The 72089-nt window shown below is 38.7% G+C and overlaps 4 protein-coding genes and 1 non-coding gene across 6 annotated transcripts; 3 read left to right on the forward strand and 2 right to left on the reverse strand.

Moving 5' to 3' along the window:
* The first annotated feature begins 346 nt into the window (after positions 1 to 346).
* meltf (melanotransferrin) lies at positions 347 to 12336 on the forward strand. Its single transcript, XM_062424478.1, has 16 exons — positions 347 to 395; positions 1349 to 1503; positions 2479 to 2578; positions 3315 to 3500; positions 6495 to 6651; positions 7319 to 7386; positions 7523 to 7707; positions 8325 to 8490; positions 8591 to 8733; positions 9448 to 9544; positions 9635 to 9829; positions 10167 to 10320; positions 10412 to 10479; positions 10574 to 10761; positions 11364 to 11556; positions 12269 to 12336. The coding sequence occupies exons 1-16, from the start codon at positions 347 to 349 to the stop codon at positions 12334 to 12336; spliced, it is 2172 nt and encodes a 723-aa protein (XP_062280462.1).
* A 3178-nt stretch (positions 12337 to 15514) lies between these two features.
* ncbp2as2 (NCBP2 antisense 2 (head to head)) lies at positions 15515 to 16783 on the reverse strand. Its single transcript, XM_062424397.1, has 2 exons — positions 16678 to 16783; positions 15515 to 16558 (listed from the first exon to the last, which is right to left on the reverse strand). Exon 2 carries the CDS (start codon positions 16495 to 16497, stop codon positions 16192 to 16194), a length of 306 nt encoding a protein of 101 aa, XP_062280381.1. The 5' UTR covers positions 16498 to 16558; positions 16678 to 16783; the 3' UTR covers positions 15515 to 16191.
* Positions 16784 to 18122: 1339 nt separating this feature from the next.
* Positions 18123 to 20700, forward strand: fkbp2 (FKBP prolyl isomerase 2). 2 transcript variants are annotated; one of them, XM_062424720.1, is made up of 2 exons: positions 18123 to 18678; positions 20262 to 20700. In XM_062424720.1, the coding sequence occupies exon 1, from the start codon at positions 18263 to 18265 to the stop codon at positions 18668 to 18670; it is 408 nt and encodes a 135-aa protein (XP_062280704.1). In that variant the 5' UTR covers positions 18123 to 18262; the 3' UTR covers positions 18671 to 18678; positions 20262 to 20700. The 2 variants fall into 2 exon arrangements, with proteins under 2 accessions (XP_062280704.1, XP_062280703.1); XM_062424719.1 differs by having other exon boundaries at positions 18126 to 18709.
* A 2809-nt stretch (positions 20701 to 23509) lies between these two features.
* ncbp2 (nuclear cap binding protein subunit 2) lies at positions 23510 to 29086 on the forward strand. The gene is made up of 5 exons (XM_062424168.1): positions 23510 to 23654; positions 25343 to 25429; positions 26606 to 26700; positions 26834 to 26972; positions 28447 to 29086. The coding sequence occupies exons 1-5, from the start codon at positions 23580 to 23582 to the stop codon at positions 28543 to 28545; spliced, it is 495 nt and encodes a 164-aa protein (XP_062280152.1). The 5' UTR covers positions 23510 to 23579; the 3' UTR covers positions 28546 to 29086.
* An 809-nt stretch (positions 29087 to 29895) lies between these two features.
* On the reverse strand, positions 29896 to 29967 carry trnap-cgg (transfer RNA proline (anticodon CGG)). Its single transcript has one exon. It is a non-coding gene; the product is annotated as a tRNA-Pro (tRNA).
* Between the last annotated feature and the right edge of the window lie 42122 nt (positions 29968 to 72089).

The following is a 72089-nucleotide window of genomic DNA, read 5'->3' on the forward strand; positions in this document are numbered from 1 at the left end:
GTGGTCCTGACTGTAAAAGACTTCTCTGTCCGAGCTCTGGACTGCAGCCAGGTAGCAGCAGCAGAGACGTGTCAGGCCAGGTATACCAGAGAGGCACACACTTTCTTAAACTCTACACTGAGCTTCAAATACTCCAGCAGAAATAATGTGCTGTAGATGTGAGCTGTAAATCACTAAAAAATACAATCTCCTCTGAACTTCACACCAGGACTTTAAGCTGATTTCTAGAGATATAAGTTGGACTTTGACTCAAGAGGGTTGTAAAGGGTATTCATATAAAAAGTAGGGGAGAAAGAAAAGAAGGCTATTTCACCAAAGAAGGCGGAGAGGAAGAAAGAACGAAGCCATGGCCATGTGGAGGACAGTGGGAGCTCTGCTGCTAATCTTGAATGCTGGTAAGAAAAGCTTTTTTACACTGTGTACACAATGAGTTACACAAAGCTATTCGTTTTAATAAAATGTATCTGAATATCTTTATTGACATATTAAATAATTGATGACAATTTAAAACCAAATGTATCTTGAATAAAATGCATGTGATACAAGTGTACAAGCAACAAATTGCATTACCACAGATGTGAATTTACACAAGAGCAACTTTTAAGGCGATTGAAACTGGAAGCATATCCTTCTACCTAATTAAAAGAAACAGTAATACATTTCAGAAGTATAGCACTTCAAAGTAACCAGTGTTTGACACTGAAAAGAAAAAAATAATAAAAAGCAGGTAAAAACTAGTAATTAAAATCATAAAACACAAAGATGATATTATAATATTCAAAGTGATATAAACACTGGCACTGTTACTGCAGCAGAATTACTGTAAAGAAGTGTGTCATAAATCAACAATTCACTGTAGTTCAACCTTGTTGACCAAAGTGTTGCTTCAGTTGACTACTTTTTCTTGTTTCTGTATTATCAGCTCTGATAAGTAGACACGTTTTATTTTATGGGACAACACATGCTTTATTTTATGGGACAACACATGCTTTATTTTATGGGTCCTTCAATAAATGTACTTGACTTGAGTAATTTGCATGTATTTAACAGTTCATTTTACAGAAATGGTTGTAAAATTATAAGAAAAACAGGTTTAAAGTTTAGCTAAATCATTTGGGTTCATATTCAAAACTTCTTAATAAATTGAACTCTTGACAATTTTTTAACTAAAAACTTTATCATGAGTGCATTTCCTATTAAATACATACAAATTACAAAGAAGATTTCTGGGAAATTAGTATCACATTAAGGGACCTGTAAATTAAAGCATGATTCAGATATTTTCCACAAAGAGAACAAACTCTTAATAGTTTTCATGAAGGACTTAATATCACTCTCTCTCCCTCAGTGTTTTGCCAGAGCAATATCAGATGGTGCACCATCTCAGACGCGGAGCAGAGGAAATGTCAGGATATGTCGAAGGCTTTGGCCGCCATCTCCATCCGTCCATCCCTCAGCTGTGTCAGTGCAACCAGCGCCGAGAACTGTGTTCAGAAACTGCAGGTGGGATACTGATAACAAGAACCAATTTGAGTATGTCAAATTGGAATTACATCTCTCTTAATGACTTGTTTAGTTGATTTAATCAGAGGCCATAGAGCAAATGGCAGGATGCACAATCAGGCATCAGATAACGAGGCAGAAACTCAATGGAAAGTTGCAATAAACTTGTTAATGGATCATGTAGTTATCAGGTGGCACAAAGCACGCTGGGTAAAGGTTTGCGTATGACAACCAATGATGGGAAGATTTCCAATCAGAGAACAGCATATCTTAATTACCAGCAGCTGAACTCGATGACTCAATGACTGATGATACAAGCATTATGCATAATTTCAGGTAATGGCTCAGGAAATGTCTGATACGCTCGATATGCTACTGTATGTGTTTTTCCTTTTATTAAACTGTAAATACTAGTAGTATTGCAGCACACACATTTCTTCATTTCCCATCATCAAGGACCACATACAAGCTTCAATGATCTACAATAAGCCAAAATCCTGTTCTACAAACAGTCCACCAAACTATGTTTTTATGACAAAACTTTGATCAAGAAATAAATTAAAAGACACAACTAAATACTTTTTTTTTTTTAAATACGTAATGCTAATAAAAATTCAGAATTTATCTCAGTTCGGATTTGGCATGAAATTGAATTGAATCTCAGTATCTAGCATTAATTCAAAGTTTACAAAAAGTGCTTAATTTCTCACACTCTTATAAAAGATGTACCAATGTGCCATCTGCTTCTTAAAGGCATGTCGAATCTAGTGATGAATCTTAAAACCTCTTGTAGATTTGATATTGCTGAGACTTTTAGCCCCATTTTAAGAAGAACACATTTTTTGCTCAAGAGCAAATCATCAATCAAAGTTTCCTCATGTGATGTTCGACCACCTGTGAGTCTTTTAACATAAGACTGTGACCACTGTGATATTTATAACATCATTAATCTTTTTCTTTGTTTTGTCTCTGCAGAATAAACAAGCCGATGCCCTGTCCATGTCTGCCTCTGACATCTACAAACTGGGCAAGACTACCTCCCTCAAGATGGCTGCGGGTGAATCAAAGTCTGACGGTAAGTTTTAATAACTACCTAGACAGAATTTAAACTGCAGAGTCATCATCTGGTGGGTGGAAATTGTGCTCATTGCAGTGAGATTAAAAGGATTTACTATGTAAATAGTATGAAGAAAAAATACTCATGATGACTGTAAGTTTGGGTGGCCTATGATGGGGCAGGATTTATGATAGTGAACCCAAAATCATTATATGAAGTTGAAAGGTTAATCTCTCTATTCTGAATCAGATAAAAGAAAATGAACACTTTGAGTTGTCTTAATCTGCTGGGTGTTTACAGAGTTATTCCACTGTAGACAGAAGTGGATTTAATTAATTGGAAACTCACTGTGAACCTAAACACAGGGCCTCCATTGGGTCTTGACTACTGAACTACATCTTACATGAGAAGATGATTCTTAGACACAGAAAATTACTAATTTAGTTCCTGTGATGCTGAAGACCGGCATTTTACTTCTAGTCTTGGTGAACATACATTATTTCTATACTTGTGATCACACAATAAGTGGACTTTATCTTTTTTTTCTTATTTAATTAACAGAGAGAAGAAACACAGTTTTGTTGTAGCCTACTTTTGTATAATGACAAATAAAGATCATTCATTCATTCACGTTACCCTCATTATAATGTTTGTGATGTATGTTGCATATTTCAAACAAGAGTAATAATCTGCCCTTTGAAGACAGTGCTCCTTTGTCATGTGTGTCTTAACACCTATGCTGTCATCCCCTCAGGTACCGGTGCCACCTACTATGCAGTTGCAGTGGTGAAGAAAACGAAGCCTGGCATCAACATCAACAACCTGCAAGGAAGAAATAGCTGCCACACCGGGAAACGCAGAACAGCCGGCTGGAACATGCCTTTGGGATATTTAATCGACCAGGGATACATATCTGTGATGGGCTGCAACATCCCACAGGGTAGGAAACATGTACATCTGCTGTATACATATACAGAAAGCTGGAGAGACAATAATCATTGTTTATAACTCAATTAGAGTCTAGTCAATTTATTTATAGAGCACATTTGAAAACACATGTTGACCAAAGCGATTTACAGATATTGAGTATCAAATACAACATAGACATAATTTTGAGGATCAAGGAGAAAAATAAAGTGTAGAATAAAAGAAATAATAACATTTTGATAGAATCCTAAAAACAGCATTGCACAGAGAACAAATTCATAATAGGAAGAAAACTGAGAAAATAAAAGTTGATTAATTGGAAACAGGTGAGATGATTATTTCACAATTTTATGGTTTTTATAATATTTCAAATATTTTGTCAGTATTTATTCAAACAGTTGTCTTTAAGACTTTATGTCTCCATTCTTACTGTTATTGTGGATGCTAACTCACTGGCACACCAAAGTGTAATGCAGTCGTCATTAGTTACAGCTGTGATTTTGTTTTCTATTACCATTGTGAAAATGGTCTGATAGGCAGGTAACAGGACTTTGTATATTTTACATTAAGACGTGTGACATCCTGATGTGGTAAACATGAGGTCTGTTATTTAATGGATTTGCTGTATCAGCTGATGCAAAATGTTAGAGGTGACTGAAATTGCATGATGTGACCTTCATTACACAATGTTGCTGTCAAGGATAGTAGAGCAGGTGGAACCAAATGCAGAGACTGAAGTCAAAAGCAGGGCTGCAAAAAAGATCTTTATTCTTGGAAAGTGCATACAAAAAACAAAAGCACAACAGACATCACACACAGACTGGGAGGCAGAGGAAAAAATACAAAACAACAAAAGGTAACCAAAGTAACAATTCAGTCTTTCCAAAACATGAAACTCAAAATCCTCAAGAGACAGTCTCATCCTTAGTTATGAAAAGGGGCACAGCAAGAATTCTTGGGCAAACAGCCTGGGGGCCAGACCAAAGGGAAGCTGAGGACCTTTAGTGGGAAACCAGAGGGCAGGGCTGAAGGCTGAAGCCACTCTCGAGGAGGACCAGAAAACAGGACAGACAGTGAAGTTATTTGGGAAGAAAACTGGAAAGCAGGACAGATGACTGGTGTCACTCAGAACCCCTCTGTAGCCTGAACAGACCCTGAAGGCTGGACCACCTGGGATGTTGCAGACTCTGGGGGTGGAGTCACAGGGGATACTGCAGACAGATTCACAGGGAATTCAGGAGGAGAACTGACTTCCGTGGGAAAGCTAGAACCAGGTGTACTCAGTAGCCAAAGGAAACAGCCAAACAGGAACCCCAGGGACTACATGAATACGGGCAGGCAGGGACAGGACCGTTGTGGCTCGGAGACAGCACATTGCTGCGATCCAGTAGGAACAGAAGATTACTGCGGCCCATCAGAACTAGGGGTTGCTGTACGGCAACCAGATCCGTTTTTTTGGCTACAATTCAACCAGATCAGGGCGTGGCTGCAAAACAAATGGATCAGGGCATGGCTACACATCACCAGATCAGGGCGTGGCTACGCATCACCAGATCAGGGCTTGGCTACGCATCACCAGATCAGGGCTTGGCTACACATCACCGGATCAGGGCGTGGCTGCACATCAACCGGATCAGGGCGTGGCTACACATCAGCCAGAACAGGATGTGGCTGCACATAAGCCTGATCAGTTTTTTGGCTACAATTCAGCCAGATCAGGGCATGGCTGCATGTCAACCAGAACAGGGGGGTTGCTGCATGTTAGCGGGGTAAAGAGGTCGATGCTTGAGCTGACAGCTGGGTACCAGAGGCTGAATCTTTGTGATGCTGGGGAGCAGAGGAGGACTGCTGGACTTTGTCTGCAATGAAGTCCTGAATGCTGGCTGCCAATAGGAGGACCCCCAGAGCCAGGCATGTGCCCAATAATTGGTTTGTCTTTGCTGGGTCCATAACTTGTTGGAACCTTCTATGAAGGATAGTGGAGCAGGCGGACCCAAATGCATAGACTGAAAATAAAAAGCAGGGCTACAAAAAAGGTTGTTATCCTTGGAAAGTGCAAAGGTAGGCTGAGCAGAACCAAACAGACTTGAACAAAGGATCCAACAAAATGGAAAATGAATACTAACTGAACTAATGGGGGATTGGGTGCAGGCTTGGAGTGATTGTCGGGAAAAGAGGCACTGAGGGCAGGGCTAATGAGGAAGATGCAGTGCAAGTGTGGAGGGAAAGTGTGGAGGGAAAAGCACAATGGAAACAGACATACCCACATCATACACAGACAGACTAGGAAGCAGAGGAAAAAACACCAGGGGCCTGTACTACGAAGCAAGTTCAACATACCCACGATATGTTTTTGTTATTTGGCTTCACTTAACCTACCATTGGTCATCGAGATAACCAAAGTATGAATAAGGCTATCAACCCGATCATTCAACTCCGGGTTTTCCTATCCAGCTATGAGCATGTTCATGTCAACGTTGCAGTATTAAAACGCAGCTAAAATCACAATTATGCGTTTAGTGCCATAAATGATCTTTGCTTTTAAACCAGAAAGGAAATAGAAAGCCTTGGACAATAACATTTTTCTACTGACCTACAAAAAATATATATATTTCTCCTTTTTTACGATTGACTGGAGACTTTTGTTCATGTTGTCATCCTTTAGAAATGATGACTGTTTTTATCCAGTGGCCAGCTGTGATTTTACCTTCTATAGTTAAGCTGCTCCAGATTAGCTGTTCAGCATAAGTTACCATGGTGATGTACCTTGGTAAGAAGGGAACGACCGTTGTTGCTCTGAAAACCCAGAGTTAAACCTGAAGTTACCTTGCTAACCCCAAATTCTGCTAACTATCCAGCGTTTCCATAAATTCTCTCGGGTCAGAGACAAAACCATGACAGTTTATTATGTCAAAAACAGAAATCATTTTTCTAATATAGAACTGTACTCACATGTACGCACAGCAACAGACACAATAAAAACTAGTGTGTATGTGTGTTTGATCAGGTGTGGCGAATTTCTTCAATGCCAGCTGTATCCCCGGAGCAAACGAGCCCGGTGACCCTGCCTCCCTGTGTGAGCGGTGTGTGGGAGACGCTGCCGGAAATCACAAATGTGAGTGGGGCAACAACGAGAGATACTTCAGCTATCATGGAGCCTTCAGGTAATACATTCATACTCTATATACTCTACATTCACACACAGAATGACATATATTAAGATCAGTTTTGTTTATTCATAGACCTTTTAAACCTACTTACTTTCTTCTACCGGGACCAGTTTCAGTTAAGATTTTCATTAAGACTTATATTTAAATATATGGATAGATTGTTTATAAAAAAGATATATTCAGGATAGGAAGCAGGGCGACAATAAGGACAGCTTATAAATTGCCTTTGCGTCTAAACCAACGTGCAGGCACTAGGCACCAGAAGGCTGCTTTCACATTAATCTGCTGAAAGATTTTGAGGTTGTGGGCCTATGGGCATGATTTGTGACATCACAAATAGTTTGTGAGCAAATCCTGGTTCTGTATTTAACTTACACAAGTATGATGTGGAAAATTGAAGCCTCCATTGTACCCACACTGAGAATAGACTTTTCAGTGAAGTCGAAGGCATCTTGTGTCCAACAATCAAACTTCTGAAATGAAATATTTTTGCATATTCACAGAATCTGGAATTTTTAATTAGGGAGAACGAGTAGATGTGATTTCAAGGATTTTTAAAAGATTATTTAACTTCGACCACTTTCAATGTAACAAGTGTGACAGTTCACAAGTAGCTTACACCTTTAAGTCTTAACTTCTGCTTCTGGTTTGGTTTCTTTAGGTGCATGGTAGAAGATGGTGGAGATGTGGCTTTCGTCAAACACACAACTGTCGAGGAGAACACTGATGGTAACAACTTGTTGGCCACATATTCATAAATAAGTTGTCTATTACAATAATTACATGAAATGCTGTCATTCAGCTACCTCATGCCCATGTAGTGAGTAAGCCTGTCCGATAGCTAACTAGTTATTTTTTTCTACAGGTAAAGGCCCAGAATGGGCAGGAACACTGAAGTCATCAGACTATGAGCTGCTGTGTCGTGACGGCACCAGAGCTTCTATTGATAGGTGGAGAACCTGCCATCTGGTCCGCGTCCCAGCTCGTGGTATTGTGGTCGGCAATCACGTTACTCCCTCTGTGGTGTACAGCATGCTGAAGGAGGGGCTGGTATGTCCAAACAACTCACAAACTATATATTAGTAACACACAGAAACAGGACCTATTCTAATGCATCAATTGTACATTAGTCTAGGGCTGCAAGTAATGATTATTTTCATCCTCAATTAATTGTTTAGTTGAAGAAATGTTACAAAAATTGTGTGAAAATCGCTTGTTTTTTTCTGACAAACAGTCCAAAATCTTAAGATATTCAATATTATGCCAAACATTACAAAGAAAAACAGCAACGTCTAGTCTCAGTTGATGGACCCAACGAACTTTTGGTAACTTTGCTTGAAAAACAACTGAATCAATAAATCAATTATCAGAATAATTGTCAATTAATTCTCTTTCAATTGAGTAATTGTTGTGAAAGTGTCAACATGTCAAAGTTGTACAGTATTTTTGACACAATGCATTCAAGGAGATGCAGATTGACACCTTTCACCTGTGACTGTGCATATGTGTGACATTATTCCTAAATTATCGATTTCATTACAAGTATTAGACACAACAAAGTAATCAGTGATCCATTTGGCCACATTGTCAGTTATGTGTGAATATTTTACAAAACATTTCCACTGTGAGATTTCATTTTATAAACAAGTGTTTATTTCTGTCTGCAGGACAAGTCTGGCTTCAACATGTTTTCCTCTACTGCATATGGAGGAGGAACGGTGCTCTTCTCTGAGTCCTCCTCCATGTTTCAGCAGGCTGGGTCAGAGGACCCCAAAAAGTGGATGGGTCCCCACTATTATAATGCTCTGAGTGCCATGGGCTGTACCATGACAGGTGAAGCATATTGATCTGTGAGAATCATTCTATACATTTATCCACTTCTATTTAGTCACCCAGGCACTCATCCATCCATCCATTCATCTCTCAATAGGAGACCCCCTGCGCTGGTGTGTTTTGTCCAGCGGAGAGCAGAAAAAGTGCACAGACATGGCCGATGCCTTCAGAGTGAAAGGCCTGGTTCCACAGATCCAGTGTGTCTATGGGGACTCTGTGACTCACTGCTTGAAGAAAATCAAGGTACCAGACAGATGTTTCTCATTGCCGGTTTCTCAATAGCAGCAGCAACAAACTACTGAAAGCATTAAATGTCAGTTATGTTTTTTTTAAGTGGCTATAAGAAAATGCTTTCTAATAAAGATGTATCAAGTGTCAGTGTGTAATGTCAGAGGAGTCACTCGTAGTGATGAACCCACAGAGAATTATCTGCTGTTCCACTCAGCTTCACTGAGCTTTATAGCAAGTTTAAAATCATTGTTTAACTGTCCGGCCACAGTTTTACTGTTTTGGTTCAGTCTCACTGCTCTCATAGTGTTGTTTTAGGTTGCAGCAGTTTTCACAGAAAAAGCGACTTGCTGGTGAACATATTGGCACATTTAGCAGCTAAAGAGCCAGATATTTCTCTCAGGATCTGGTAGAGAGCAAAACAGATATAAATGGGAGTATATTGGATTTCCACTAGGTGGACTGAATAAAACTGTTGGTGTATAACTGCTGGATGTGTAAATAGTTCGCCAACACATTCAGCATATCAACTTAAAAGATGATAATATGTCAGTGTTGTGTTCACAATGTGTTTCTGCTGCCCTCAAGTGGCCAGTTATTGCAGGTTTAATGTAAAATTCTGGCTCACAGAAATCTGTGAAATAAAATTAAGTAAAAAGACAAACTGGTATGTTGCTCATAGCAGTGTTTGAATCTCAATCTCTGTTGCTTCTGTTTGTATTTGTGCAGAACAACGAGGCTGATGCCATCACTTTGGATGGAGGCTACATCTACGATGCAGGCAAAGACTTTGGCTTGGTCCCTGCAACCGGCGAGAGCTACACAGGTAGAAACTCGAACACACAAATTCATATGAACAAACGTACACAGTCACACATTCTGGTTTTCAAGGATGTTGTCTCTTGTTTTTCTGCAGAGGATCGCGACGGCTCTATTTACTATGCAGTTGCAGTGGTGAAGAAGACTAGCTCTGACATCAATAAAATTAGCGACCTACGAGGCCGTCGCTCCTGTCACACTGGAGTGGGCCGTACGGCTGGCTGGAACGTTCCTGTAGCAATGCTGATTGAGAGAGGCCTGATCAACCCCAAAAACTGCGAGATACCCAAAGGTCAGTGGGTTTTTTTCAGTGAATCATTAAGTTACTAAAATGTAAAGAAATTGTGCTAACCGGGAGGGCTATGACTTTTTAGCTTCACTACTATCAGCATTGATTACACATTAGGGCACTATTAAAAATCTAATTTTAAAATTAATTTTAAAACAATAAATGAACACAATTAAAACAATAGCAGCAAATCAGTACTTTGGGCGTGAAACAATCATTGGAGGAATGCCCCTTTTAAAGTATTTATTTTCCTCTGGGTAGCAAAAGTTATGAAATGTACTGGGTTAAAAAGCCTGAATTTCCCTTTGACTTCCTGTTTCCTGTTTCCAATGGTGCTTAGCGGTGGGAGGGTACTTCAAGGAGAGTTGCATACCAGGCGCCAACCAGCCCGGTTACCCAAGCAACCTGTGTGGTTTGTGTGTGGGTGATGACTCAGGGAGTAACAAATGTGAGAAGGGAAAAGACCGGTATGATGGATACGACGGCGCCTTCAGGTACTAAAAACTGCTTGTTTGTGTGTGTTTCATGGGCTTAACACACTTTATTTGAATGTAACACACTGCATCTGCCTGTTTGTCCATTCAGGTGTCTGGCAGCGGGAGATGGTGATGTGGCTTTCATCAAACAGGCCACAATCTTCCAATACACTGATGGTATATAAGTTATTCCAGGATACAGAATGCTCTCTTAAAGTCTTTTCCCAGTCAAAGAGCTAGTTAACCACCTATCTTTGTGTCTTTTATTCAGGTAACTCAGCTGAACCATGGGCAATGAATCTCCTGTCCAAAGACTTCCAGCTGCTCTGTGCCCAGGACAGCAAAGCCGAGGTCACGCAGTACAGAAACTGTCACCTGGCCAGAGTCCCCTCCCACGCTGTGATGGTGCGCCCGGAAACCAACATCTACGCTCTCTATGGACTCCTGGACAGCGCACAGGTACTGAATGTGCATATGTACAGTTTGCATGTGTCCTTTTAAAGGGGTGAGTCTGAGGAATTTGGGCATAAACCAATGTGTGTAACATAAAACTGATTTAGTATTGCATTTTCTAAAGTTAAGGAACTTGCAATAGACAGATTTTTCAAAAGAAGTGAAAATGGAAGCAACAGAGGCAGAGATATCTTGCTTTACTTATCTTTAATATGGATCTCAAAAACTCTGAATCCTGAACTTTCTACAGCTCAACTCAGTAGCATTGTTCGTTAGGCCCTAACTGTGTGGTGGATACTTTTCAAACTCCACACATCCAGAAGGTGCAAGCAAGCAAAATACACTGGCCTAATATGAATAGTGCTTCATATTATTATGTGTGTGTGTGTGTGTGTGTGTGTGTGTGTGTGTGTGTGTGTGTGTGTGTGTGTGTGTGTGTGTGTGTGTGTGTGTGTTTGTGTCTTGCTTTGTTTAGCAGTGTAGTATAAAGCCAAAGCATGTTCTCAACCATCCACTGGTATTCATACAGTAAGAGAAATAATAGGTCCAGATATTGTTCAGTTTTGATCTCATGAAGCTTCTTTGTCTCCCTCGCTGGTTCTCTGCAGAGATATTTTAGCAGTGACACTGGTAATGCTTTCAAGATGTTTGACTCAACGAATTACAATGGCAAAGATCTCATCTTCAAAGACTCCACCATTCGTATGGTGGGTGTTGCTGACAGGAAGACCTACCAGGAGTGGCTGGGCCAGGGCTACATGGACGCACTGGAGAACATGGAGTGTAACTCATCGACTGCAGGTAAAAACACATACTTCTTTATTTGTTCCTTCCATCTATGTCATTTCAGGTGATAGCTGTTTGAATTTGATCTTTTACCACGCACACCACCTTTTAACACGTCAAATTATGGTTCTTAAATCAATATAAACCACAACCATTCACACTTTTCTTAAGCAAATACACCAACTTTAGAGAAGTTCTTAGATTCACGTAACACTTTGAAACTGCTCTGGTAGGAAGCTCAACACTATCTAATATTCAGTAAGGCTGTATTACAACACAGGCTAATGTTTAAGCTCCCTGTGTGGGCAGGACAATCAGAAACAATGTATCCCTGTGTGATTAAAGCTGTCCCTTATTTCACTCATTTTAATAAAAAAAATTTAAAAAGAGTGTAAGCTGTGGTGCCATGTTTTTTTCCAACACTGTTTAATTAAAGTGCAGCCAAAGGTGTTTAGGATATTAAACATGATGTACTTTAGCGCCCCCTTGGGTTGATCAGTGTGATTTTGAAAATGCTGGACACTAATGTTTCTCCTAAATTTAATCCAAAACAACTCAGCCAGTTTTTGAAATTATGAATGGACAGAAAGATAGATAAATGAAAGAAGATTGATCCATTGATTAAGATATACAACACAATAAGCTATTAATTGCCACTTAATTAAAGTCAGTGTATACTTTGTGTACCATCATCACTAACATTTTTAAATGTCTTTCCCTCTCCCAGTGATCTCCTCTGCATGGTTGCTTCTGGTGGCGCTCCTCAGCACCATGCTGACCACCCTCTGGATGTAATGACCCCCTCCTCCCTTTATCTTATCTTATAATTGCATCATATCCACCTAATTGTATGTTATTTCATTATGTAGGGAGAGGGTGGCATGTTGAAACTGCCTTTGGATTTTAATGGTGTTAGTGTTGAAGCAAATGAAGCACAGTGACACTTACCGATGCGGCAGAGAGGAGAGTTAGCTGCCAGGTGACTTGCAGTCAGTGTGAAAATGACATGATGAGGTGCTGTTTCCACTTTGTTTACGGAAGGTGAGCTGCCATATCAGTGCATATGCTGCCACCTGTTACATTGCTGTAGTGGGAAGCTCCTCTCTGTCTCTCTGAAGCTGGTTTTAGGTACACAGGAACGGACTGTTTGATTTTTAACCTCACATGACCCACAGATGATTTTGTAGCTGATCTCAACCTCTTTTTTTAAAGGGTCAGTCAACCTAAATTACAAAACAACACAACGTGTTTACTCACTAAACCTAGGTTGTATGTGATCATAGAGATGTTGGTGTTATTTGGCCCAGTTTTGAGATATGTGTCTTTGATATTTTGCCTGCCACAGCACTGAAACAAAAATATGAGGCTTTAGATTTTGGGGTCAATTCAACTAATCCCTCTTATTATCCTGAAATTCTTTGTGGTACAAACAGCAGTAACATGGGGTGGAAGTATTTTTAATTTCTCACCAATATTAGAATAAATACAGTTAGCCAGTCTAAGCTTTCAAAACCACAGAAAAAACTGCAACTTTTACTTTTCTAAACACCCATTGTACCGACAATTAGCTTTACTAAGACTGGAATTGACCCCAGATCAGCTCCAGACATTTGAAAGGCTTCATTTGAATGTAAACTCAGATTTCTGTTCCACTCTGCTGCCACTTGCTCTGTGAATACTACTAATGAAACATTGCCTTTAATTGGCCATGTTTTCACTATAAGCTGATGCCATATCAGTGAATATGCACTAGTGTTTCCTTCCACACTGCTGTGCTTAGGATGGTGTGACGATGAGTGATTGAATGTCCGTAGGCTGTTTCCTTCATGTGTTCTCCTCAGATACTTTAAAATCAAGGGAATAAATAATTTAATTAATCTGGTTTGTCATTTGGGGCTACCAGCAGTTGCACATTCAGATCATTTTCAAGTCTTTTGCTGTATAATATTTTAGCTTTTCTCTTCTTAATTATAGTAATGATGCTTTTTGGATAAAAACTGCTTCAGCATTCTTCCCAATTATCAGCCATTTTTCAAACCTTTTTAACATTTCATTTTGGACACAGTTGGAGTGAGACAGACTGACTCACTGGTCAAGTTTGGATAAAACGAGAAGAAAACATCCTGTGGTTTATGTTAGAGAGTGAAAGAGTTGTTTGTTTGTCAAACCAGAGTTTATGTCAGTTGAATACAGACAATAATTGCTTATTGTTTTCATGTAAAAAAAAAAATGCTGTCATGTCCTCTAAATTCGACCACTCACTCCAGAAGTGTAAGACTGAATGCAAATTAACCAGCTTTCGTCATGCTGCTTGATGCTCTATCTTGTTTTAAAATGTTGATTGGATGTGTATTTTCCTATGTTCAGAGATTTATTTTTATATGAAGTTCAGGTGCCATATCAGTGTATATGTACTGACTCATGCTGTCAGAAACTAATGCATTCTCTTCCTCCTAACAGAGATTTATTTCTTTGTGAAATGATATAATATGTCACTAATATTTAGTTGCCAGGCCAGTGAGTCTGCGCTAGTATTGCTACATGAAGCTGCCGACTAGAGCTGTTTTCTGTGCTTGTTAAAATTAAATAAAGTTAAGGACCACAAGTGTGTGAGAGTGATGAGTGATAATTATTTCTGCAGATGTTGCAAACTGTTAATGTCTGTAAACACATGCAGCAACTAGCAGAAACTCTGTATTTCCATTGCACTAGAACAGATGAATTTGTGGCTGCGTTAAAGACAAATGTTTAGATTTTTAGTATTTAGCTGTAGCAGAAAGGGGATCTCCTCTTACGCCTTTCTATACATGAAATTGGGTTTGTCCATTTGTTCCCCCAGAAAACAGTGAACAATTCCTATCACAGTTTCCTAGAGAACAAAGTGATGCCCTCAAATGTCTTGTTTTTTATCTAATCAACAGTTCAAGACCCACAGATATTCAAGGAAAAGTAGCACATTTGCAGCTAAAACCATCAAATTCTTGTTTGAGAAATCAGCAAAATAGTTGCATTACCTTTTTATAGGTTTAGGTTTATTGGCAAACACTCCAACACATTTTAAAATACAACATATCAGATGTCAGAGATACAATGATTAAGTCATGGACTAATTTCCATCATTGTCTTATCTTCTAATCAGGCTGTAAATTATTTTCTGGGTTTCATATCTCTGTCGAACTGTGAACTTCTGACTCTGCTGTGGCAGCAGAGAACAAACTGCAGGTTTGACACTGAAAACGTGCTTAAGACATTTAAGGCTACAATGAATTATTGTTTTCATTGTCAATTAATCTGCTAATTGTTTTGTCTATAAAACATCAGAAAGTAGTGAAACATGTCATTTATAATTTCCCACAGTACAAGACATCTTTAGACATTTAAAATGAGTCATTTTGTCTGACTAACACTCCAAACCCCAAAGACATTCAGTTTAACATCAGAGAAGACATAAACCACTGTAAAATCATCACGTTTGAAGATGTGATGATGGAACCTGTAAATATTGATCATTTAATAGTTTTCTGTCAGTCTATTAATCAAATCATCACTGTAGCTCTCGAAACATTAAACAAATATTATACTTTAAACAAGTATGTCTGAGTATGGTTTTCCTAGTTCAAAATGACCTCCCTCCTCCCTAATTGAAAAATCCCAAATCTATAAAAAAGAAAATATTTTTACATGTCAAAAGTATCAGAGACAAGATGTCTGCTACTTCACTCTTAATGTATGTGTGCTGGAAGTTTCAAGTTTTACATCATACTCATGTAAGTTGCATATTGGACCATGAATGGTTTCCAAAATACGTGTTGTGATTAGGTTAAAGTCTTCATCTTCATCTCAGTTAAACACAGAAAACTGTATCGCCTTCACCAGATGAATGTCAAGTTTCAAACTCAAGTTTCAACTGAAACACAAATACATTTCTTTAACATATTGTTTACGTTTATATGAAGCAACACAGTTTGTATCATAAATTATAATCTTTATTTATACAGTCACAGAAAAAAAATGAATCCATTCTTTCTATACACCATTTATTTTATTTGTACACTTTAGGCCAATAAAATGATTTACACTGACAACTTAATCCTGTACAAATCCATAAACTAACTTTATGGCAGGATTGGTGTATTGGTTTGACTGGTGGAAAGGGAAATATCACTTAAACGTATTATAGTTGAATCACCGGTTATTGATGCTTCTCCAAACTAATCCAGGGTACAAAAGTGCACTTTGATAGTTCAACTTCAACCAACATCTGAAAAGTGCACTTAACCTTTCCAATCTACCAGTTTTGAAGACAGTTTTGTCTTTTCCACACACTTTTCTGTACATGGGATTTAACAGCATATATTTCCATGTGTTCTGGATGTACTTATTTTAACTTTTTCTACTTATGATAAAATACTGGCCACTGATTGTAGGTCAGAAGGAGTGAGGTGAGCTGATTGTTTCAAACATGAAGCCAGGTTAGTGATTAACCACCACATAAACAGCTGTCATGCACTGCTGAGACAAATTCATGCACAATCTCCCCTTCAGTTTCAGCAGCTGGCAGTCTGGCGAGGTCAGTGAATCCATTATCGGACAGGGTCGTTTACATCAGTTCATTCCCGGTCTCTGTTATCATCCTACACCCTGACTCCTTTATTTTTTAATCTGTCTGGATCCATCCTTCCACCCTTCTTTCACTTCATCCACAAATGTCTTTCGGACCCTCCTGAGACGGTTTCCCACATCTTGCAGATCACCCGGGACTCGTCCAGTCTCCTCACGGACCTGCCGAAACGTCTGCGACCGCATGACCCTCTTTGATGCGTCCTGGCCGGCTAGCTGAGCCTTGGTGAGGGCGTAAGCTGTGATCTGTGCGGCCCTGCGGATCGGACGAGACTCTGCCAACTTCTCCACCACCTGGAGTCTGTTCAGGAGGGTAAATAACATGCGAGCCAGCATTTTGTCGGAGGTCCGTAGCTCAGCCTGCTAACTTCCAGTCCAACTCTTGTGTGTTTCAGCCCTGAAATAACACCAATATTTCCAGTTAGTTGTAGATATATATTCGTCGATTACATACTGTTATGGTGGTTGTATTTGTGGTGTACATTTTGATAAATATCAGTGAGAAAGGTGACTTACTTCAGCTGCTCCGGGTGACCGCTGAGAGTGACACAACAAACTGAGGAGGGAGCTGGAAGTTAGGTTCAGGTTGGAGGAGAAAGATCCACACTTTTCTTAGTCCGAATGGAGATTTTAAAAAAACAATGAAAGTGTACTTCTATCCCCCACACAATTGATAAAGGTTTTAACAGTCTCTAGAGTCTCTAATCTGCATTGTTTTTTAGTCATGGTATGATGTGATCAGTAAGTTATTTAGATCATTTAGACTCCTATTTAAAGGATCAGTGTATGGGATTACTGCCATCTAGCGGTGGAGTTGCAGATTTCATCCAACTGAGAACCCCTTGTAGGAGCCAAAATATATATATTTGCTTATGTTTTTTGTTGGGCTGCATTTATTGCGTTGATTGACACATAGGTGTGTTTTCCTCTATTTCACCTGTTCGCTTGGGTGGCGCAGGGAGTTTTAGACAAAGCTGGTTAGTAGGGCTCCTATCCTACTAAGTCTTTCAGCAGCCTTTTTATTTTTGGAGAGTAATCGCTACACCCCTCACCTCCCCGTCCTCTTGTACATAAGTAAAACTGCCTTTGTAGTTTGCCAACTTTGCTTCATTCACCAGTTTGTTTTTCAGTCATGATATGGTGTGCATCAGTAAGTTATTTAGATCATTTAGGCCAGTGGTTACCACAGCTGCTCCTGGAGAGCTACTGCTCTGCATGTTTCAGGTATCTCCACACTTTAACACACCGAACTCTAATAATGAACTCATTATCAAACCATTGACAAGCTTCAGCTGCTTGAGAATGAACTAATGTAAATCTAATATCACTTTGAACTCTGCCTGACTCAATGTCTTTTTGACTCGTGAAGTTCATTTTTGTTTTTAATTGAAAATACATGTTGAGAAGTTTTTACTGGCCAAGCTGAAGGTTTGTTTTTTTCTGCAACATATCCGTGTGGTTAATGGTCACATTAATCACATAGATCCACTTCAATGTTTGCTGACTTTATTGTTTGATGTACTGTTGTTGTTGTTGTTTTTACATGTCTTGTAAGGTGTCCTCGAGGGCTTTGAAAGGCGCCTTTAAATAAAATGCATTATTATTATTATTTTTATTAGACCACGTTCTTTTTTTTCATTTACATTTTTTAAATTTTGCACAGTAATAAGACAAAAAGCCAAACGATAAAGAGATTACAACAAAAGAAAGGTGCACGGTAGCGGCAAGAAAACCAAAAGGGCTTTTTACAGGGCCTCTACCTATATTATGCAGAGTTTACAAGTTAGTTTAAAAACAAATGTTGAAATGTTCGTGAATTAATAATAATACAGAAGTTGAACAGTTTAAATGGGTAAAACTAATAATTGGCCAATACACTATCGAATCTGAAGCCAACTTCAGCACCATTAGCGGCTTTCTCCCGGAGGTTTTTAATGGTAACTCCAGCCGGTTCAAGTCTACTACGTATATCCGCTTTCTGCAACACTTACTCTGGCTCGTTTCCCCTGATTCATTCCCCTCATCGCTCTGAGCTGCAGCTTATCCAAACCTAAAACCCTTTTTTAAAACACCTGGAAACCGTCGTGCGGAAGCTGCGGCCATGCGGGCGTTGTTGTTGTTGTTTGCGGTGACGGTGCTGGCGGTGGTCAACGGAGCCGAGAAGAAAAAACTGCAGATTGGCATCAAGAAGCGGGTGGACAATTGCCCCATCAAGTCCCGGAAAGGAGACGTGTTGAATATGCATTACACGGGCAAGCTGGAGGATGGCACCGAGTTTGACAGCAGCATCCCCCGCGACAGGCCTTTTACTTTCACCCTGGGAACCGGCCAGGTGATCAAAGGTTGGGATCAAGGCCTGCTGGGCATGTGTGAGGGCGAGAAGAGGAAGCTGGTGATCCCCTCTGAGCTGGGATATGGAGACAGGGGGGCCCCACCAAAGATCCCCGGAGGAGCCACACTCATATTCGAGGTGGAGCTGCTCAGCATCGAGAGGAGATCCGACCTTTGATGAAGGAGGTGATGTGCAAGCAAGCAAGCAACTTTAAATGTGAGTTATATATTGAGCTGATTCGATTCGGCGATTAATCGAGAAAAAAAGCAGTGATTTTAATCGGTCAAGCAGAAAATATCAAATATAATGTGGTTCCAGCTTTTTAAATGTGATGATTTATCTGAGTGAGTTTATCTGTCATGTAATTAAAAAAAACTATCTTTTGGTGTTGGACTGCTGTTCAGACAATACACAATGTTTTATTTTGAGCAGTGGCGATTTTAGACCCCTTTCATGGGTGCTCAAGCACCCCTAAATTTGATCTCAGCCCCCTTACAAATAAATAAATTATTATTGTTGTTTTTTTCTCTAAAAATGATTTTATACAACAGTAATTATTTTGCAAGCCTGTCTGTTAGAGATGGGATAAACACTTATGCTGTAGTTTTAAATGTTTTTATTTTAACAGCTTTAATGTACTTTGGATAGTTTTGTCATTATTATTGTCCTTCCCTCAGGGTTTATTGACTATCTCAAGGTCCTCTCTATAGAGATCTGTGATTGTTTGTTCTGAACCATTATTATTATAGTAGACCACTCTACTGTGTATTAATATTTCCTGGTGTAATTTACGTTATCTACTGAAATGAGTAATTTAGCAGAGGTGATTGAACACTTTCAGGGCATTGTATGTCAAATTCTCACTAGGAGCTGAGCCTCCCTAAAGGTCTGATCCTAGAATCGCCCCTGATTTTGGGCTTTGCAAAAATCTGTGGACAGTTTTTCCATTAATCTTTTGACAAGACTAATTGAATAATCCAAAAAAAAAGAGTTGTCTATTGTAATAAAAGTAATTGTTTCTTGCAATCATAGTAAATTATCACAGTATTACTCACCTACCTACCAGATGGTATTTTACACTGCTATGAATGACTTTTCATACCGAAGTCTGTATATTTTATGTACATTTCTATAAGGCAGAGAAAAAATATCAATAGTTGACAATTAATTTTCTGTCAGTCGACTAGTGATCGATCTATTAACTCTTTGTTTCAGTGCTATATGACATGTATGCAGAGCAGACTATTGATTTTGGTATAATTAAATTTTCAGTGCTATCAGGTTCAGCTAATGGGCTATTGATTTTTGCTTGTATATGTATATATTTCTTTTATTTTACATCATTTTAGATGCTAAAAGGTTACAGTGCAATTGAAATAAATGTAAGTGAAAACCTCTTTCTGAAGTGTAGCAGTGACTGACAGTCTGTGATGTTATACTTTGATGTTTAATCACAGTCAAAGAAGAAGAGCATCTCCATGTTAATCAGGCATAACAGGGGACTGAATGTCGAAGTTAGAGGATAGTACATCGATTATCGATTATTGATATATGTTGTGTATGCCTACCAAAATAATAGAATCCCTGTTGCACCTGAGGTCTGACACCCTGAAAAAAAAAGCTTCACAGTCACCTTTAGATTACCTACTCGCTCAGTAGTCACACCTGATGAATAGAATTCCTTTAAGGATCAAACACATGAGATTTATGTGCTATTTTATGAATGACGTGAATGTGAAGTGTTAATTAGTGATAATTTTTCTTTCAGTTTTCAGGAGTTGCTGCAGGATTGAGAGGAGACCTTCTGACCTCAGATGAAGATTATATGGCAAATCTGGGAGTACAGTTGCCCCCCCACCCTTCCCATGTCGTAACCACTGCCCTCCTTTCACTGGCTTTGCTTAAAATGGTCCGATATAGTGGATTGAAGTTATTGATATAAGAACTGACAGTATGTCCTTGCTAAACATTAGTAGAAAATTTCCAGTCTGCAGCTAAAACCCAGTATTTTGTCGGAGGTTAAGCCCGGCTGTTCCATCTCATTTATGTTTGTGATTTTTCTGTCATTAATAAGCGGGTACATTCATATCTCTTCTTTGTTTTTGCTAAATGATTTAGGTTATTAATGTTGTTAGTAATTGAGACTAAGAAAACTGTTTTTCACTTCAATTATTTGGATTGTGATAATAAAATTTAGACCTTCTAAATGCAGTCTGGAGTGGTTTTATTGAACAAGAAAATGCCTGAGTTTGTGCAGCTTTCTTTGGCATTAAATACATACATGTTTCACATATAATAGCTGTAACAAAAAGCTCTGATCCTGAGATTATTTTATATAATAATAGATCTGCATTTATTTTGCCGGGTTGTGCAGTCTGTGAAGGATTATTCACTGAAAAATTCTGGTAAATACACCCTTTAAATGCACAGTAGCATTTAACCATGTTGCTCAACATGCAAAGTCAAATATGTGACAAAGGATACAAAAACAGCTCTATTAAAAGTATTTTGGCACACGTCCTGAAGCAGGGTGACATGAAAATGTATGTAAAAAGTTCAAACAAACTATCAGGATGAAGTGCCAAGTCAAATAAGAGCAGCTGTCTCTCAGTTTCCAGTAATGTGTGACACGACATCACAGCAGCCAATCGCATGGCACCACATCTCGCACTTGAACTTCCAGCTTCAGTAGTCATGTGACTTTGGGCTTTTTTACAAATGCTAGGTTTACAGAATTAGATTCAGTGGTACATGTATTTGCATATACAGTACTGAGCAAAGACAAGGCGGTTAGTAAAAAAAAAAGTACATAGTAAAATGTTTGAATGAATGAGAAATATCTGTTTCTTTGTTTCGAAGGTCAACGAATTTCACATTTGGTGAGTCATCAGTACAGTTCAGTTCCCACATTTAAAATTACTCATCAAGCTCAAGGCCACTTGTATTTGTCTCCCTCAGCAGAAATGTGTCTTGGATAAAGTGAATTGCTGCAACAACAACATCATGAAAAGAAAATCAAAACTCAGTAAATAAGAACATGTGCAAACACTGGCCTAGCCTAAAACATTAGTACTTTTTGTGTTTTAAAAAACTGCAGTTCTAAGGCAAAGCATCTGAAGCATACACACTGTAGTAAATAAATCACAGAACAGACAAATCTAATTTTACATACTTACAAACAAGCATAAAAGGGAGCGGCAGTTATCTAAGTGCCTCTCTGCCCTTCTGTTTGTCCTCCGGTTTGACGTTTAGAATTACATTAAATGCTTTATCAGATTATGTGTGTGTAAGTGTGTATTAGAGATAGGACTAAAAAAGTACTGCTATGATGTAGCACGGTTTAATACTGGGCTCTGATGACATCATTTCTCAAGTAAAGATGTTATTTAATTCAATAAGAATCAAACGGTATCACTATCATCAGTATTAAAAATCTCCATAGCTCCAAACTGCATTTAAACTGAATATAACATGATCCCAATAGGGAGTTGGGGAGCAATACAAAATAGAGTGAGTACTGAGGAAAAATAGGGGAGGAGATAGAAAAGAGGTAGTAAGTTATGACCTTAATAAGAAAAGGGCACTGTAGGCCTAACCGGACTGATCTGATTACAGTTACCTCTGCTCTGTTCATAGAGACAGCCAAACACATCTCTGACCTTGGTTGCCATAGTAACACTATCAGGGTGCCTCCTGTTTTACCCAAAAGAAGCAGACCTACTGTCTACTACTGTCTCAAGGGGAAACAGTGTCTCACAGTTAAGATTTGGTGCGGCCTTACAATGACCTCAAGGCCTAGTTTGACCCAGTGTATGACAGGAATTATGGAACATTCCCTAAAAGACATGATGGAGTGAATGAGGAGATCAGAGCTGACAGGAGCAGGTTTGAAGAGCATACTGGAGTGTGGTGAGAGCATGGACATAAACATTCAAAGCATATATACATAAAATAAATAAATAATAATCTAAAATATATAGCACGATATAACTTTCAATTAATGATCATACCAGCCATGAGAGAAAGTAATAACATGATATAATAAACCAACTATTTTGCTTAAGAAATAAATAAGTAAGGAATAACTACGGCAGTGATATTAAGGACATTCACTGACATACACTGAAAAGGCACCTTGACTAACTCCAGAAGATGGCAGTGATGCAATACCAAGGATACAAGCTGCACTGGATAAGTTTGCAAAAAAACTATGAAACTATGAAAAAAAAAGAATGGATAGATATTGTGGTCATATTTAATCCATACATATATTGAAGATTGTGCAAAATGTTGTCAATCAGAAGCTTCTGTGCAAAATAATCTGAAAAAACACAAAACTGAGGCATAATATTGTTGAAATTGCTCTCATTTTTCTTAGGACATCACGGGCTGTTCATCTGTTTTGTAAATAGATGGTTTATTATAGTAAGTTAGTTATAATAACCTACATATGTTTTATATATTATTTGTAGGTTATTATACAGTGGTTTTACTGGTCCGGCCCACTTGAGATCAAATTGGGCTGTATGTGGCCCCTGAACTAAATTGAGTTTTACACCCCTGCTTTAAACCCTAAAGAAGAAGAAAAAAGAACCACTCATTTCCTTTTGAGTACAATATCTAAAAAATGTCTTCAGATTTAACAAAGAAACATCTCAGCAATTTCATAATAATACTAGGTGTTGATATAATGTATTGGATTCATATTGAAATGGAAATATGGTGAACAAGTCAGGATTGCAAAAAGTGTCCCACATTACCCTAATCCACCCTACAGGGAGGAACGTCAGGAGTTGATCCAAATGTTGGAAAAAGAAAAACTGGACTTGAATCTGATAGTTAATTATATATTTAAAGGAAATACGATATAGGGTAAAGTTCTTTTTTAGTTTTGTTTTTTATGTATTGTTCTTCTAACAATCTCTTGTTCCACCTCCAGTCCGGTAGGTGGCGGTAAATACACCTGTAAACTGGTTTGCGCTCACTCGGAGTCGTTCAAAGGACGGACAGCGGAATCGGAAGCTGCGTCAGGCGTTAGCCGCAGCGCTAAACAATTGAAAAATCGCAAACCGCGTCTTTCTTCACGATGTCTGCTAAATTAAGCGCTCTGACCAGCGACTCTCATATTGATATCAGTCAATACAGAGACCAGCATTTCAAGGTGAGTCAGAAAAGCGACACAGATGAACATATAACTAGATATTTGTAACTGTGTTTGCCTTTAGCTCTCAGTTAGCTTCCGTCCACTAGCAGCAGCTCACATGTTTCAAAACCAGCTTTAAATTTTATATCATTTCCCTTAAAATATCTTTAAAACCAAGTGTTATGATGAGTTATGGTACTTGTTTTGGAAAGAAACGATGTAAAACTAGAGCTGCTGCGACGATTAATCGATTATTTTGGCCGACTATTAAAATTTAGTTGATCTTAAAATTATTTAGATTTAAAAATGTGTTCAAGCTTCTTTAATGTGAATATTTTATGGTTCCTTTTAGTCTTTTGAAGCAGTATATTAATATCGTTGGGTTGTGGATAAACCAAAAATACGTGAGGACATCAATTTGGGTATTGGTAAACTGAGGCTAATCAAGAAAACAATTGACAGATTAAGTTAATTGATAGTTAAACAATCATTAGTTGCAACTTTATATGAAACATAGCAGCCATCAGTTTCTTTTTTAGTGTTGCCCTGAACTTATTGAGTAACATTATGTGAATGATTTTTTTAATTGTCATCATACTGAGAATGAAACAAACTACTGTTTCTCATCAGTTCCCATCAGTGCAATTTAAAAACAAGTAATACATGCCTGAAATTTAAAAAAAAAAAAAAAAAGTATTTCAGACACACAAATAGAAAAAACAGTTTAGCAGCAGTTCAGAGTAGAGAAAAGGGTACATTAATGTGTTTGGTGCTGTTGTTAGTCTGTTTATGATTTAGTTTGCAGAAAACAAGAATTCAAAGATAAACAAGAGAGGAACACAAATGTGCATTGAAGGTGATCTGACGCTTATATGAGGCTTCAACAGTCTGAGTTAGTCACATCAAGTGGATATCGGACATATTTACAGTCTAAACCCTTCTTTGTTTCCTTGTTGAGCTGGGGTGGAAGTATAGTAATAAAAATAGGGACTTTGGCACTAAAAAAAACGGGAAGATATCTAACTGATTTGTCTAATTTGGACAGCTGTGGCTACATATTGGTTTCAGATACAGTTTTAGATACATTTTTTACACAGACTGAGAACTGTGGGTTTTGCTGTCCCTGTGTCTTTGTTCATTTGGACTCCTGAATGTTGTTTTAAGACAGACTTGAAATATTGAACCTGTCCTTTTAAAGGTACCGTGTAAAAAACATGATTTGATGTGTCACACAACAATGGACCTGTGCCCAAAGCCAGGTCCATGGCATTTATTGTGGAAGTACTTGAATAGTCTGCTTAGAGCCCTGATCTCAACCTCATCTGACCTCATTGATGGCCTTATTTTAAGATGGGAGCAGATGCTTGCAGACAGGTTTTATAGAGCTCTTTATAGAGGTGTGAATCACTTCTAGCAGTAGATTAATGCCCAGATGGTTTTGTAAGGACATGTACAGCCTCCACACTCAGGTGAAATGTGTTGTCCACATACTTTTGGTCAGCTATCTACTTTTGTATAAATTACATCTTATGCTCACACCGTTTGAGGAGCCAAAAATGAAAATAAATACAATTTTTATTTTGTATTGCAGAAGCAGAGATAAGCTGCCCAGCAACATAAACTTAGACTCTGTTGTTCTTTTCTGAACTTTACTGTTACTGAGTGAATAACATGCTCATATTTATAATGTTTTTTTGTGTTTTCAGGGGAACCGCTATGAACAGGAGAAGCTGCTAAAGGGTAGCCACACACTGTATGTGGGAAACCTCTCCTTCTACACCACTGAAGAGCAGGTACGATCCACCGCAATTATTTTTTACTACACCATTAGTTAAAACCCTGTGCCAACTTCTTAGAATATTGGTTTGATACCATTTGTATTTTTGGGCGTTTTTTGCTTTTATTTTGAAAGTATCATGGCATAGAGGCCAACAGGAAACAGGGAGAGAGAGGGGAATGACATGTGGCATGCATGGTAACTACTCGGCTACCAAAGCACTCCAACTTGTATAACTTTTATAAGATTTTAAGAAAAGATCTGGTTTTGGAATACTTAAAGATTTTATTACTTTATTTAGTCTTTCATCCGAGTCGATGCATTAGTCAATAAATTCCTGTGTCGACTCATTTCTTCAGTCAAATTTTTTTTCTTAAGCTATGTCATTGTACAAAGTAATGCAGTGTGACAGCAAGACAGGCTGTAAACTTTTACAGATGATTGTCTCTAAATGACTTTAATAGCTTACATTACTGTGATGGAAATAGAGGACAGCACGACGCAAAGTGACTGCGTCTCCTGATCTGAACTCTTTAGTTTTAAATGCAGCAAAGTCGGCTAAACTCCTGTTTAAACAGACAGACACGAGTCTCTCCACCGTCTCCTCCTCTACTGTTCAGTGTGTGTTGACTCTTCGGCTGACAGCACTGTCAGCAGCCGGCAGGAGAGGCGATCCGTGGTGCTGCTTGGATTTTATGACCGAACTAATACCAAGAAACACACTTTTTATTTCTCTGACTGTGGAAATCTGATATTTTCACAGCAGATGATGAACAACAGCAAACGACACAATGTATTCTGATTTACTTTAAGACTTCTCTTACAGTAGATGAGAATACATGGCCTCACCTCCGCCCCCGTCTCTCTGAGTCTAAAAATGCGGACTCTGAGTCAACTGTAAAAATAAGTTTGGGACAGCCCCGTTCTGACCTGTGACTTTATTTTGAGGTCCCCCTCACTGGTTTAGCAATAAAAAAGTTGTCAAGTTGTGTGAATTTTCACTTTTTCACTTCACTCTGTTTAAAAGCTTCACATACATTGCAATGATGACATTTTTCCAACCTATTCGGTCAAAAAAAGTTATTCCCAGAATATTCTCTTCTGGTAATACTTGTCACATATATTTCTTACAATGTCTTACCCAATTGTTACTTTTGTGTTTTTTGTTTTTTTGTTTGTTTCTGATGAGCAGGTATACGAGTTGTTTTCTAAAAGCGGAGACGTCAAGCGCATCATCATCGGCCTGGATAAAGTCAAGAAGACAGCCTGCGGGTTCTGCTTCGTAGAGTATCCTTTTAAACATGAAACCCAAATCACATTAAAAAAAAACTGTCTTAATAATACTAACATTTATGAACATGCTCAGCAAACACTCACAAGCTCATGTAATACAGAGAGACCTTAACCCAAGCTGTTCCAGATATTACTCACGTGGAGACGCAGAACACGCCATGCGCTTCGTTAACGGCACTCGGCTGGACGACCGCATCATCAGGACAGACTGGGACACCGGCTTCAAGGAGGGACGGCAGTTCGGCCGCGGCAAGTCTGGAGGACAGGTGAGAAATCTCACAGTCACATGTGTGAATGCTTGTAGAGACCTGAACAATTTTTGGCTTACAATGCAAATAAAAACAGTTGCTTCCTGCTTTTTTGTAACAAGACACCAATCTGCATATTCATTAAGCTTTAGTTTATATTAAAAGTAAAGTTTAGATAAATTACACCAGCAAGAGTCTGTGATACGATTCTCCCCCAAAACGGTGGATAAAGAACTAGTGCTTTTAATTCTTTATTCATAAACTTTTTTTGACACCCGACTATTGCTGTGGTGAATGATTAGTTTAAGAGTATACATCAAAAACCTTCCTGTGTCATTACGAGGGGTTTGGGGTCTACCGTCTACCCATTTGTGTCTCCTTCATATTAAAAAATGTCCGTGCAGCTTTTTTGGAAAACAATAAAACATAAAGCACAATATGGCATTTGAAAAAAATGGCCTATACTGAAATGGCCTTCCAAAAATCAATACACTCTATCATGACATTTTACGTCAACCGTATGATATTTAGAAAGTGATATAACTTCCAAGATAAATGATGCTTGATTAAGCGTGGCCTTTTGAAGGGACAGTATTACTATAGTATGGCATTTGAAAAATGAAAGTGCATGTTGTGCTGTTAACAAATAAAACATGCATAATCATGTCCTGTTTTCCTGTATAGCTGTTCAGTGTGCTATCAGGAAGTGTAAATAAAAATCACACATTAATATTGGACTTGAGATAGTTGTGGGGAAAAAGTCATGTTTGCTTCCAAAAAATACCCAGTCATTTCCATTACTACACCATAAATCAGTCATTAATAAATGTTTGATTAATCTCTAATGAAACTGTCAGTGTGCAAACAGAGGTTATTTTATTTATTTACAAGAGAAAAAAAGACATTCAAAATCAGTTTTTTTGGGTTAGTTTCAGTGGTGTTTTTTTAATTTGCACATTCGCATGAATAAAAATGCATATCAGCTGCACAAAAATAAAAAAACAAACATTTTATTTCCTTTTTTTGGTAAACTGTGGGTCACAGAAGGAAAAGTCTAGCTAAAATAAATGTGTATAGGTTGTTTTTACAGCTCTCAAATGTAAAAAAGTGGGTTAATTAATGCAATTAAGTGTTTCCCACAGCCTGAGGATTTACTTGTTTTGTTGTAATTCGGTTGTGGGCAGCGCTGTAGCTACATGTTCTCTAAATACCTCACATGTAGGCTAGGCTATCAGTAGATGCTAGTTAGGTGGCTTCCAACAGAGGAGGCACTAGTCCCCACTCAGTTAGTGCAGTGTGTGCAACTCTCACAGGTGTGTGGCCAAAAATGTGTTTGAAAAATTGAATTTGGATTTTATTTGACCTTCCCGGCTGCCCAAGTAGATCCTCTGTATAGAAAGCGCTGTAATGGATTTGATTTTTGTTTTTTTCCATGAATGTTTGAGTGTAATCTTTTGTGTTTTGTTCCTGTGCTGTCTGTGTTTGTGTGTAGGTGAGAGACGAGTACAGGCAGGACTACGACCCAGCCAGAGGCGGCTACGGTAAGCTGGCTCAGCAGCATCGAGTCGGAGAGGTGCGCAACAGTTTTTAGACTGAACGCCACCGCCGCAGCAGTCTGTCTGGACTACACTGAGCTTGAACCTCACCCTTGGATCAGAAAAATGCTCCGACAATGCCACAAACAAACTACTACAGCCTAATGTCTTCACCATTTAACAGTCTACATGTGGTCTGCACAGATCACTGGATCCTGGATTCTAGCAGCTACTATTTATTTCTTTTTTGGGGGGGCTTATTTTCTTTTCCGACTGCCTCGTGACCTCCAGACTTCATCAGTTGACATGGTATCACAGGCCAAGCCACAAAGTTACTGTGATATATTAGTGACGATTTCATCATCTTGCATATAGAAACATTGAATATTTCCCTAGATGATGATATATATTATGTGTTCAAGGACAATGCAGTCTTGTCAGAATGTTCTCGGTGGGTCTCCATTTCAGATTCCAATAATAGTAAGCTGGAGTAGCAGAAAGGAAGCGTACTGATGTCTTCTTATCTATTCCCAAGAATGAAACTTTGTCCTAAATTGTGTATACTTTTTTTTAAATAAAGCTTCGGCTTTTTTTTTTTGACGTTTGTTGTCATAGTGTTTATTTTTTCTTAATGTCAGTGGTGATGTCTGGTAATCCAAAGATTTTTATTTTTTTTTTGTGAATGTCATTTGACTCTGCTACACTTTTGTTTGTTATGAATGTAATTGAATTTACTTCTTCTCTTATTTTAGTCCTGTGTTTTGTGTCTTTGTAATATAGCAAATGAAAGAAAAAAGGTTACGATAGCAGCTTAAACCTGCGCTTAACGCTGACATATCACCCTTTTAAGTTATTAAACCGGGGGTTGAAGGTAGAAGCAAGAGTGAGTTATGCAGGCTATAAAACAAAAATGAGCTGAGATAAACGTCATTTTCAGGTGACAGTTTGTCATTCAGAGCAACTCCTTTCACATTTCATCTATCGCTAATATGAAGATATTGGTCGCAGTAACGTAAAGGATAAAGTTGAACACTTAAAAGATTTGTATCCAGACATCCATGTCTTTCCTGGACAGCTTAATATTCTGTGAAAGTTCTGATTTGATGCTCTCTTCCCAAAAAATAATTTTGTCTATAGAAAAAGTTTCTTTCACTGATCAAACAACATATATCCTACTAGAACCCAGTCATGTGGCCAAGGTTTATTTGCTTATTTCAGAAGGGAAATTATAATTTATGAGCTAGAGGTTATCTCCAGGTTTACGAGTACACTGAGCAAGTAGAAACATTTCATTGACCACCAGCACATTTTACATGGTGATAGTTGCATGTTTGGCTCATAATGTGCAGTCTATAACAATCCTGCAGCTGTGCACACATGCCATCAAGCAAAGATCTTTAATGTGAGGGCTTGTCCGGGATTTGAACCCGGGACCTCTCGCACCCGAAGCGAGAATCATACCCCTAGACCAACAAGCCCTTGTCTATAATTGGTGAATTTGGAGGATTGCAGAACAGTTTAGCAATGGCTTAAAATGGATCTGTTTACCTTCTAAAACTGGCATTTACAGACAGGTGATAAATTCAAAGAAAATATTAATTTTTTGAGATTGTTTTATAAGGTGTTGGCCCACCACATGCCGTCAGAACAGCTTCAATGCTTCTTGACATTGATTCTGCAAATCTATGAACTCTACTAGAGGGTTGGACACCATTCTTCTAAAAGATATTCCATCATTTGGTGTGTTGATGGTGGTGGAGAGCACTGTCGAACACGTCGGACCAAAATCTCCAATAGGTGTTCAGGTGGGTTGAAATCTGGTGACTGTGAAGGCCACATCATTTCATACTCATCAAACCATTCAGTGACCCTTTGTGCCCTTTGGATAGGGGGCATTGTCATCCTGCAAGAAACCACTCCCATCAGGATAGAAATGTTTCATTGTAGGTTAATAGGTGATCACTCAGAACAACTTTGTATTGATTGGCAGTGACCCTTCCCTCTAAGTGGACCCCAAAGCCAGCGAAATACCACAACATATCAGAGCAGCTGGGTCTCCTTTCTGTAGGGATCAGCCATTCAGACCTGTACCGGTTTTTCCTTTAATTTGACACCCATCAGTACCTCACGCCATGAAGGCTTTCCTGGTACAAAACACATTTAAACTATGCAAGGATTTCTGTGTACAGTCTCAAACTCAGTCAGCTATGAAGTCTGTAGTGCTGTATTTTGTGCACCAAAGCTCAATTATCTGCAGGGTTTCTCAACAACAAAACACAACAGCAACTCATAGCATTCTGCTGCTGTGACGTTAAGTTAAGCTGAAATCCTGCAGACTTTTGACATGTCTCCTAAAGGAACAGTTGGAAGAAACAGCTAGTAGTGTGACTGTATTCAGTGAAAGAAAAATCCACTTACCGTTGCCTCTAAAGCTTACTAATTAATAGATTAAACAAACTATATATAACATTTTAGTCGGGGTCTCTGGGTATGTGCTTGTCCTCTAAATGTAGCTTTGTTATGTGCCGAGCTTATCATGCCATAGCCAAATAGTTTCCCTGTTAATCATAAAGCATTACGCTTAAACTGGTGATCATCCTGCTGAACAGTTAGTCAGGACTCAGCTGCTAAACAATCCCCATTCTGCCTGTAATAAAGAATATGATATCATGGCAGTCAGCTGGTCTTTTATCTCAAAGTGAGCTGTTATAGTGAAGCAGTTTAATTTTGCATTATATCCCCACCACTGATTACAGCCATCAACCTCACTTAATTCTTTGTCACTCTTTATCTTCTTATGCAGGTTTCGAAAATGAACACAAGGTGGCAGAAGAGGAGGTGAAGTTCTTTATTAGGGACTGAAAGATGTTACAGTGAACCCAATACTCATACACTTTCAATGTAAGTCCAAGTTTCTTAATACGAGACAATATTAGAGAGTCACTACTTCCAATTGGCATCTGTTCGGACCTTTATTAGCAGCATGAAGACATTAACGAAACATAACATTCACAATTCATTCAATTAAATTTAAAGAACTCAAATTAGTTTTAAACAGGATGTTATTTAAGATCTTATAAAAGTGTATATTGTTATGTATTTGTACCACTGAATTGTCAATGTTTGGTCAAATTTGCATTTGTACTATCAATGGAATAATATAGAAGCATGACTTTTACTATTTTACCATTAATTTTAGCTATTGTTCTCAATCATGTATCCATTATGATTAGCTATTTCAGCTTATCCTTTACTACATTACTATCTAACCAATTATCCACTAATATACTTTCATCATCTGTCTCATCCATTTATCTGCTGACATACTTTTAACAAACCTGAACCTGTTTTACTACTACATTTGAACCATATATTCATTGTTTTTAGATATATATACACCTTTAATTTATTATTTTTAACTGGCTATTTAGACATCTGTCCACTCGTCCTTAATACCATAAAGCACCTGTTAATGATCCGTAAGAGATATGCATCCAAATGAAGTGTATTTACCATTTTGTGTGAGTCAGGGGATTCATCTCCTTTTCATTGCTTCTGGAGTGAAAGAGGTGAAGCTCGCTGAGGCCCGAAATTTGCCCCTCATGATAGGATTCTCACAGATTTGCAATATTGGCTGTTATTATAGTCAAGTTCAAGAAGTCAAGTTCAAATGGGGTCAAGTGAGAATTAGACAGTTGCCAAGGCCAAATTCTGAATTAATGAGGCATTATGCTGATGAGAGGGCTGTTTGGAAAAAAGGGGGCAAAATATCTTGAAATCCTCCACTTTGTCTCACAGAGAAACTCATTACAAAGGCAGCCTGTCATTGGCTGGTTACAGATAATGCCGTTAGATAACGATCCACCATTTCAATGAAGAACAACAGCTCTTAACACCAGACTGTAGCACACGGGTATCTCCAGTTTGGTCATTAATTTATGATAAGGGCTATGGATAAGTAAACACATGAGCATAAACTCACTCATAACTTTAAAGATATAGCTGATTGTTTCTATATTTTATTCCTCTGTGCCATAGACCTCTTTTTTTGTGCAATAACTATTAAATACACATCAGTGAGCAACACTGTAGCACATGTTCCTTCACCACACAGAGTTTGGACATGTTCATTTGTCCACGGCTACAAAGACCAAGCATGTTTTCACTCTCTGGAGAGTAGTTCTGTGTGAGACTGACGCAACAGAGCATGTGCAGGAACGTGATTCTGTTTGCACTGCTCCGTTAGCTTGTTGTGCTACAAATCACAACATCTTGACCTTTGACTACATTGTACATTTCCAGCACATAGTCAAGATGTGTGAGTAGGATCAATTAAGTGTTGGTTTGACTCTGATAATAAGAAAACCAACATATAAATAAATAATGCAGAATATCGCCAGCTATATTTGGGGTGAAAACAGATCATGAATGACAATATCGTAAAATCTGGGTGTAATAATATAAAATAGAAGAATTCATAACTTTTGGCAAATACTGTACATTAATAAAAAGTTACATCTGCCTACGACTACATTATAGTGTGTTATCAACCCTTTTAAATGTTTCTATACTGCTTAATAATGCTAAGTAGTGACATAAAGTTAAGTCAGTTCAGAAAACAGTGTTATTCCAACTTTATGTTAATTGTCACACAAAGCCTGTGCCATAACTAAATTGTTTTCCCAGTTTTGGATGTGGAAGAACTTGCCTGAGCACTGGGCTCAACCCCGTCCAACACATTTAAGAATGTCATCTGGGAGCCAGGACTCATTGGCCAACATCTGTGTCCGACTTCGCTTTGCTCTTGTGCCTCAATGGGACCGAATCTTGATGAACACCTGTTGTTGTTCATGCATCATGAGATTCTTAACAAATGGATGTAATGTTCAGGTGTCCACAGGCCTTTTACTTTCTTGCCATATGGTGTACATAATTTAGATTCAGATTTGATGTCTGTTCCGTCCATAACTTTAGCTACATGTAAACAACATCAATGCTTTTTGGACTGTGCAGGAGAATGGCGAGATTCTGATTTATTTTCATTCATTCAGCTTATTTGACTCCCCTGGATAAATGGATGTTATGGTTTTTATTTTAAGTACTGTTTTTATTAGTGTGTACAGTACGCAATTAATCATCATTCACATTATGACCTGTCACAGTTTTTATTTAAAATTTATTACAAACGTTTTTTCCCCCCAGGGAGGAGACAATGAGATGATTGTCTGAGATGCTTTCTGTCCAAGTTGGTTCATAAATGAACGCCGCAACTGGAAAAGAATATTGAATGCGCAATTAGTCTTTGGGGAAATATAAATTAGCATGAAGAAACGTGCCACTGAAAGCTTTTTGCTACAGTATGTAAAGCAGGTGAGAAGCACAGCAGAGAGAAGATGTTACACCGTCACTCGATTTGGAGTTGCGGAAGTTCATTTAGGAAGGTTGGGAAACATAAATATTCATGGTTGATACAATTTGGAATGTATTAAGTCACAATTATGAGGTTGTGATGATTGACCACCTCGTAATTTATATTTATATTTAAGCATTTCTGGTAGAAACAGACTTCCGAAGTGTATACGAGGAGGAAGACAAGTTCAGTTTAATTTAAACAATGAAGACACACACGTCCATGCATCTAAAACAGCATGAGACTTCAAACGAGGTCACCAATGTACAAATTCTTCCATCACCATTCAAGGAGAAACATTAACCTCCTCATTATTTTATTTGCTCCAGGAGAATATCAGCAGGTGGCATTTCAAATAGTTCAGTGACTAAACATGCAGATTTCCTGTTACTGAAGGGAATCTAATTACAGCCAAGTAATTCCCTCACTCTAGTTTGGAAACAGATCGACACTGAAGAGCTGCAGTGAGCCCATAAAGAAACTGAATTAGCAAATGGTTGCTTGACATTTTGTGGCCATAGGGGAAGTATTTGTGGGAAATGAGGTGCTTTATTTATCCGGCGGCGTGCTTTACACACGGCCTTAATGTGAGCATTAGTGTTGGACTGAGCCGTGTTGTGTGATAAGATTGAAGACGAGTCACCGAAAAGGATTTGACAGGTGCTCAGTGTCAAGACTTAAAAAGCCTGTCCACGGCAGATGCTGTTGTACAGTGTTTCATCATCTGCCGTTTCATTAAATCTGTTTCATCTGTCATCCGATACACCATGAAGAGGTGATGCAGGGAACATAAAAATTTCACGTCAGGGAAAATAATGGCAGAGCACTATAAAATCAACATCAGGGAACTATCTTCTACTCTTTTATTTGGTTCTTAAGGAAATTTGAAACAGGTGGCCTTTGAATTGACAAATGTCCTATTGCATTATTTCCACCAGGTGTGTTTATTCTCAATCTGTCTCTTGGTAGGTTACTGCTGCACTCAGCTCAGATCATCCTCCTATCCGTCAGCAGGTGATTGACTGAGATGAAAAAGGTATCCGCTGTAACAGATAGGTGCAGGGAGATGGTGCAGGGAAGGAAAAGAAAAAAGATATTTGAGGAGGAAACCTCATTTGACTGGGTTAATGCAGCCTGAGGCATTATTAAATACCTTTAGAGGAAGTGAACAGCAGGAAGTTATGTTATTACTGAGATTTGTAGGGAAATTGTATTATTAGAAATGACTAATTATCAAAAATGCACAGAATAATTTCCTCAGAATTCCCTTATCATTAATTATTAAACATAAGTTGATTAGACTAAAAAAGCCCCCCTGCTCCCTTAAAATTGTGAGTTGACTGAACTAAACTTGAGCTCTTTGTTCATTCTACGCTCATCATGATTAAGAATCTCATGATGCATGAACAACAACAGCTGTGATGGTTGATTCTTTTAGGCAACTTGAGGACCACTTGAATTGTAAATGACATATCAACTTTCAATTTGATATGTTTAACCTTATAGCAAACGGTTGCTTATTAAAACATCCACCAGACAGCTAAACAGCTGAAACTTTCTCCCAAGCTCTGTACAGCCAGCCAAGTCACTGATCACTATGAGCCAGAACACATTACACACTGTCATTTTATGCATTGCTATCATAAAAAATATAATTTATAGCCACTTAACGTTGAATTATATTGAAATTAAAATGAGGAAATGAAGATCTATTACATTCCACACATTTCTGTATGATGATATGTTATATGGTGCATCAGTTTTGAACGATCTTCTTTTATTCTGTCTCTATGAATTTTGGGCTATTGATAACCTCTTGTCTTTGTGGCATAGTTTATTAGTGTCAACATGAAAACAAACAAGATATCTGCAAACTGTTAAATGTTCAAAAGACCCAAAAGGAAGCAGTAAAAGCTCTTTTTTAAGGAATGTATTAGACTGTTGCTCTGCTCACCATGGTGTGAGAAGAGCAACAACCACAATGTAGACCTTAATTCTCCTCCATTGTAGTAGACTGATGTTGATACAAATACTTTTCCTTCACTGACGCTGAATGTACGCTAGTGAGTGTCAATCCCTTAATGCAGAATAGTTTCATATGAACATAATTAATAATAAAGCTGGTCTGTTTGGACAGCAGCTCTATCTCTCCACTCACTTTCTATGTCTTGTTCTGGCTGAAAGACCCTGTCCGTCATCGCTCCCGGGTTGGTGATGCTCGCAGGTCATTACAGCTCAGAGGCCTCTTGGTGGGAAGTGTGGCCCTAATATCATGCTCCACAACACTCTCAACACCCTGCAGCTTTCTGGAGAGCTTCACCTCATACTCGGTGCTCAAACAGCGGTGCAGTACATGTGTTCCTCTTGCTCACTGACTAAAGATCAGTGTCAACTGAGTGATAGACTTACTGGAGTGAAATTTGAACAGGCTCATACTTTTGAAGCCTGTGCTTTTAGTTGCTACAAGTCCAGGGTTGCTGGAGACAGACTTCCTGGCAAGCCTGAGTGGCCGTGTTTTTCCTCTGATACCTTGGTGTCTTTAAACATGCTTCACTAAAGAGAAATCTATGTGCAGAAACAACTGTCATGCTTGAGCTGCCCTTACTTGAACCACATAGCACCTGGTCCCTTCAGCAATCACGTTAAGGCTAGCTGAACACAGTTATAATTACAGGAAAATGTTTCAGTCTGTTTCAATTTAGCACAGTCCATTTACTGCCTCCGATCAATCCGCTTTCTTCATCCTGGTGGTGACGATGACTGTCTCTGAAAAGCAGAGGCATACAGCAGATTTCAAAAAGCAGGTAAACACTGCTTCATGACCCCTTCTAGCTTTCTCTCCCTTGACACTGAGTAGACACCAACAAACCATCCATCACCCTAAAAATAGATCACTGGACTATAAAAAATCGTTTCTTTTGGCAGAAATGGGATTTTACAGTAAATCTCAATAGGAATCCTTCAGAGGGATGGGATGGTGCAATATGTCAACGTGGGTTCAATTTCAGTTTTATTCTTTTCTTCTTAGAACTGAAGAAAACCCTTGATGGTCCAGCATTCACTGTGCTTTATGATTAAACGGCCAGTTCAACCAAATTACATGTTTTTTTCCCCACATACATTAAGTGGTAAATATGCAGATACTGTATTTTATCTGCTGGTTTTGAAATGTACATTCTTGAGAATTTGGCCCCCACCCCAAAACAAGTGGAGGTGAATGGAAATTCAGAAACATCTCCTTTAGAAATCTCAAACTGTATTTGGGTTTATAGTGGAAACGTCTAAGACCATGTTCGCACTAAGCCCTCCATCCAGTCAAAACAGCCTCTAGAGTTCTCCAAAGACGTCTGTAAAACTGTTTACAGAACAACTCTGAAAGGGTCAGTGAGACATTAAACACCTCAATTGGTCACATTTGTTTCAAACCTTGTCATTATCTTGGTTACAAAAGTGTAATCTAACCCTAACTCTAACCCTGATGAGTGAGATTCATTAAATACAAATACATTTTTCTCAGCCAAAACCACAAACTGGGTCTAAATTAAGGCAATAGATCACGTGAACCTGCCCTTTTTATCCAAATTAATCTCAGATATCAGGTATTTTCATCAGAGATCATTTAATCCAGAGAAAACTGAGCTCACCAACAACGACAGAACCTCTTCATCATCTCCACACGAACATGTTATTTATTTGCTCCCCGAACTTCTTCTCAACCACAGGAAAGATTAGATAAGACTGGAGCTGTTGGTGGGATGTTAACCAGCAGTAGCAGCCTCTCTCTGCGGGCTGGGGTCCTCCTTATCGTCCCCTCAGGTTTGCCTGTGATGGCCGGGTCGGGCTGCAGCTGACAAATGAGCAGAATCCTGCAGAGCCAGTGTCATGTGGGTTCATGTCAAATCCTGTCAGCCTCCATCTGCTCGGGATGCAAGACCTATATTTATCCTCCCTTGACATGTCTGTCTGGGCATCTGTCTTTCTGTCAGCTTGTGTGGGTGTGTTTGTGTATCCACTTGAATTTCAGCCTATCTTCATGCATCTCGCTGAGAATATAGTGTACCACCTTATAATACACACTAGCTGTGAGGGGTGAGACCCAGCTTTGTATTACAAATTGAATTTAAATAAATATACTAGTGACAGTTTGCAGATTGGTTTGTTACAAGTAGACACAAATCAAGTGAACTGTGTGACAGGCTGTGAATATTTTTTGGGGGGGTTTATTTAAAGAGGGGTGCCCAGGGGCCAGATTTATGACGAAAATGATTTCATTCAATTGTGTGTATATAGCTTCTGATTTACTAAAGGAGCTTTCAAATTTGTCTTGTTTAGTCCAGGTGAATCGAACTGTGGTTCAGGAATCATACTCGAATGTGGAACAAAGCAACCACACGAGACCCTTTGAGGAAGTGGTCTGGTCAGTTCAGTCACTCCAGTTCCAAACAAACTCTGGAGCAGTTTGTTTGGGACTCCCGTAACCAGGTGTGCTTTGCATACTGGGATGCGGATGAAAGAATTCAACAGACGGGCTGTGTGAGTGATTGCGTGATTGTGTTGTTTGGGTTGCTCCAGGGAGCTGATTGAAAACTAGAGGTTTTTAAAGACACCTGGGTCTGTAAAGCTGAGTAACAATTTTATTTCATCTCTATTTTTATTTAAGGAGTGTTAGGTAAGAGATATGTCGTTGTTTGTTTTGTTTTTTTTTACTTTTGTTTTGAGTAGGTTATTTCGGGTTAATTTGGTTAGTTTCATTTGTTCATTGTTTTGCCGTTAGCCCACCTTGAAATCAAAATGTCCCTAAACAACAGCATGAAGTAAACACTCAGAAATTAAAAATTGCTGTAATATTTGCTGCGGGTGGTTCTTGAGAGCTGGGAAGAAAGGAGTCTCATTTTCATGTTTCCCCAGAGTTTCCCTTAGGCCAGGTCATAACATGAATTACATGCTTACATTTGCTAATTAACACTAAACACAAAGTACAGCTGAGGCTGGACATGTTATTGGTTTTTCAGGTATTTAGTCATGAACCAAATAACTGGACAAATTTAAATTTTAACCTGATGATAGCTCATCATAGAAGGTCAAGGGATCACCAAAGTTATTACAATTCATTCAGAGGGAGACATTCATTTCTGTACCAAATCCATATAGTATTTCTTGAGATTAGAACTGTCAAAATTAACACATTTATTTTTTAATACATTTGAAATATTTAACACATTAAAATAAAATGTATGCAACTAACACATTACTGTCCTCCAGAGGCTGTAGAGGACTAGTATTAAAGGTAGAGTAAGATACTGGTATCATATTAAACTACATGACCTAAGGCATTGGTACCAACTATGTTATAATATATTGTCAGGAAAGGGGCTGAATAAACTTTGGATACATAATAAAACTCCAAAATTAGGCTGAGTATTGGTGAATCAAAAGGGTTGCCTTTGAACTCTTTCTCTCTCTCTCTGTCCTCCATGTGTGAATCACAATATTTCCTTGTTCTTTTTTTCATATTTTTATAGATTATTAAGGACCTTGTTGAAATTCAACTGGCACTTAAACCTGAAACACATTTATTGTTGTTAATTGGCTTTTATATTGGTGCATATACAAGTTTATTGTCTCTTAAACTGATATCTAATCTTATTGCCTGACACTTAACTGGCACTTTCATGGGCTGAGTTTTGTTATTATTTATGTTAGTGCATAATATAAATATGTCTTTCAAGCTTAATGGTCTTAATGGTTATTATGGCTTTGTTGGAAATATAGTTCACAGCAGAGAATCTGTGTTCAAAGTAAAAAAAAAAAGATGCTATTGAAAAATTGTAATTGAATTTACTTCCTTAGTGTTGATTCTCCATTAATTCCAATTAATCAATATCAATAACAGCAAATTGTGCAATAGTTATTTTTTTATTCACAGGCCTCGTTGAAATATTTCAGTCAGGACTGACATTGTCATCACTCAAGCCACACCAGTAATGTGACAAAAAAATCAATACTTAAACTAATTAAGAGTTAACCAATTTAAAATTGTAATTACTCAGCAACAGGTGTCCTACTTACTTTTTTTTTCTCTTTCAATTCTTTCATGTATAATATGTCTATATTCTTTACTTCCTCAAGGGGACATTGTGGAATAAAGTATACAGGCAGTTAGAAAAAGTCATACATATCAAATTAAATTATATAAACACAAACATAAATAAAGGCAGGTCATTTGTCTATTTAGCAATTCTCTCCTTGGAAACATCATGATGCCAACAGTTAGCTACCAGTAACTCAAACAGAGCTGCTGCTTTCCAGCAACACACTGGTAAGACTCTGATTAATGTCCTTTAAACAATCGTTTAATAAGAAGGTGAAATGAAAATGAAATGCTATTTTTGGATTATTCATGCACAAAAAAGACAAAATTACATTTTCAGCCAGAGTAAAAGCCAGGAGTGCGACAGTTACTGTGAGGATATTGTCTTACTCTACTCTCTTAGATGGATGTAATGCCTCTCGGATTACATATAGTTATTACAGTAGTATAACACAGGCACTTATATATGGAATTAATACTAGCTTAATGGAAGGAAAACTGGTGTTTGTAAGAATTGCTGAAAGGCTGAAAGTCATATCAGCACCATTAACCGTCTCTGGAGGGGGAAAGTAAAATATTCAGATTCAACTGTTCAGCTGATACAAAACACCACTTACTTTACATAGAAGACAATTGAAGAGCAGCTTATTATCGCTGGGATTTCACACGAGCAGGGTTATTTTGGGGGGTCGGGGGCATGAAATGTGTCTGAAGATATTAGAGCGAGATGATGATGATGTCACACGTGCAGAGTCATACTATCAGGCCGTGAATCAAAGCAACAATGTTTCTGTCAGTCAGCCACACACAGTTTATAGCCTAATCTAAAATAGTTTTGCTTTAAAATGATTAATCCTGATAATAATAATAATAATAATAAATTAGCCTATTGTGAATGAATCCAAGGAAGAAGATCATGCAGGAGAAGCCCTGGAAGACGAACAAATGGGATTAAGCGAGGTGTTGTTTGTAAACCTGTAATATTAGACACAAAAGCCAGAGGAAACATGAATACTGATAACACTTTTATAGACTGTTGTTTTCTGTTCTCGTTTCTGACCTTGCTTTATAAATCCAGTCTCATAAGTAACAGCTTGAGGCTGTGTTTGTTTTCATTACAAGGGTGGCTGGGCAGAGACGTGAAGCAGCTCTCTGCCTGCTGACAAAAACTTCACAGCCGTTCTGGTTAAAATATTTTTCCCAGAACTAGTTTACACCCAGTTTGCTGTACATCGATAATATAATGTTAATAAATAATAACTGTCCATAGATGAGCATGTACATTATATCTTTTCCTTCCACCTGGTGTATGCTGGGATAGGCCTCCAGCTCCATGTGACCCTGAACAGGAGTAAGTAGATTTGGCAGATGAATGAATAATACAACGAAGACACGCTAAAGTTCTTCCAGGAACTTGAGACACTGAATATTTTTTCCAGGCAAATGACCTGTCAAAATCCCAGAGAATCAAGCAGCATACGCCTGTGAACCGAAAGTTAGAGGAAAAACTGCAATGATCACTTTTTAGAGTGGGTCAGGAGGAGGTGCAAAGCCAAGCGATTGATTTAATTTAGCAGCAAATTAAACCATCATATCAGGAGTAGTGGCTGGATAGGTCCACACTGCCCGGGAAACCTCACAATTATTCCCTCATCACCTGACATGGCCAGTTGATTCGCCGTAGTAGAATATGAGCACACTGGAAAAATTGAAAAATGTTGATTATCAGATGTTATCTTCACCTTTAGATAACTGTGTTTGTGTAAGGAAGCTTTGCCTTTACCTTTTCAGCAGAAGCCAAATACAATTACACCTGGTAGCAGTCCAATGCAGCCACACACTCTCACTATTTGCCCCTGAGCAAGTCCAATTATGATGATAGGCACGGTCACCATTATAAGCTGATATGAAATTTCATCATTTCATATCGGCTGAACTCGACCATAAAGGACACCAGGGTGAAATAACCTCCATTTTCTATCAATATTCAGATAGTGAATCAACTGACACGTAACTGCTGAAAATTCGTGAGTTAAATGTACTGTGTTCAAATGTTCAGCCATGAATATTATATTCTCAATAACTCCATATCAAATATGTTCCAAAATTCACAGAGTGAAAAACGAAATGTAAATGAGCCTGCTAAAACTATACACTCTCAAACTAGAGATAAGAGACATAATTGAAATTGATGCAAACTGTATGCATCAGCAAAAACTACTTGTCTCTCTGGATTTTTAAACCCAAACCTGCATGAATATGTCACCCCCACCCCCCAGCCCCCCCACCCGCCCAAAACCCCCAACCCCACCCAATCTTTTCCTCTTTTATGACGTTCATGATGTACAATATGGTGAAATGCACTCAAGAGCCATTAAAAAGCGACCTCTTGTTGCCTGATTCACAAAAAGAGCATCTTCTGCTCTTCTCATCTATTGAAGGGATGCTATCAGGCGAGAAGAAGAAATAGAAAAAGCAGTGCTGAAAGGAAAGCAAAAAAAAAAAAAATCAACAATAGTGATGTGAACTGCAAATGAAAAGCAAGATGCCCAGTGGGGAGCTGACATTACTGGACTCACTGGCCTGACATCTAATGCTAGCTTTGGCTGGATTACTGTTAGAGAGCAGAGTATTGTGCTGTTGAAGGACTCTTGTGTATGTGTGTGTGTGATTGCAAAGGGGAGTTTAAGTATGTGTGTGTGTGCATCTGTTTACATATTAATGTGCAAAAAAGATTTCAATATCAAAGTGAAGCGGATGTCTGGATAAATGAGGCAATTATTTTCACAGAGGCTCATTTGCACAATATGCTAACTAAGGCTAACGGCAGGTAAGGAGTGGATTCCATCAGTCGATCTTTATTTCTGTCCCGACATAGATTTAGGGCACGGAGACTAAATTCAAACTTTATTGAGAAATTAAAGATGTTAAGTGCACTAAATTGGGAATAAACATGTTTCTAACAAGAGGAATAAATTAAAGAGTCTTTCAGCTCATTGTTTTCGTTTTAAGGCCTGCAACTTTACTGCTTTAGTTCACTTTCACTCCTCTCATCAGTTTAGTTTTCCAGATGCAGGAAGCTGCTATCAGCTAAAAAGCTTTGGTAATGCGATACCTGTCAACACGAAACAGCAGGCAGACATAATTAGTGACTAGCTGGCGAACATAGTTGATCATTTAGCAGTGAAAGAAAGAGACAAATGTTTCCCTTGGGAGTATGGGGAGACCAAAACAGAAGTAAAATGAGTGTGAATATTGGATTTACGTTTGTCAGGTGTCTTCTAGTGAATGTTAATGCTGCTCTGTATCTGCTGGATGTGTAAATAGGCAAATGTTTTCTAGCATGTTCACCACAAATATTTTACAAGGTGACAATATGGTAATGTTTCATTTCAGTCAGAGACACGCATGTCAAGGAATGACCATTTATAGCAAATGGTTATACATTTAGATTTGGTGGAGAAAAAAAGTAGTGCTGTTTGAGGAAACTTTCAAAGAATCTGAGCAGTAACAAGAGTTCAGTTCAGAGAGATAATTTGAACTTTACATCTTATTAATCTTGAAAATGAAATAAAACAGTGCTGGAGTGAAGAGTTGTCTTGTGATATAAATGACCCAAATCTTCAACTTCCTTTAAAGCATTCATTTATAAAGAAGCTTTTACAAAAAATCTGGTTTGTCTCCCGTAACGATTCTCCCTTTTTTACTTTATATTTCATTGTTCTTTTGTTTAATGATTTTGTAAATTGTTTTAGTTTCTTTGCTTGTACTGCTTCCTTCCCTTTAAAGCCCTTTGTTACTTTGTGAATAGTGTGCTATACAAATACAGTTTCATTTATTTATTACGAATATCTGAATAAAGCTTCTTGAATCTTTGCCAGTTCCAGGACTGCTGCTCTGTTGCCAAAGTGACCTCTGACTTCTGTACAGAAACAGAAGTCAGAAGTTACCAACAATTTGATTCAGCCTCCTTCATTAAATGAGATAAACACTTCTTCACTATAAACAGGAAACAGAAAATCTCCTTGCTAAACACAGGAATCTGTTAAACATTCAACAACTAGTTTCAAAGGAAATGTGTCTTTTTCAGTCAGCAGTATCATAATATCACCTCTTTTCTGTCTTGGATTTTTCATTGGGGCTTTTTACCAAGCCAGGAAGACTTCATGTCTTTATTGAGGTTTGAGTCTCTCCCTTCAGAGCAGCTCTGCTTCTGAGAACTTTAGCGTGACTAAAAACTCCAATCTTCAGAACAAAAACCTGTACAAACGTGTTAATTCAGACTTGATCACCAATCTGATACGAACCAAGCACGACTTACTGTCTCTACAAATGCAGATCAAGCTGCAGCCTTCTTCCTCCTGTCACCAGGGATTCACTCTGCACTCGGCCTGTGTGAAAGTGAACCAGACGAGCATACAGAGAGGGGAATGTTTTAAAGGGGTCGAACCCTTTTCTTAAGAGAAATGCTTTTTTTTTTTTTTGCAAATGACTTACACTGACTGACTTTCCTGTAACTACATTGGTTTGTATTCCTCCCGGCTATTTAAATTCAGTCATGTGAAACATTTTGAGTATAATTTTTAATTAAAAACTGCATTTGAAACAGGTGAAACAATAAGTACAACTGTTAAAAAAACGACAACAAAAATATGTTTGTATTCAAAGTAGAATGGGGGATATTTTCATGGTAATATTTAAAGACTTTTCTGTGAGTGAACAAGTCAGCCGGCTGAGATGAGAAGATGCAATTGCACAATGTGCGAGAAATTACTTTCCTCACACCTCCGCTGCAGAATGGTTTCACATTCTGTGCTATTGTAAGGCAATTTCAACAGATCTCTCAGATATGGCAACAAATAATCAAGAGGACAAATAGCATCAATCCAATTTTCAATTTCGCTTTTCACAGGAGGAGGTTGATGAGGGCGGCTTTATGTTCCTCTCTATGACACAATGTCGTACTAAGAGAGAGCTTGTCTTTGTATTGTTTTCATGGTGTTTTCTCAACATCACAAGTGTTTTGTAGCATGAGCAAAGTCCTTGAGGGGCCAATGTTGGTGAGTGAAGAGGAATAAAAACAAATAGACAGGCAGAGAGAGAGGGATGGGGGAGAGAGCATTGACAGCTAATTAACCTTCAGGCTATATACGTTTTTTTCTGTCAATATTTTATTGTTATTAATTGTACATTTACACTCATCAGAGACTGTTTATGATTCATTCTGCAAATACGCAATGTACTTCATGACCTTTCAAATTGAAGTTACTGTACAAATTATTGGTCACAAGCATCTTCCACAATAATCAAGCCTCTAATCATGAGGATTCACAATCATGCTATAAAGATGTTTGATAGGAAGCTGAGAAGATTAAACCTCTGCCGTGTTCTCAAGAAGCTAAATGTTGATAAAAAGCAGTTTAGCAGCAGCTGCTGTGACTTGTACTTCTTTCCTGTACTTCATTTCAAGATGTGCCATCCCAATATTACTGTTAGGTGTGATTACAGGTGAAACAGACTTGACACTTTTACAAAGAGAGTGCAGTGGATCACTTCTTCTCTAGGTTTGGATCATATAATTACATTTCTATACTTGTGGCAACTTCTACCACCAGACTGCTCTGAGACTTGGGGATCAAAGGCCAGAACCTGCAACAGACCATGAAGGCTGCTTCAGAGGCAGCAGGAATGAAAGAGGCCCAGAAGTAACTTTCCAACACGTCAGGAAGACATAGATTTGAGTTGAAGCTGAGATGCCAGAATTTGATGTTGAGCTCAAAAACTCTAAATTATATTCTATGCAATCTTTTCAATTTAAAAAGCAAATAATTATACTTGTTGTTGTTGGCAATTTAATATGTGATTGAAAAGATTGTGTTAATTTAAAATAGACTCTGAGTTGTATAAAGGTCAGGAAACATTTGTGGTTAGGGTTAAAAAAAACAATTTGTTACAGGAAGTGAACTCCCTACCCTACGCTGGATGCAAGTTTAGCATTGCAGAAATGTATGAGCATAATTCCTAGGGATACTAATCTGACATAACCAGGATCCTAAGGTGCTTATAGAGAAACCTCTCAGGGTTTCTGGCTCAGTGCTTTTTAATGTGTCCTGTAAAAAAAAAAAAAAGAAGAAGAAAAGAGAATCTCTTTTGGACAGACGTCTTGCTCTATTTGGGGGATCGATATGTGGAACTCCTTAACCACAGGACTCTAAATGGATCATGAATAGAGTCATTTAAAACCTTTTACATAAGGATCACACATGATCAGGTGTGTTTCTTTAGGATTTTATTTTATTTTATTTAACTTTTTGCTTCTTGTTTTGCATTTTTTCTGTTGAGCTACATAAAGAATAATTGTTTCTAAGTTAATAGGCTGTTGTGTTTTATTAGATCACTTTGATTTTCTGCCCTATTTAGATGTTTCTTGTAAGATTACTAATCTGTTATTGGCCTACTATCACCTTAATAAACCCTAACCAGACACTTGTATTGTTATTACTAAGATATGATCAGGTTATGTCATGGTATTACCTCTATATTATCCTGTTCTTCCAAATTTGTTACCCCTGATCAGTTTGTTATTACTGAATCAGAAAGTAAAGTGTTACCAGTGCATTGGTGTATGCTGCATTGGTGAACTCATGAACTCGTCCCTTTAACATGAACATTAAAATTAAGAACTACTAATAAGCTACTCTTCTAATGCTGTGAAATGGGAATTTATGGGAGCCTCTGAATTTGAGAGACATTCATCAGTTTTATATTTTTGGGTTATGTCTGCTATGGATGTGCACATCTTCCTCCTTTTTCTTTTTTAAGACGGCAAATATTGCCATTACATAGTCCACTGATTCCTTTATGTGCTGTCAGTTGGTGAGGCACTGAGAGGTAACAGCATGTGTGTGTGTGTGTGTGTGTGTGTGTGCGTGTGTAAACCCGGGTCCCTCCTGCACTCATCCCTGTACTGTATGTTGATATCACCTCCTGTCTCACATCGCAATGCGTCCTCTCATCTATCACCTCTTTCCTGTCCTTCCTTTACTGCATATGAACATGTGCCGCCTCTCATTTCTGCTGCCAGTTATCATTCCTTACCGTGCATGCTTTGTTGAATATGATCATGCAGCAGCTTCATCAGCGCTGGCAGTACACTGTATCAGTGGGGAAATGAGCCGGGCGGTGTGCAGCTCATTCTGGCTCAGTGCTGAAGTCTTGTTAGTGTTCATTTCAGGGGTACAGTAGAGCAGCAACATGGAGCCATGCAGAGTGGATTTATGCCAAAATCTGCCTCTCTGCACCTGCAGGTTCATGCATATGGAAATTATATGTAAATCTCTTTACTTTTCCCACATTATGCTATTTTATTTAGGTGAGATGAGACTAAACTCACTTCACTAATGCTTCAAAACATAACCCCCCCCCCTCATTACTTTAACACATACACCACTTCAAAGGTGGTCATTCAGTGGAGCAACTATTACATGCTGTTAGTTGGGTCTAGTGTTTAATACACAGCACCATAGTGAGACACTCATAAAAAAAATAACAGCATGAATTGATTGTTAAAAGCTCACAGTAAACAAAACAAAAAAAACCCTGCTTTTTCAACCACAATCTTTCCTAATCATTTTTAGCTGCCTAAACTGATCCAAACTTCAACAACAAAGGCATCAGAAAACACTCAAATGACTTATTATGGTTTTAAGACACTGACAAATTATCTTTTTTGTCGATTTCCTACAAATAGCCGTGCCAGATCAGGAAACATGCAGGTATAAAGATTAATTAAGGTGAGGGTATGCTCAAAAATACATTCATACATGTTGTCCAACAAAAGTGTTAATGAGCTTACATGTTCCCAGCAGTTAGAATATTTATCTTGGACATGAAGCCAAATTTCCCCGTGAGGCTGGCAGTGAAGTGAAGTACAGTTGTTTTTTATAGGGGCCTGGTTGTGCCATAATTACTATATATGTGTACAAAATCCCTTACCTAATTCTTTCTGATCCGGATTGTGACCTGTTGGTTGCCCCATGCGTATAAAAAAAAACCCCATCACATCCACATTTTTACACAGGATTAGAATTAATTCCTACTTATATTACTGCACCCACCTCTGAATAGGCCTTCATCAAGGAGAGATGGTGCTAGCAGCCAGCAACACCATGACCTCGATGAGAAGCAGCATGCAGTTGAGAGCAAGGATCAAAGGTTGTGTGGGTGAACACAAGCAAGGCTAAGCTACTGCTGCCTCCACGGATTCATGGGGAACAACAAAAGCTCAGCTGCTCTTTTTCTCCGGTTTGAAGGTCAGTGTATCAATATATTTGGCTTTGTGTTTCCAGAGGTATTTTTGAATGACTGACATTTGTGAGTATTTGTCCAAAGTTGACTGTATGTGCATGTTTAACCCCTGGAGGTAAGTGTAGAACTGATTGATTATGGACATCTCATGTTGAATTTAAAGTTCCCTTGCATTTGAGATCTCTCTGTGAATATATGTGGAAAAGAACATGAATAATTATAAAAGTGTTTTTAGTTACTTTGTGCCAAACAACCTAATTTGCATTTCACCTCTGTCTACACATCACAATGACTGATGAGGTGTGTCAGACTGGAATATTCATCATCTGAGGTTTTACTAAATATTCAGACAGTGTTTGCCCACTGAGAGGTGACAGTTTCTCCAGTTGTCAAAAATTGCCTTTATTTGTCTGAGGTGCATTGAAGCTGCAAGGTCTCTGGGTCAAATCCAGCCGGCACTCTCATGTCCATCAGCTTTCTCATCTGTCTTCACTATGAATTTTCTATGAAGGCAGAAACATTTAAGGAATAATATTTAAAAAGGTACTTCCCTGTAATGAGGACAAGATCCACTCCAGTAAAGATGTTATTTGTGGAGAAAATCTGCCTTTCAAAGTGATTTTTTTTTCAAGGAAAAGGAGAAGGAAATACAGTGCAAGACCTCTCATTGAGATGAATATGTATTCACTCTGCTTTTCAACACATATTATGTGCTGCACATTTGTAATACTAAATGATTGTTTGTGTGTTTTTAGTATTTTAGTAAATTTTTTCCTTTAGCAAAACTCAATGTTTGAGAGGTCTGTTTGTTCTGTTATGGCTTTTATTACAGCTCTTCTAACTGTAATATATTCTTTATGCCCTGAAGGTAATTCAGAATCAAATCAAATTTAGATCCAAATAGATTTAAGTGACCACAATTTTTTAAATAAATATCAAACCATACTGATTGTTCACACAAAACAATGATTCATAATGAGCTCCACTTTGGCTGCTCAAGTGCTCCGCTTGTGTGAAAATGAAGCCCTCCACTCAAAAATGTGTTTTGCTCATAGTTACTTCACTTGGCTGTTTGGCCTTCATCCTGCACAATAGGTTTATGGAGCGTTTACCACTTGAAGACTGTTTTCACATTTATCTGCTGAAGGGGGGAAATGTTTCTCTGTGCTCACCTTAAATCTGGGTTTAAGACGTGCACATACAGGTGTGATTTTGTGATATTACAACTAGTGGTATGGAGGCCAATTTTGGTCCAATATGCAACTTACAAGTGTGAATTGGAAACTAAGGGTGTAACTAACAATTATTAGGTTATCATAATCAATTCATTTAATAAACATTATGTCTATCAAATATTTAAAAATGCTTCTAATAATTTCTTAGATCCCAGGGTGGTGTGTTCAAATGTCTTGTTTTGTCAGCTCAACAGTTCAAAATCCAAAGAGATTCAGTTTGCTATCATGCATGATACAGAAAAGTTTCTTACATCAAAATCTCACATTTGAAAAGCTACAACCAGCAAATGTTTGGCATTCTTTCTTAGAAATTACTGACACTATAAATAATTAATGGCAGAAGCTTTAAATTTCCAGTGCCCATACTCTGAGTAAGGACTTTTCAGACCTACAGCTGTCGGATGTTGCATCTGTCGGATGTTGCTCTGAAGCTTATGTTTTTTTCATTTACAGAGAAGGTGTAGATGTAATTCTATTAATTTTTAATGTAGTTGTTTAACTTTTTTGTAGGAAAAAAACACATAAGGCCGAAATGATTATGCAAAGCAGATGTAATTTCTGGAGGGGATCTTGACTCCAGTGTCAGCGGTAGTCCTCATGAGGCATCACAGCTGTCAGTTAAAATTGTATCTTTTCAGACACAAATTATCCACCGATACAATATTTATTCAAATAGTTTTAGTTGATACCTCAAAGAAAAGCTGCACATTCTAAACTAAATGTAAGAGTTTTATCCGCTGCGTTTCTGGTCCCATGCAAGAAATGTGAGAATGCAATTTATTTGACCTGATTGAGACTTACAACTTCACAACAGCAGTCACACACAATGCTCTCACTGCGCTAAAATGAAACTAAACCAGTGTGGGAACTCCGTGCGTCTTCAGGAACTCAGTGAGGGAGGCGGTGCGCTGGACTCGGACCTCAGACAGTTTAGTAAAAAGCTCTCCTCCTCCTCTTCTCTCCATCACTTGACGGAGGGCAGGCGGCGTGAGAGCATCCTCCTCCTCCCCACTGGGTACCGGTCGGCCCCTCCACACTGTGGCAGCAGGGTTACTGCAGCTCAGCGCAGCGCACTGGAGCGGAGCTGGAGGAGACGAAAGGAGAGAAGCGAACAGGAGAGGCGAGGAGGAGGAGGACGGACTGTCTCCCCTCCGACAGGCTGGATTATACTCTGCAGCATCCCGTCGCTTCAAAATGCCCCTGGGGAGTAAAAGACTCGCTGGGATTACCGCGCTGATAGCCTCGCTGCTGCTCGGCTCCTGTGGGACAGGTGCAGAAGGTGAGCAGTTCCGTTCAGGCTGTTGTGCAGAGTTGTTTGGTTGAGAGGGACCCCCATGGTTACTATTACATTAAGATATCACTCAACTGCATGGGCTAACTATGGGGGGCATTTTGCTTGCTTGGCTGGATGAAGACACGTATGGGTGTTGATGAAACTCTTCCAAGTGTCTTTAAACTCTAAACATGATCAATTAACGTGTCTAATATTTTCTCGATTAATTGATTAACTGTAAAGTCCAAAGTGATTCATTAAAATGTTCTGTTTTGTCCTACAAATAGACAAAATCCAAAAGATATTAATCAGAAATTCTACAAACGAAAAAAAAAGAAAGGAAAAGAAAGAAAGAAAAGCAGCAAATCCACGCGTAAGGGAAGCTGGGAGCAGAGTATTTGGTAACGTTGCTTGAAAAATGACTTAATTGATTACCAAATAGTTGCAGTTGATGAATTGTTTCAGCTCTAATCTTTTCCTAATAGTTCATTTGTAAGAACTCTCACTTTTTTTTCCTGAACAGACGAGAGAAGTTAAGGTAGCAGCTTCAAGCAAATTTTGATCTGTTCCGCGACTTATTTCTGCATTTTTGGGGACGAAGTAGCCCAGATCATGCGGTTTATTCTGTGAATTTATAGTGAATTAAACAGTTGGCACCGCAGGGGCTTGTTGTTGAAAGGGAGCGTACATCCTCCAGGGGATTTATGGCTGTCAAGTTTTAAGAGATAGCGAATCCCACAAGTTACGTTCTTATTTTAGCTATTGGTGTTTGATGTTTTCTCATGAGAGAGAGCGAGAGAGAGAGAGAGAGAGAGAGAGAGAGAGAGAGAGAGAGAGAGAGAGAGAGAGAGAGAGAGAGAGAGAGAGAGAGAGAGAGAGAGAGAGACTGTGGTCTATCCATGGAGATGTGGGAGAGCCACACAGGAGGATGCTGCTGCTGTTGCATATTGGTGTTTTGGCTCCAGTTTTGCATTCAGATGAGGTTCAAGAAAAAAGTGACTTCTTGGGTAAAGGGATGATTTAGAAAGTGAAGTCACTGAAAAAATTGCCTTGATTAATAGTTGTGTGACATAACTGATTTTAAGGAATGAGAGAGTAAACCTCTGAACAAGAAGTGTCATAGATGAAAAATTAATTTCCTCTCATTCGGTTTTAATGAATAGTTGAAGTAGTGGCTCAGAAAAATCCGGTGACCCTTCCTTCCCACTGTAATTACTGTACTCCCTTGGAGCGAGATCAGCCTTTTAACGTGACATCCTGTTGGCAGAATGACAAAAACCATCACTAATAAGCCTGATGGATCAGAAAGTTTTCACACGCACATTTTTAATCAGGGCAGAGAGATTTTTGAGTCGTGAAATCGATGGTTGAATGGAAAGATGGATGGATGATGGAGGATAGAGAGGAGGGATGTGCGCATTGATAGGCATTGGGGCTTCGCAACTGTATTGATTGTTTGGAGAGGCAAAGGCTGTAAAAAAAAAAAAAAAAAAGAGAAAAAAAAGGAGGTATTGATAGTATTGACTGACATAGAACCAAATTCAGCTAAATACACTGTCTTGGCTCAGACACAACAATTTCCTCAGTCAACGGAGCCCAAGACCTAGATACAGATCACAAAACCTTTACAGCATATGTTTCATATCAGTCATGTATCAGTCAGAGCCTTTATCATCCATTTAAAGATATGTTTTCTGTCCAGATTATGCTTCCCAGGTAATGAAACGGTTTCTGCTCAGTGAGGAACTCACATCATTCATCATATTTTGTACACGAAGGACAAGAGATCTCTGTCACTGTCACACTCATCATCTTTAGGGATTCTGTCTTTCTCACTTTGATACATGTCTCTCTTTCAAACACACACACACGGTTACACTTAGACTTGTAATCTGGTCACATAGGATTCTCAGCGCAAACCTTATAGGTATACAAAGTAATTTTTTTGCTGTTATCTGACAGCGGTTTGCATCTTCTAAAGTATTTTCATTTTTGCATGTATGTTTACTGTCTGCCTGGGTTGAGAACATCTTTGCCTGGAGCGAAACCAAAGTTTAAATCCAGTATTTCCACAAACTGTGCCCAGCTTTTCAGAAATAGAGATACAAAAATGTGCAAAACAAAGATACTTATCTGGGGACCGCTGCCAGATAACAGCTAAAAAAATAATGTTTGTGTTTCTCCCGTAAGGTTTTGCACTGACAAGCTTGTGTCACCAAGCCAAGGTCACATATCACTTAAATTTAACCTATAAGCATAAAGTACACAGATAAACACAGTCAAACATGTTTCCATCACTTAGGAGGACATTGCATGGACTTACATTCATTCTCTCAAGACTTACCCTAATCAAGTTGTAACCGTATAATGTTCACATCTGTGGTCGAACAGCTTTTATGTTTGAGTTCAACTCTCCATAGTTTTTAAGTGCTTTATTTGTGTTTTTTAGGTTGTTATTAAACAAACGTACTATTTTTAGCACTTTTATGTATTTTATGCCTTAACCACACTTTTCCTCTGACCTTCTCTGGACTACCTTGACTCTTTCAAAGTCTAGCTAGATTTGTTTTAAGCCTGGGGCTAGGCTCAGTTTTAGCAAGGATTTTTTTTTTACTAGGCTTGTTGCAACCTTTTGTAACCAAGTTTGCTTAACTCCATCAATCCCAGTGCCTTGGGTTCAGGTAAAGAACAGTGAGCACAGCTGCAGTAAACCCGCTCCAGCAGCACTCACAGGATGTTCCCCAGCTTGGCAATAAATTTCAGGTTTTGGAAAATTTGACCTGACCACCTTCCCTTGTACATCTTGATCTGGTTGGCTGTCCTTCCTCCTCGTCGACTGCTTCCCCTGACCAGTAAATGGATTTAATATTCTGCTTACCCCCCCCCCGGATCCTGAAAGGAAACCTCATCCTCACAACGTAGGTGGTTGAATGAGGCATTGTCCAGACACTCAGCCAACTCTGAACTAGCATCCCTCTAATGCTGTATCCTCTGCATTGGGTAGGAAGCCCCTAACCACCAATACATGGTAGTCAGGAGTGCTCTTCCACTGGACCCCCTCCGAAGCCACCTGCTGTACTAATTGTGGGTGATTGCAGGGACGTCAGGTCCAGCAGGGCTCACATTCTGGCAGAAGATCATAGTTTTCTGCCTCAGTATATCACTCCCCATTCTCGCCCGTGGTGCTGGTTCTGTTAGCATACTTTTGCATCTTCAAACCTGGCGTCAGTTGCAGTGCTTCCATTTACAGTTTAATTTTATCAACAATTTTAATCTGTTTTGGGAACGCACTTCTATTTTTTTTACACGATGGACTCCATCCAAATTGAGCCGACTCATGAATGTTATTTGCAAATGTGTTTTATTCCATCCTCTCCAACTCCAACTTGTGCCTGTGCTATGGACAACAACATGCGGTAGATAGCATTGTCACTAATTGACATCCACAACTGCTAAGTGCTTTCATTTTGGTTCCACTATGAACTACATCCATTGCAGTGTGTTTGGCCTGTCCACATTTTAAGGTTTTCTATGATAAATTTGAATACAGAGGTTAAAAATGCCAAACCACTTTATTTTTTGGACCTAACAGAAAATAACTCCAGGGTGCTGTTTGGTATAATAAACCCTGCCATGTTTAGTATAATAAACCATTCCACAGAGGCTTCTGTAAGTGTCAGACTCGTATGGACTCGTCCCCTGAGAAATTTGAAGACTTTTTAACCTTACAGTAATTGTCAACAAAGTTTCTAGCATCAGAATACAAAAAATACAATTTATTTTAAATCTACTGCCCTCTTTGAGTCTTCAATATCTATTGACACTCTCACTGAAGTGATTATATCCTCTCCATAATTAACATGTCACTATTGACTTATTATGTCCCTGCTTTTTTTAAAGAATGAAATTGCTCAACGCCTTCTGACAAAAATCCTCTTTAGACACTATTTCCCTGGATAATTTCAGACCAATTTCCAAACTGGCCTTTTTGTCTAAGTTTCTAGAAAAAACATTTGATTGCTTTTTTAAAACAGACACAGACTTCTTGAGACATTTCTGTCAGGATTTAGGGAAAACGTACTGAGGTTGCACCCCTTAAAATGATTTGCTGGTTGCTGCTAATGCTGGAAAATCTTGTTCGCCCTCTGACCCGATTGGGTGATACTTTCCTCCAATCGCATGTACGCAATCTCCCACTAAATCTTGCATGTACAAAGCCAGCCAATCAGGACATGCCTACCAATTACACATGTCTCACACAGTATATAAGGAAGTCTTTGCTAAATTCCCTCTCCTCTTCTCTTCAACGACTGCGAGGAGAGGAGACATCAAGTCTGCTCCGCTCCCTTCTGGTTATTTCTGTGGGAAATAAGAAGGGTAATTATTCTGTTTTATTGAAACATGTCAAACACAGGATTGGCACTATGGTTCAGTTTTAAAGTGGTTTTATTCTTACTTAAAATATAGATCATAGTGTAGCCATTGGCAAATCATGGTCATCCTCTGTTAAGATGACCTGCGGCGTACTTTGCAGGTCTGTGTTTGGACTACTCTTGTTCTTTCTCTCTCTATTACCCCTGGGGCATGTCCTCCACAGGCATAATGTGAGGTTTCATTCCTATGCAGATGACATTCAGTTGTACCTCTATTTTAACTCCAGTGTTTTTGAGAAAATTAATACACTCTATAGCTGCATCCTAGACCTCAAATGCTGATTGGCCCCAAAACCTCCTGCAGCTAAATATAGATAAGACTGAGGTAATTATTATTGGCCCTAGCACAGTTAATGCTTAAACTTCTGGGCTCTCTGTCCCAAAATATAGCCCAGAATTTTAAAATGTTGGTGTTATCTTTGATAACCATTTTAGCCTGAACAAGCATGTTAACACAGTTGTCTAGTCTTGTTCTTTCAGTACAGGAGGCTCTCCAAGATTAGTTAATCTTCACCCAGTAGAAACCTATAGAAATTATCATACATTCTTTCATTTACTCTCGTTTGGATCATTTGAATTCCCTCTACACACATCTGAGTCAACTGAGTCTACATAGATCACACCACCTCATTGGATACCAGTACATTTTAGAAATGATTTTAAGATATCATTGATAACTTTTAAAGGCCACTCTGAACTCGCACCCAAGTTCATTGCTTTTAAATGAATCAAAATCCTCTTCACACACACGTTTCATTTTTTAAAAATTTACACATGTAGAAGTGGAAAATGATAGATACAAAATAAATTGTTTCAGTAATTTTTCAACCCAAACCTTAAAAATTCAGTGGTTAAAAGAATGAATGCATGGATTTTTTGATGTTTAAAACCCCTCACATATAACACAGCACTGCAGTCACTAGCTTACATACACAAAAAATCACAGAAGAATAAAATGCAATAAAGTCTGAAAGCAAATGTGATATGCTTCTATTTGACTTCACATGATTGTAAACCGAGTCTCTTTTAGTTTTGGACTGCAAGAGGTCACTTACCAGCAAATCATCTCATTATCATAGCTACCATCCTCATTGACATCATCAGTAACAATGTTACTGTTTAACATTCAGTACCTTCTTCCTTCCACATATGCTCTCCATCTTTGTTTTTCATCATTTTGCAATAACCATCGGTTCCACCACCAGCATATACAGGTGACCAATCTCCTTTGCATTTGTCTATAACACTGAAAACACAGTATTGTCTTCATTTTGATTATTGCCCCGGTGGAAGAAACTGGGCATGTTGAAGAGCGTTTCATCTCTCAGGTGGCTGAGACTGTGGGCTGGGGAGATATTGCACAGGTGCTTTATTATTTCATTCCAATTTTTTATGAATTTCATATTCTTAAAAATACTATTATGTGTATTATACTATGTATTGAGGTCCTGGGGACCCCAGTCCGAAGCACCCAATTCCCAACTCCATGTAGGGAGTTTTAATATCTGGAAGTATTTATTGAGTTCATGTTTGTCGTGAGTCCTAATTTGAAGTATCACACACTATCAGGGGGGTAGGGGCACTCTGTCAGTCATTTTGAAGGCTTCATGGAGAGATTGCACTTTGTATTAAAGTGCATACTTTTGTCTTACACACTTTGCCAAATACCTGTTATTTTCCTAAAACAATGATAACCTGTTAGGGTTTTTTTTCCAGATGACATTAATTCGATAACTAACACTATTTTGAGAATAAATAAATTCATATTTTGCTATGATGGCTATTTTTTACAATAGTTTCTTCTTGTGGTCTCCAGGGACTCGAGTCAGTAGTCCCTGTATGTTAAATATGTTGGTGGGCTGAGAGTTAAGGTACTGTTTTTTCTCAGATTGCTGGAAATTCATTTCCTCCATTCCAGAGCTAGGCGGAGAATAAGTTGGTTAAAAATATGCTGGGAGAGAAGTTAATTTAAATTTGGGTCTAGCTCTCTGTTTCATATGCGAACAGTCCTGTCTCATCAGAATTTATTACTTTTCAATGAGCTGGTGGTTTGCCCTGAGAGAACATAAACCTCTGAATAAAATCAATTTGGTGTGAATATGTGAGACATTTTCTCTGAAAATGCTGCTGTCCTTTATGCTTCATGATGGTGCAGTCTTAGAGATCCACACAAGAGAAAGAGCAAAGTAGTGGAGGATAAATCACCCTTACTTTTCTTCTTCAGTGTCATTTATGAAAATGTGTTTAGTAGGGGTGGAGTCATGAAGAGGCTCTGATTAAGTCAAGGTTACATAAGGGTGGCAGTGGCTGGTGGTGTGAGTCTGGAGCTGCCAGTCATGAATCTAGATTTATTAATCCAGGGACAAGTAGTTAAGCGATAAAAGTGACACAGAACTGCAGTCCATCCATCTGCCTTTGTGACCTGTGGGATTTTGTATTTGCCCAAGGCCGGCTCCCCAGTGGATGTCTGCCTCCCTAAAAACAGAGCCATTCATCAAATGGCCCTGTCATTATATCAGATGACTTGTTATCGGTCCAAGAACCAGCCATATTCTGCTGAGGTCACTATTCACTGTCACTCTCTGAAACAAGAGGAAAGTAGGAACTGTGGTCATTAGCTATTAAGAAATACACAGCGTGTATTACTTAAAGAGGAAATAGCAAGCACATTTCTATATTGTTACTCTGGCTCTACTGGAATATTTTGCATAATTTACAATTAAAAAATTATAAATTCTTATAATCTTATATTCGCTGATTATGCACCTCAGTTCAGCCTCCGTCTGAAAGACCATTTTAGCTCCCGTCTCTTTAAAGCCCCCCCCCAGATGAGCCCACTCTGTTCTGATTGGCCAGTTTCAGGAAGGTTCTTCTGGCTCCAGAGCTTAAACCAAAAGCAGTACTTGGATTTTGGTTCTTTCTTTTTGTTCTTTACTTGAAGTACAAACATTTTTTTGACAAAATCCAATCCGAAAAATGCAGGTGGACAACACAAACAGCCTGCTGAACATCCTTAGGAACAAAGGCTTTGAAATGAACGGCTGATTGTTGGTACGATCTGAGGTCAGTTCAATGGAGAAGTAGAAGTAACTTTACAAAAGGACTATTTAGAGCAGACTGAAACCTAACATTATTCTTCCAAAAAGTAAGAGGAACAATAGTTTTAAAAATAATATGTAATGCTTATATTTCCTTATGTTTCCTGCATGTTTAGTCTCAAAGAATGACAACACTACATGAAAAAAAAAGAAATCAGTCCTCTCATTTATTCAAACGGTAAAGCTGTATTTGCACAGCTGCAGTACCAGCATTGATAGATTTGGCAAAAAGAAAGCAGGGTAATCCAGCAAAAAAGTTAAACCTGGTTCAACTTTCGCCAGGACACAATACAATGTAATCTGGTGGAACACTTCATTGCCCAATTGAAAACGTGCAAACACACATTCCTGGTAGATTACTTTGCAACATGAACAGAGTATTTGTAATGTTTACCTCATATCCGCCATTAAAGATCATTCCTGCCATGATAACTGCAATGATAGACCTTCAAATTCATGAGTTCCTGGTTTGTTTTCATCATCTTTCTGGTACTCAAAGTATCACTCTACTAATGCAGCCCCTCGCTTTTTTGTAATGCAGGGCTGTTTTCAGTCTAACTGCACGATAAGTGGGTAGTTTAAAAGTATTGAAAAGAAAGGAGCGGAGAGAGGAGTGAAGGAAGGGAAGGAATAAGGAGTGTACAAAATAAAGAGAAGAAGTGGAGGAGTTTGGTTTTGTGCCTTGTGTGGACATCCATTGTAGTCGCTCCCCATCTTTAAGCCACGCTCCCAACTCCTTCTCTCATTTCACCCATCAGTGGGTTCTTCTTTGTGTGTGTGTGTTTGTGTATGTGATGTCAGATTCATTGGCCTGACTCTTCACATCTCACCTTCAGAGAGCTGCAGCTCTTTGGTGCACAGCAACACATGTCTCAGCAATATAAAGTACTGTTTGTATGAAAAAATCTTACCGTAACATAGATTTTCAGTGCAATAACCCTTTCTTTGAAGAAAATCCAGCTGTTGTAAAACAGGTTAAGTGCTTTTTTTGAAAGGTATTGTCAAGACAATTACTGGTGTTTTATTACAACTAAGTTTAACATGTTAGAAGTCTTGTTTCTGTTTATTGTTGCGGTCACTTTAAGAAGCACAGGATGTCAGTAACATAAGATATGTCATGTGACCAGTAATCAGGAAGTAAGTGAGCATGGCACAGAGAGTTGTTGTTTTATTGTATCTGAGCTAATCCAGCAACATCTGCATACATCTTATGTCTTTGGTAGCATCGGTTTATTGTTATCTATGATTGCAGATCATTGTTTTTGGGATAATGTTAAATTCTGTGATGTTTGATGCTAGAAATCTACCGTGTTACTATCGCTGGTAACTAAACGGTTCTTAGGCCATTGGAAGTTCATATAAGAACAATTACAATAAATAAATTAACAGATAATTGATTGCATGTTAAAATATGATGGCATATATTACACTTGAAGCTAAATATACATTAAATACATAAAACCTGTACCAGTAAAAACAAGGGAATTTAATTCATATTAAAGATTCTGAAGAGTTGTTATATTTACATTGTGTATATCTGTACATGTTAAAAGCAAGCATAGTGTTGATTATGCTTTTTTTATGTTTTAGTTTCACCCTTCCTTGCAATGCCAATAAACCTGTGGACAAGGGAACAACTGTCTTCAGAGTCTTGATGTTAGGAAGGCATCTGACTGTCAAGTTATATACAGCACATATACCGAGGGCAGCACAGTGAAACCATGGCTTTCTAGCGGGCAGGATAACGTAATGCAAACTGGCAGATAATAATAACAACGTTGTCACATGCAGCCAGTGGACGACCGTCAGAGCAGTGTCTAAACAGAAACACACCACCAGACCGTGTCATGATGGAGAAAACATCTTCATTAAAGACGCGCTCCCGCGTTTCATGTTCCTCAGTACTATCAAGTGCATCATCAACTGGGTCCGCTGCAGCCAAGGCGAGAGCGAGAGCAGAAGCAGCAAAAGCACGTCTTTCCTACACCGAAGAGGAAATTAACCTTAAGCTAGAAAAAGCTAAATTGGAAGCATCTATGGAAATGCTTAACTATAAGAAAGAGACAGCTGAAGCCATTGCCGAAGTAGAAGCACTCGAAGCTGCTGTTGATTTAAATAGTGAGAAACATAGTGGCAAGTTAAATTTAGATTCTATTCCCTTGGAAGCCACACGACGCACTGAACAATATGTTACTGACAAAGCCAAAGTTCAAGAGACAGAACTCCAGCTATGTGACGATGGTGTCCCAGCCAAAACAGAGCCAAGCCCTAGCTACAGCATTTCACCTTCACATCTCAAACCTGAAGCCAAACCCTTCTTTCCAGACCAAACCAATACTGCTTCCCAACCACCTCATCTTACCTCACAGCAGCCATATGAAGATGAATATGTTCATGAGTCGCGTAAAGTAGGGGTGTCCCGATACAACTTTTTCACTTCCGATACGATACCGATATTGCAGCCTTGGGTATTGGCCGATACCGATATTGATCCGATACCGATATCAGCATGAATCATACATACTTTTATTACTTATTTTGTAGCTAGGGATGTTAATAAAGGCTTGATCAAGTGATATTCAAAGTCAAAAAGTCAAAGTCAGCTTTATTGTCAATTTCTTCACATGTTAAGGCATACAAAGGAATGGAGAAGACGTTTCTCACTATCCCACGGTGGAACAGATAAAGTGCACAGGCACAACAAATAAGACAGATATTGTGTGATATTACTCAAACAGGGGTATTGTTTTTTAGAACTATGTAGTGGCGGCTAGGCATAATGTAGCAAGACTCGAGGTGCTCAATTGACACACTCACCACAGACGGGCTGGTCATCAAGCACAATAAACTGCCTTTTTGCCGTCCCGTGGGAGTTCGTCACGCTTTGCAAATGTTTCTGACAAGGTTGGTTGTTTGAGGGAACCGGCGGTTTGTTTCTTCGCCTCCGTGGTCTTGCGAAAATCCTCATGCTGTTTATTGTGATGCTGCTTCAAATGCGCGATGAGGTTGGTTGTATTAAACTTCCCCTGATCTGTGCCACCACGGGAAACAAAGTTTTGCACTCAGCTACTTCTTCTTCGTGCTTATTGCTACTTAGTTAGCAGCAGAACAGTTAGCACACGCTCACACTGTTGTTATGATCATGCGGGCTCTGCATGCTGGATCCGGGTGCTGCTGGATAGAAGACCTGGAGCAGATTTCTGGAATGGACTGCTTGTATTAGAGTGCTAATATCGGAGATTTTAGATCCAGTCCGATAAAATCCGATACTTGTTTTTTGGGCTGATATCGGACTGATATCCGATATCAATATCGGATCGGGACACCCCTAGCGTAAAGTTAGTTTCGAGAACGACCATGCTACTCCTGCGCAGCATTACAGAAATGACAATGGTCGTCCTACTCACTCACCCTATCCCATATATCCAAACGCCAATAATGGCAGTTCAAATATAAATGACTTGAGATATCTTGCTCGACGTGAGCTTGTGGCTACAAGCTTACTTCAATTTAATGACAAACCTCAGAAGTACAGAGCCTTTCAGACTGCAACCACTGGTTTAAACCTCACTCCAAGTGAGGAGATGGATCTTCTGCTTAAGTGGCTCGAAAAAGAGTCAGCAGAACATGTCGAACAGATAAGAGCAATACACATCAACCATCCAGAAGCAGGATTGGCAATGATATGGGACAGATTCGAACAAACTTATGGCTCAACAGAAGTGATAGAAGATGCTCTGTTCAAACGGATTGAAACATTTCCAAAAATAACAAACCAAGATTATTCTAAACTAACAAAGTTGAGCGATTTACTAATGAAACTTCAGTCAGCCAAGACTGAAGGAGACTTGCCTGGCCTCTCTTTCCTCGACACGGCAAGAGGCATCAACCCAATAGTACAGAAGCTCCCATTTCGTTTGCAGGAAAAGCGGGCGTAAATTGGTGCATCCTACAAGCTGCAAATCGAATGCAAATCTTGACAACATCTTTTGCTCGCCCCATTAATCTGTCCATAATTTCTAGACCTTGCTCAGACAGACTACAGCCCTTTCTTGCCAGGTATGTTTGCATTATTTTTTTTGCCACTCAGTTACAGTGCATCGATCCAAGCTGTCACCTCTGAAATGTGGTGGCTCTTTAATATCAGACTTGAGGAATAAGTTCATCTTTGACAAATCAAGATGTTGGGCTGTGTTTGGGGGAATGCTGGGGTTCACATTTGTACTGGCCTGGCCTCCTTGGGACAACTTAGCTGAGATCTGATTCCCTATTTCACTGCCTAGCTGCTTGATTAAATCTGCAATACCTTGCAACTGACTGGACTGTGCACCTGTGGGGATCTGACTCGACCACCTATGGTCACCTACTGGGGGTTGGACAGGGGAGGCTCTGGCACTCTGTTCGATCATACTAGCTAACTGAGCTCCGCGTCCCTCCCCAGGGATTCCCCTTTCTGTATTAAAATTACCACCATCAGTGCGAGCAGGTGTTACATTCACAGAGTTAAAACCACTATTTACACAATTTCATCTGATTGTGGCACACTGACATATCGTGAAGGAGATAAACCTGCTGCCCTTTGAGGGTCATCACTATCCAAAAGGGACATGCAGAGTACAGTTTTTTTCCAGTTACTGTCCACCCATGATGTCGAGGAAACGTAGAGATCTTCCCCGGCGATCTGCAGCAGCTGATCTCTTGATCCAGGTCACGGCACCAAATTTGTAGCACGTTTAAACACACCACAAAATCACCACGACACCACTGCTCTCTTCTGAATCTCTTTTACTGAATGAGTCTGTAATGATACAACATGTGACAGGGACTGCATCAGTTCACATCCTTCTCTCCTCTGAGTAAGTTTTTATGCACGCACAACCCGTTGAGATATTTCCAGCAGCCGACACAATAACGTTTCCGTAATTGGTAAGTTGTCTCCTGTTTCTCTGTGGCCACGATAAATGCCTTTTCTGTTGTTGCAAGCTTACCACTCTCCAAACCATCATTACAATGCTGTGTTTTAAACACTAGGACAACTTGTAGAAGCTAATATGCTCCGTCAACATACCTGTCTCTCTCAGCTCCAAATGCAGACTGAGAGAGAACTTCTAATGCGCATGTACCACAGCACGGCAGGGGGTGTTCACTTGGGCTGGGTATTGTTAAGAATCTCACGATTCGATTTGATTTTGATTCTTTAGGTCCCAATTCGATTCGATATCGATTCAATTCGATATTGATTTAAATGCTTTGATATCGATACAGTAATAAGTAGAAATACACAAATAATTCATTAGAGTACCTCTTGGTAGTTTTAAAATAATTATTTATTTTCATGCTCATATGAACAGCCATGGTATAACTCATAACATTTATGAGCAATAAAACATCTGAAAATAAAGCATTAGCACAATAATACTGAAAACGGAGTACAAAAGTAAACAAATATGACAGTACACATACACACACACACAGTCACTCTCTAGTGCACGCTCTTGCTCGTTTACTCCAGATTCCGGGAGATTACGTCTCATTTGCGGGCGTCAGGGAACCGCTATCAATATGCAGGAGACTCCCGGAACTTCCGGGAGAGTTGGGATGTCTGATGTTGGCGGCATTGTCGGTGACAATTGCTGGTACTTTCTCCGTTAATCCCCATTCATTTATTGACTCCGTCAACAAGTTTGCTTCGGTTGTTGTTGTTGTTTGGTCGATTGCTGCCTCCGTCCGTACAATGCGAATCACACAAAGGTGTTGCTCACTGCGCCCCCACTGGCCAGGGGCTTGAATCGATTCAGAGGATTTAATGAATCGATATTGAATTGAGAAAAAATATATTGCAATGCATTGATGAATCGATATTTTTACCCACCCCTAGTGTTCACTGACCAAAATACTCAACATGTTCTTATTAAAATAAAAGGTACATAAAATATTACTCCTTTGTTAATACCGGAAACAGTCTCACAACAAAGTTATGATTGACCTAACAAAATCATTGAGTGTTAAATAAAATGATAAAAGTATGATACATCTGTATACCCCTCACTTAATGAACAGGGGCTTAAAGTTAGCTGGAATACCAAAACACACTATTACAGTTATCCGAAGATCCTCCCATCCAGAACAGTGGCGCTATGTGCCGACAGACCAGAACCCCGCAGATCATGCAACACGTTCTGTCATCGCAGGCCATTTAAAAGACACCAACTGGCTGAGTGGACCCAAATTTCTGTCCATACCAGAGCCAAGTACCTCTGACAGCACCTATCCAAGTTCAGACCCAGACATCCGGCCTCTAGTGTCTACTTTAAGCACCACAACATTATCCAAGCAGCTTGGTTCCCAACGATTTGCCAAGTTCTCTTCTTGGAGGTCATTTACTCGTGCTATTACTCGCCTCGTACATATAGCCTGTTTTTTCAACACAACCCTGATGAAGAACAGCTCTTGTAAGGGCTGGCATTGCTGCAAAGCAGAATTCACTGTTAAGGAATCAAATCATGCTTCAGCTATCATCATTCAAGCCGTAAAAGAGGAAGTCTATGGCCAAGAGATCAAACACATCCAAAAGCACGAGAAGATTCCTAAAAGTAGTCCTCTCAAAAATCTGGATCCCTTCATTGACACACAGGGCCTTCTGAGAGTCGGAGGTCGTCTCCACCATTCCAGCCTTGATCAGGATGAAAAAACTCCTTTGATTATTCCCGGCAAGCATCACATTGCAGCTTTACTCGTCAGGCGGCACCACGAGCAGATCCACCACCAAGGTTGTGTCTTTACAGAAGGGGCTGTCCGTTCAGCTGGCTTCTGGATAGTTGGTGGAAAGAGAAAAGTGAGCAGCATCATCCACCAATGCGTAACTTGCAGACGGCTTAGAGCTCCATTAAACATCCAGAAAATGGCCAGCCTTCCAGCAGATCGTCTTTCAACAGACCCTCCCTTTACAAATGTTGGGTTAGACGTGTTTGGCCCTTGGAGTGTCTCTTCGCGTCGTACCAGAGGAGGCCTTTCACACAGTAAACGGTGGTTCGTAATCTTTACATGTATGAGCATAAGAGCTGTTCATATTGAAGTCATAGAATCCCTCGACACATCCAGCTTCATCAATGCGCTAAGGCGTTTTCTTGCTGTGCGTGGGCCAGTCAAACACATTCGTTCAGACTGTGGCACTTACTTCATTGGTGCCTGTAAGGACTTGAAGATACCTTCAAACATTGACAGCACAAACGTGAAGACTTACCGGTCAGACCAAGGTTGTTCTTGGACCTTTAATCCTCCACATGCTTCCCATTTCGGTGGAACATGGGAAAGAATGATTGGTCTTGCAAGGAGAATTCTGGACTCCATGTTCCTCTAGCTGAAAGACAAACTTACCCATGAAGTGCTGGTGACCTTCATGGCAGAAGTAGCAGCTATTATCAATGCCAGGCCTCTTGTTCCTGTTACAACTGACCCTGACGATTCATTTATACTCACCCCAGCTGCTCTTCTCACACAAAAGGTGAACATTGTTCCTGCTCCTGCAGGCGAGTTTAGAGCTTCAGACCTCTACAAGCGCCAGTGGCGGCAAGTTCAGCACCTGTCCAACACCTTCTGGGACAGATGGCGGAAGCAATTTCTCCCAACACTGCAGGCACGCAAGAAGTGGCAGTCTATTCATCCAAATATCAAGCCAGGGAGTGTTGTTCTCCTCAAGAACAGCCAAGTACCAAGAAATGAATGGCCTCTTGGACTGATAACACAGATCTACCCTAGCAAAGACGGAAAGGTGCGCCAGGTCGAGGTGAAGGTCATTAAACCAGGAGGGACTACAGTCTTACTTAGGCCTGTTTCAGAGATAGTGCTTCTTCTTCCCCCAGATGCCTAGGGAGATGAGGTGTCATAAATTTGTTGAGTGACGTGTAATAACGCCAGACGGGGAGTGTTTTTTTACAACTAAGTTTAACATGTTAGAAGTCTTCTTTCTGTTTATTGTTGCGGTCACTTTAAGAAGCACAGGATGTCAGTAACATAAGTTATGTCATGTGACCAGTAATCAGGAAGTAAGTGAGCATGGCACAGAGAGTTGTTGTTTTATTGTATCTGAGCTAATTCAGCAACATCTGCATACATCTTATGTCTTTGGTAGCATCGTGGGTATGTGTTGATTGGTTTATTGTTATCTATGATTGCAGATCATTGTTTTTGGGATAATGTTACATTCTGTGATGTTTGATACTAGAAATCTACCGTGTTACTATCGCTGGTAACTACACGGTTCTTAGGCCATTGGAAGTTCATATAAGAACAATTACAATAAATAAATTAACAGATAATTGATTGCATGTTAAAATATGATGGCACATATTACATTTGAAGCTAAATACACAATAAATACATAACACCTGTACCAGTAAAAACAAGGGAATTTAATTCATATTAAAGATTCTGAAGAGTTGTTATATTTACATTGTGTATATCTGTACATGTTAAAAGAAAGCATAGTGTTGATTATGCTTTTTTGTATGTTTTAGTTTCACCCTTCCTTGCAATGCCAATAAACCTGTGGACAAGGGAACAACTGTCTTCAGAGTCTTGATGTTAGGAAGGCGTTTATACCGAGGGCAGCACAAACTGTATAGATAATTATCTGTGAAGCAGCATGAAACATATAAAATCTATGAGTATGATGGCAATGTTTTTAAGTCTTTCCAGAATAATGAGGTTGACATTAACGGTATAATGTTTGCAAACAGTACTTACACATCCAAAAAACACACAGAAACTTTAGCACTGGTGTTGTGTTTCCGGCCACTTGAAGAATTGAATCTACTATTCACTGTTTTATGCTCCACTTACTCCTGAGAAACATATCTGTCTCTTTAGCTGCTAAATACTCCACTATGTTCACCAGCTAGTCATTTACTGTGTCTGTCTGCTGTTCAGCACTGGGCAGATATTACACAGTGTGTTTATGAGAAGTGGAAACAGCTGCCTGCTGTTGCTGGAAATGAGGTTGAAGATGGCAGTGAGAGTAAACCAAAACAGCCCTTATAGCCAAAAACAATAATCTGAAATACACTGAAACTAAGCACTCAAGTTGCACACTAATTTCAGCCATTATTAATAATGAATACTTATTAAAGTACCGTTAAACGATGAGGTTTTTTAAAACTTTGACTTGAAGGTATTTACAATGTTTCCACAATAGCTTGATTACAGCCCATAACAGAATATTTATCCCACTGCTAATTACAGTGTCCTACAAAATTTAAGCAGCCTAGGGTTTAAGTCATGCAAAACTTTCTTGTCTTCCAGAAAAGAGGGCAATGTTTTGCTTGATTGGTTAAAAATCCTTTGGAAATCACAGTTCCTCTGCACCCGTAGGGAATAGTGCTAGAAGCAAAAGAGAAAGGAAAAAGAGCATTATCATTCTTTTTATTTTAAACAAAGTGACTTAATGTCTTCTCAATGAGGATGTCTGCAAAGAAAAGTATGCCATTCAATTTTTTTGTCCATATTTTGAAATGCAAATATGATCCATTAATGATATGCTCATCAAATACTCCACACATCTCCTCCCGGGTTCATTAGTGGAAGTGATGAAGCCTGCAGTAGTTCTCCTAAATCTGCATAAGACTGACATATTTCATTGTGAATGATTCTGAATTTGTCCTCTCTTTACTAATGTGTTTGCATTCATTTTTCTGTTGCTTGTTTCAGCACTCGGCATGTGTGCTAATATGATGAGGGTTAAACCTCACTGACTGTAGATGACTGAATGTTTTAATTGCAGTGCAGGTTTTTTTTTTTTGATAATTTAATTCTGCTGATTAGTTCTGCCTCCCATGGAGCCACATTTTAATGTAGTTAGCATGGAATAAATTACAGCATTGTTTTTATACCAATTTACAGAGAGAAAGTAGTTAATCGTGTTGCGGAGAACAGTTTATCTAGTGCTATACTACATATGCATGCAGTGTAATTTTCTAACTAGGGAGGTCTTAGATGAGGAGAGTCAGCGGAATCACTGGCCTGCCTGCTGTGTCACTAACTGATAAAGGGCTGGAAATATACAGTATATTATATATATTTATATATTAAATAGACATATTGCTCTCATTGTTAGCAGTCAGCCCATGAGCAGAGTGTCTCAGTTAAGCTGTCAGACTGTCAGGCAGCCAAAGCAGACACAGGATTCACATGAGTCTCAGCCAAACTGCTTTACCAGGCAAACTATTAGTTTCACTTCCAAGTCTTACACAGCCACAAATAGTGATGGTTATAAATGACTCAACAAAATACTTTTAGGTGATAGATAGAAAGTCAAAAACAGGTAATAATTACTTATAAAAGTGTTAGGACGCCATCTATCAGTCACAGCTCACTTGTGAACGTAATTTGGTCTTTATTTAGTTTTTTACAGAGGAAATGTAATACTTTAAGTAGCAGCTATTTAAAAACATGACTAAGATTTTTCAGCCAAGCTAGAGATGCTGTGAGATTGTAATGCTCAATGTTAGGACAGACATAAAGGACAACCCTTGTGAGATTTATGATATCATATGTAGTATTGGTTAAGTAGCTAAAGATTATAAAAATAGATCCAATCTTTATTTATTCTGAAAATGTAGACATTAAGTATTTATTACATGTATGGTACTGGCTTTATATCTGTACAGTGTCAAAATCATCACGTTCTTATCAATGTAAAGTTGCACTAAGCACAAGGTATTGGACAAATTTTAACCTAGATAAAAAGTCAGGAGATCACTGACACTGCCTTCCCTAGCAACACAATCTCATAGAAATCCTGCTCATATACTACTAAATTGTGAGAGCAAATACGTTTTTAAGGAAACGCAACATCACTCAAATTACAACATACCTAGAAAATTTATTTAATTAATGTATCTGGCATGGCGCAAAAATGTTGGTACTGAACACAGACTACTGTATGTAAAATGTTAAGTAACAGTATTTCATTTTTTCTAGCAAAATATGCAATCTTGCAGGACAATATCTCATAGTGACTATTATTATACTTGTATGTTTATGTTTAGGGACTTGTTACACTTGGTTAACTGTGTCTACACCGCATGTTTGCAGTACAGCAACAATTAGTGCTCTGTCTGTGTGTCTATACAGCACATTGCTTAAAACAGAAGTGTGTCTTTTTCATCAGAAGAGCATGATATGGATAAAATTTTCTTTCTTTCACTTTGGTCTCCAGTGTCAGTGTCCTGTGAAACATAATGTAGCGCTTCATTCACTCAAAATAGATGCCTGTGAATATAATCAAGCCAAAAATATGTTAATTAGCTGAACTACAAAACAATTTTGTGTTGTCCCAAGAGCAACACCACTTTAACTAACCTAAAAATACAACATTTTTTTTTTTTTTTGTATAAACATTTTGTATAGGTCACACTATAATCAGGATTTTTCTTGACATTCCTGCAATGACATGCTTAGTGAGCCACGCTGACACACAGAGACCTGACATATAGTGCAAAACATTGACAAAGTGAAGTCATACGTGTGACATGTGCTAACACTGTGGTCTGCAGGAGACACATTTATGTCCATCAGTCAGGCTGAGACCTTTCACTGCTCCACACCCGCCATCAGTCCAACCTTGAATAGAAAGATGCTGAAAGTATGAACTTTGACATTTTTCAGTTTTTGTCCTCCACTTCTCTCTGGTTGTGTCCTTCACCCTGTTTCTTCAGACACACCTGGGACCAGACAGCCGCTTGTTTGAGTATGGGTGGATTTTCATGTTTTTAAAATCCTTTTAGTGTGTCAGCATCTCAAAAACCTAGGGAGTACAGGTTTGAGATTTGCAATGAAAAGGGCAAACAACAACAAAAAAAATAGGCTGTTATTGTTTATATCCATTATTATGAAGTCAACAGAAACACTGTGTGGTATTTGCAAGTTCAAGTAATACATTTGAGATTTAATTTCATTGTTGGAAAAGTTGATAAATGCTGGCAGAGGTTTGTGCTCTCCAAGCACCTTTTAGTTTCCAGCATTTTTTCTGCAGTCAAACAGTCTCACACTGTGTAATGAACTTTCGTCTACTCGCTTTGGTAAAGGGTGAAAAGTTTGTAAAGACACTAACAAACAGTCAAAAAACAAACACAGCTGTTTTTCACTTGACGATAGCTGTTAGTGCTCTGGAGCACAAACAAGTATTGCGGGGCCTCATTATCCTGCTCGTTCTGAGAGAGAGAGAGGGAGAGAGAGAGAGAGAGAGAGAGAGAGAGACTGATCAAACAGTCAACTCTTGACTGTCTGGGACACTTAAACTGCTCTGAACTCTTTTGCCTTTCGTTTGAAGTGATGGATGGTACTCATCAGTATTCGGCATCTCTGGCTCCATGGTGGTTTCTCTGGGCACTAAGTTACTCACTAAAATGGTAAAGTGGATGATAGATTGCAGATGGATGGTTGGACTTTCTATATCTGTGTTTGTGCCTTTGTCCTGTACCTGTAAGCAACATAAGCTACATTAGCAACATCGATGCTGGCAGCTAACAATGTCATACAAGCAAAAAATATAGAAAAAATCCATAAAGTGAATATAGCTGCTTGTATGAAGTGTGTGTGCATGTTGATGTGAAGCAGATTTTCACCTTGTCAGAACTATTGGCAACCAAAGCTCAATGTCTCGAAAAGGTAGAGCAGCAAACTGTTTTTTATTGGATTGTGTTTATGATTTCTACAATTTCTATATTGTAATATTTTGTAAACATTTTATAACAGCAATATCTCACTCCTGATGGTATATTGTGATCGTATCACAGCCAAGGGGGTACAACGCCCCCCTAATAACCCTCCCTAATTATCAATATTGGGCTTACGTTACTTCAAAAAATAAATCACATACACATTATATATAACTCATTAATAAGTAATTACATTACTAATTATTTAACAGGAAAAGTAACTGTTTACATTACTCAACAGTTTTGTGACTCAGCTCAGCTCTGTCAAAGTTGCCTTTTAAACAACCTCAATGTCTCCAGGTCCACATGTTACACCCTCTGTCTTTAACACTTGTACAAAAAGAAAACAACATTGTTGCTTAACAAGCAGTCAACCTTCTAATTAACTGTAATTTTGACGTCCACCATCTTGAGAGACCTGAAAGCAGCATGATTTATCTCTGCCCCAGATATTCCTGTTGGATCATTATCTGTACAGGTGCACTCTGTGTTGAAGCTTTTTTGTGATGGTTCATTTGAGATTTAGAGGAATTTAGTTTTCTTACTCACTTACTAAACTAACCCAGCTAGCCATTATATCAATCAATCTGTCAATCAAACTTTATTTATATAGCACTTTTTAAACAAATCAAATGCAATTTAAAGTGCCTTACAAGCGACTGTGTTTATTGAACAGGACAACAAAAAACAATGAGTAGTTAAGATAATAAAAGGAAAATAACACAAGATATTACAAGCAATAAAAATAACAAAAAATAAATAAATTATGAAATATTACACAAAATAAATAGATTCCAATAAAATGGTAATTGTTAATTAAATGAAATAGAATAAAATAAATAATAATGATAATATATAAAGGTCATAAATCTCAAAATTAATAAAACGCTACATAAAAGTCAGACTAAATGGATGGATTTTTATTTAACATTTAAAAATATCAATATTATACTAGCTTAGCTGTCTGGGGCTGATGTGCTGATAATGCAATATTCCTAGCAGCGTTGACTGTTTAATTACTGTTGGAATAAATGCCT

Source organism: Scomber scombrus, chromosome 8 (genome assembly GCF_963691925.1).
Source record: "Scomber scombrus chromosome 8, fScoSco1.1, whole genome shotgun sequence".
Classification (NCBI taxonomy): Eukaryota; Metazoa; Chordata; class Actinopteri; order Scombriformes; family Scombridae; genus Scomber; species Scomber scombrus.

Coding starts and splice junctions, on each gene's coding strand:
- meltf (XM_062424478.1), top strand. CDS start 347: ATGGCCATGTGGAGGACAGTGGGAGCTCTGCTGCTAATCTTGAATGCT. Junction 8,734..9,447: donor ACTGCTTGAAGAAAATCAAG/GTACCAGACAGA, acceptor GTATTTGTGCAG/AACAACGAGGCTGATGCCAT. Junction 9,830..10,166: donor AAACTGCGAGATACCCAAAG/GTCAGTGGGTTT, acceptor AATGGTGCTTAG/CGGTGGGAGGGTACTTCAAG.
- ncbp2as2 (XM_062424397.1), bottom strand. CDS start 16,497: ATGCTGGCTCGCATGTTATTTACCCTCCTGAACAGACTCCAGGTGGTG.
- fkbp2 (XM_062424720.1), top strand. CDS start 18,263: ATGCGGGCGTTGTTGTTGTTGTTTGCGGTGACGGTGCTGGCGGTGGTC.
- ncbp2 (XM_062424168.1), top strand. CDS start 23,580: ATGTCTGCTAAATTAAGCGCTCTGACCAGCGACTCTCATATTGATATC. Junction 23,655..25,342: donor ACAGAGACCAGCATTTCAAG/GTGAGTCAGAAA, acceptor TTGTGTTTTCAG/GGGAACCGCTATGAACAGGA. Junction 26,701..26,833: donor TGCGGGTTCTGCTTCGTAGA/GTATCCTTTTAA, acceptor AAGCTGTTCCAG/ATATTACTCACGTGGAGACG.